Below are 72089 nucleotides of genomic sequence, written 5' to 3' on the forward strand. Positions count from 1 at the left end.
CAAAAATGAACGTAACACAATGTTTTCCACACAACAACAAAAATTTATATACTAATATGACTTTAAAATATGTCGACGCACACGAGGCTTTTGCATTTCCGTTCTTTGTGCATGAATAGCCGTGAAGATCATGAAGCTGTCTCACTACTACTGATCCACTATGAGTTTGTAGTTAGCCAATCAAACCCGAAGTCCGACACGACGTCAACAATTGAAGTTCTTTAAGTATATAATTACAATGTTCTTGCAAGTCACTAATATATTATCGAAAATGTTCTTTCCTCTCAGAACTTCATTTACTGCATAAAAGATATACGATTCAAGAATATTTAATTGTTGGTTGATTTAATACGACCAGTTTTCATTTTTGAAAGAATACATTATTTCGTTATGTGTTATATCGATTATTAACTGATATACTTCTATTCATTTCTATGCAAATTACTTTTGAACACAATAGATACTAAGTTTTCAGTTCATACTTCCAAATAATGAAAATATAAGCAATCAGTATTTTTGTATAATCTAAAATTATACAATACATGTTTCAAAAAAGGAAAAAAACAACTTGTAAAAAAAGGCAAAATGCAAGCTTTAAAACAGCCAAAATATCAAAAAATGGTAAATATGTTAAGAACGTTTATAAATTTTCTATATAACGCTGCTAATTTTCCTAATGTATCCTGAATGGATGTTTTATAATTATGTCTGTATACTTCTTTTACCAAACCAGAGAATTGGATATATGAGGAGCAAACTTCTTCGAATTTTATTGTAGCTCTTCACACCCACAATATAAGTATAGATTTAAGTAATAAGCTTCAAAGAAGGTAGTTCTAATTAGCCCATATATAGACCAAAAATTCTGGCGTTTGAATTTTTTCCATTGGACCACTGTAACTGAATTGGAGGTTCTACCTTGATATCAAGCTGGACTCGCCAAATTTGATTCATATTTCCCGCTAAACAGTAGGACCCCAAAAATTGGGATTAGAACAACTAATTAGCCAATAAATAGCCCATAATTCTGGCGTTTGAACTTTTTCGATCTGACCATTGTAACCATGGGGTTCTAGTTACATATCAAGTTAGACTCGCCCATTTTGAATCGAATTTCCGACTAAACAATAGGAGCCCAAAAATTGGAATTACAGCAGCTAATTATCCCATTAATAGCCCATAAATCAAGCGTTTCAATTTCTTCGATCGGAGCATTGTAACCATATGGGGGGTTCTAGCTTGATATCAAGCTATACTCGCCAATTTTGAATCCGATTTCCTGCTAAAAAGTAGGAGCCCAAAAATTCTGATTAGAGCAACTAATTAGCCCATAAATAGCCCACAATTCTGGCGTTTGAATTTTTTCGATCGGAGCATTGTAACAATATGGGGGGTTCTAGCTTGATATCAAGCTATACGCGCCAATTTTGAATCCGATTTCCCGCTAAAAAGAAGGAGCCCAAAAATTAAGATTAGAGCAACTAATTAGCCCATAATTCTGGTGTTTGAATTTTTTTAATCGGACCATTTTAACCATATGGGGGGTTCTAGCTTAATATCAAGCTAGACTCGCCCATTTTGAATCCGATTTCCCGCTAAACAGTAGGAGCCCAAAAATTGGGATTAGAGCTACTAATTAGCCCGTAAATAGCCCATAATTCCTGCGTTTCAATTTTTTCATTCGGGTCATTTTAACCGTATGGGGGGTTCTAGCTTGGTATCAAGCTAGACTCGCCCATTTTGAATCCGACTTCCCGCTAAACAGTAGGAGCCCAAAAATTGGGATTAGAGCTACTAATTAGCCCATAAAAAGCCCATAATTCTGGCGTTTGAATTTTTTCGATCGGACCATTTTAACCATATGGGGGGTTCTAGCTTGATATCAAGTTCGACTTGCTTACTTTGAATCCGATTTCCCGTTAAACAGTAGGAGCCCAAAAATTGGGATTAGAGCAACTATTTAGCCCATAAATAGCCCATAATTGTGGCGTTTGATTTCTTTTTATCAAATCATTTTAACTGTATCGGGGGTTCTAGCATTGTATCAAGCTAGACTCGCCAATTTTCAATCCGATTTCCCGCTAAACAGCAGGAGCTCAAAAATTGGGATTAGAGCAACTAATTAACCCATAAAAAGCCCATAATTCTGTCGTTTGAATATTTTTGATGGGAACATTCTAACCAAAACCATATTGGGGGTTCTAGCTTGATATCAAGTTAGACTCGCCTATTTTAAATCCGATTTCCCAATAAACAATAAGAGCCCAAAAATTGGGATTGGAGCTAATAAGTAGCTCATAAAAAGCCCATAATTCTGGCGTTTGAATTTTTTCGATCAGACCATTCTAACCATATAGGGGGTTCTAGCTTGATATCAAACTGGACTCGCCTACTTTGAATCCGATTTCCCGCTAAACAGTAGGAGCCTAAGAATTGGGATTAGAGCAACTAATTAGCCCATAAATAGCCCATAATTCTGGCCTTTGATTTTTTTCGATCGGACCATTCTAACCATATGGGGTGTTGTAGTTTAATATCAAGCTTTACTCGCCCACTTTGAATCCGATTTCCCGCTAAACAGTACATGCCCAAAAATTAGGATTAGAGCAACTAATTAGCCCATAAATAGCACATAATTCTGGCGTTTGAATTTTTTCGACCGGACCATTCTAACCATATGGGGGGTTCTAGCTTGATATCAAGCTGGACTCGCCCACTTTGAATCCGATTTACCGCTAAACGGTAGGAGCCTAAAAATTGGGATTAGAGCAACTAATTAGCCCATAAATAGCCCATAATTCTGGCGTTTGAATTTTTTCAATTCGACCATTCTAACCATATGGGGTTCTAGCTTGATATCATGCTGGACTCGCCCACTTTGAATCCGATTTCCCGCTAAACAGTAGGAGCCCAAAAATTGGGATTAGAGCAACTAATTAGCCCATAAATAGCCCATAATTCTGAGATATGTTTCGGTCACTTTGGTGTTGGTGGTTGGTTTAACTTGACATACGTCAAATTTACTACACTATGTACGAGAGGATATTACTATGCACAACACAAAATAAGCTACAACGACCAGGAACGTATTATTACGATGAATACACTGAACAGAACATCTCAGTCAGAAAATTACAAAGGAAAGAGGTTAAATATGGCAGCACGAAATCCGCTATGACAAATTTCTATTGCAATGAAATATAGGACAACGACAACCACATGTTCCGCCATTCATTCTTCCCGCTCAACCACATGAAGAAAAGCGATTTTTTCAGCCTTCATACACCGCTTGCACGAAAGCAAACTCAAGGAAGAAGAATACGAACTATAAAGGAATTAATTATCTCGCTCTGTCTCTCTACAACCTCTCTTTTTGTATTAAACTGCAAACGACAAAGTTATATATATAGATATAGATATATATAGATATATATATATATTGGGTATTGCAAAATAAGTGTTACTACTCTTGGGAGGTGACTAATGCTACTGAGACAAGAGAAAAAGTTTTCTTGAACTTTCGGCTATCGAGCATAGTTTCGGACCTACAAGGTGCCGAAAGCGTGTGAAAATGACTTTCAGACGTCAATAGTTCGAAAACTATCCAACGTAAAGAGGACGGGTAAAAATTCACCGAAGAAGTAATACCTGCTGTATTGAATTTTTCATGTTTCACAATCCTACCATGCACGCGCAAGGGATTCCCCAAAGGAACGTACGGAGTCCCGGATAATCTGTCAAATGAAAATTGGTCTAAATGGATATGAATTGATATGGTTTCTATCAGGTAAGAATAATTCGTTTGTAATAAGTCGATATCTTTAAGAAATATAAAATGGCGAACACCTTCATGCCTGTTGTGTGTGGTTGCATAATCGCCAGGTACGGATGCTGGTCAACAGTGACGTTCTGAGTATTAAGTGTAGTGAATTTGTAATCAAATGCTCTAGAAAGACATCTTGAGTGTCGGTAGAGCACAACAGATGAAGCAGAGTGATTCACATGTGACGAAACACATAACGAAAAATATCCAGAAAAAATGCACTCATACTAAGTTAACGTGAGATTAAAGCGTCGGAAATGTAAGGAATAGCATCAAGAACATGAAAGCCATTGCCAATTCACCAATAATATTCCATCAATCCGAAGCAATATGATCACGGTTGGAGACCAATAAGAATGCAACAACTTAGGCCAAGTTGAAATTGTGCAAGGGTACTCACTAAGAAACTGGGTAAAGTAAATGAAGGTCACTAGTGAGATCGCATGATCAATATTGAAATGTGGCTAATGTATGTGTTGATATCAACATGTAGCTAATGGACAAATGTGAACATGTCCCACTATTGCTGCGACACTGTACTACGTGTGAGAACTATGAAAATAACCTTGTACATTCTGCTATTACATCTGGTGCAATTTTTGGTTGAAGGTATTTAGAACACGATTGTATCAATGTCCCTCTTTGTTTGAGTCATTGTCCCTTAGCCGACACATATGAAAAGAAATTTCTTAATCCATGGTTCAAATTCTGGTAGAGCTTGAAAATAACAAACTTGCATCATGTGCCACGTCTTCTCGGACATATGGAGTACTCGAAATATAGGATAATACCTCCAGAAATTCGTATCTTACACACAGTGCACATGCCAAGACAAAGACGAAAATGAACCAATTTGGAATATGTAACACTACAGCTGGAACACCATACATATGGAAAATAAAACGACATGAGAAATAGGAAGAAATGTCTTAAAGCTCTGATTGCTTACAACCTTGCAGTAGGAGTAACAAAATGAAACACAAATGCATGTCGGGAGGCTGTACAAGAGCGCTTGCAAAACAAAGTGGGTACTCCTCAAAGAAATGAATACAGAGAAAGTGAGGCTTCCTCGAGCCTCAGGGCTAGAGCGCTTGCTCTCGCTCGTGTGATCGCAGTTTTCAATCCTACTGGGAGCCCACGGCCTCAGATTGAAGACCCGAGTATTTATTTTCCTATTTTTCGCACGTAGAACGGTGTCCCAGCAATAGTGGGACATGCTGACATTTGTCCTTTAGCCACATGTCTATATTAACACACACATTGGCCACATTTCAATATCGATCATGCGATCCCACTAGTGACATTCATTTAGTTTACCCAGTTTCTTAGTGAGTACCCTTGCACAATTTCAACTTGGCCTCAGTTGTTGCATCTTTATTGGAATGAAATCATGCACATCATATTGCATGGGTTTGAGGGGATATTATTAGTGAATTGGCAATAGATTTCATGTTCTTGATGCTATTCCTTACATTTCCGACGCTTTGATCTCACGTTAACTTAGTATGAGTGCATTTTTTCTGGACATTTTTCGTTATGTGTTTCGTCACATGTGAATCACTCTGCTTCATCTGTTGTGCTCTACCGACACTCCAGATGTCTTTCTAGAGCATTTGATTACAAATTCACTACACTTAATACTCAGAACGTCACTGTTGACCAGCATCCGTACCTGGCGATTATGCAACCACACACAACGGGCATGAAGGTGTTCGCCATTTTGTATTTCTTAAAGATATCGACTTAATACAAACGAATTATTCTTATCTGGTAGAAACCATATCAGCTTATATCCACTTAAATCAATTTTCATTTGACAGATTATCCGGGACTCCGTACGTTCCTTTGGGGAATCCTTTGCGCGTGCATGGTAGGATTGTGAAACATGCAAAATTCAATACGGCAGGTATTACTTCTTCAGTGAATTTTTTACCCGCCCTCTTTACGTTGGATATTTTCCGAACTATTGGCGTCCGAAAGTCATTTTCCCAAGCTTTCGGCACCTTGTAGATCCGAAACTATGTCCGATAGCCGAAAGTTCAAGAGAACTTTTTTCCTTGTCTCAGTAGCAGGAGTCACCTCCCAATAGTTGTAACACTTTTTTTGCAACATCCAGTATATATCCATATATATCTATATCTATCTATCTATCCATCTATCTATCTATCTATCTATCTATCTATCTATCTATCTATCTATCTATATATATATATATATATATATATATATATATATATATATATATATATATATATATATATATATATATATATTTCTTCTTGCATCAATGGTAACCTACAATTTACAAGTACAAAGAAGGATATCGTTTTTGCTTGCGTTGAAAGAAGAGCAACTCCTGTATGGAACAGCTCACGACAGTTAGTACTGTATGGCTGCTACAGAAACTGAAATATTGAATAGAAAAGGTGATTATATGTAATAAGTTCAAAGGAAGAAGCAGCTACTGTAGTATCCATCAGGAGCTCATGTTAGCGTTGAGACACATAAGAAGTAGAACTCTAGTAAATGAAACACAAAACTAAATTCTAAGATAATGCCGGCTTTTAAACGTTTGCATGATGTTATGGAATAGTGGCGGGTTTGTTGATGCAGCTGAGAAATCCTAAGTAACGAAGTGAAGGATGAAGGACGAAAGTATCTACTTGCGAAATTGTGCAGTTATTTTTTCAGGAATTCCTTGGTCTCTGAGAGAAAACCATGGAAAACCTGAAGAGATCTCATCGCATTTGGGCTGCCATGGGATGGAACACAACGGATGAAAATCTTGTATGGTATTTGTCCGATGTTTTACGCAGTCGTACCAAGCGAATGCCAGGAGGGTACCTTCAAACCATTCCTTGGTAAACAAGTTATTGCTATGTGTCGTTTTGCATAACTAAAATAATTGGCAATAATTATTGCAAATGCAAAGGATGGTACCTCTGGGCATTGAATGGTTTCATAATAATATTGGAGTAGAATTTGTGGGACGGTAAATTTCGGATTTCATAATCACATTTAACATGAACGGATAAGACTTTACCTATGGAATGAAAAGTGATGATTTTTTTTTTCGAAATTTGACAATCGAAACCAATTTCCATTCTGACAATATGTGACGTTGACAATATTCGCAACTAGAAATCAATATACAACAATATCAATTTCAACTTATTTCTACAATTTTGAGGAATATATTGGATGAAACCGTGGTAATAGGATTTAAATACATATTTCAAATTCTTGGAAAAGATTTGTAGAACAATATGTCACAATTAATACATATCGTCTCAATTCTAGGTAATGGTGCATTAAAAATAGCATATATAAAAAATATTAGGTGTACTTGTGTTATGGGATGCTGTTGATATATATTTTAAAATAATCAATTTAATAATGAAACCACTAAGAAATTGACTCTGAGAATCTTTATTTAATTACTGCATGAGACCATTATCTGTTTAAGGACAAAATGCTGAAAGTGAAAATTTGTTTCATTTAGGTTCTTGATCAGTATGTGTCCAACAGGAAAATAAGGAGGATACTGAAGTTATCAAGTTCTTTTTATGTAAGAGAAGCAGCCGAAAACCATCATTATATATTCTTTTACAAACATAAGTGGTTCTCAAGATGCTTTTTTTGGACTTTTTGTGAACATCGTAAAACTACTTTCGGTGTTATATAGATCCGCTTGGTGAATGGTTATGGAAATTTGAAATTCAACTGTTTATATTTCATACTATTGATAAGGAGAGAAATTTAAATACATTAGAAACCATGTCTTTTAAAATGGTTCGAAATGAGTGATAGCCAGTGGCGCACTATGGCGCCACCCCTAGGCACGATTCGGTCAGGCGCTCTTTTGTTTTTCGCGAATATATTAAACGTCTCAACGTAATAGTTTTTTTTTAATTTTCTGTCATTGGCACGCTTTTATTCATAACTTTGTCCAAGAAAAGCATAATGAAATAAATTGTTTTGAATTTTTATTAATAGGTTTTGAAATGAAAAAGATATTTTCCCATTTAGGCAAGAGTGTATATGAATAAATTAATCAATTGACGCAATACGTAAACTAAAACCATTAGTTACCGTTGCTGTTTGCTGTGAGGGAAAGTCGCGGTGTTTGCATAGCAAAGTCGGGCTAGAATTTTCTGCCATCAAAATGTTGAAATATGGCTGATTTCTCTTTCCGAACACGAAATTCGACTTTATGACATCTTCAGTAAAATATGGCCCTTGTACTTAAATAAATGATATAAGATTAGGTTAGTTAAGGTGGTATTACTGATGGACGGTGTATTGTAACAATATGGTAATTGTATTTACGTAAATGCTACAATTGATACAAAACAATACAAAATACTATTGCCGATATCATAAGAATGTTTGATTTCGAATTACTAAAGAGAAACAAGCATTAGCTCAAGGTTTTTGTGCCTTAAAATTCTGGCCTTATTGTACTATTCAAAGGCAATGCTAGGGCCCTACCCCTATAATTAATAAATGTGTTTAGTTTATTTTATTTTTCCTAGACTTCTATGTCCTACTATTTTCCAAAAACATATGTTTCAAAGAAATAAAATCGTAAAATAATCACAAAACATCAAACACAATGCAGTAAAACTGATAAATATTACAACTTTATTGTGCTTTCTGTACACTCACAGCAGACTACAACTACTATAGGTAGTAAATCCATCGGACTGACTACGTCAGAAAATGCGATGTTGCCTTATTCACTTCGTGGCTATAAAGAACGCTATGCCATAGCCTTTTATGTTAAAGGCTGGCACCAGGGGCGCCATAACCGTAAGGGGGCAGCTGACCCCTGAAGTTTTCATAGAGGACAAAATACTGATTTTGCCCCTCCACTCTCAGACTGTAAAAACATCATGCAAGACTGATTATATGAACTATTTTTTATGATAATGTGAAGAAAATTTTCTATTCCAGATTCATCTTTCTTTAAGAAAAAAGAGATCAGAGGCTTTTTCTGTCATGTTAGACAAAGATTTAGGAAAAAAGAATTGAAAAGTCTATGTCCATTGGTGTACACTCTCAAAACACATCAAGTTCTTTATGAATTGTTGTATTTGATTCGTCGAACGAGATTTTAAAGTATAAAAAAGATAATAGTTTAAATACGGAACAGGATATTTAAATATATTTTTTTATAAATTTAAATTATTATTACAAAAAATATCAAGAGTCCAGTAAGTTTTATAGTGAGGAAAAATTTATCCCTTGTGAGCACTAACGAATGACAGTATGAAGGATGTTCTTGCTTGAAGAAAGGATAGGGCGGGACACGTTCACAAACGTCAGCAAGGACCTTTCCGACAGGGATGTATGCAGGGCTGGGTCCTTGGGGTCAGGATTTTCTCCGAAAGCCCGACTTTTCTGTATATTTAGTTAATATAATCTATCCTCGTGTTGAATGTGAATTTACCCTTCTACTTCCACTTCGTATCTAAATCTGAAACTTAAATCCTAGAGACGTTTACATAATATAAATAAAATATGTTTACTAATTGCCTAGGGTAATTAGCAAACAAATATAACTTAATCTTAATACCCAAGGTTCAGGGAATTTTGTATAAATTAGGCTTTTCCAAGTAGACTGTATTTTATTCAGGAATCAAAAAATTCTCTTATCGGGATTAAAGATACTTAATTAAAAGTTTTGAGTTCTCTAATTTGTTCAGTTAAAAAAAATAGGTACACCCCTAGGTATAGAGGTCTCCACCTACTTAAAGCCTTAAATTCTCCTTGCTTCAGTCCGGAAGCTTTCCATACAAGAATAACTAAAATTTCCCTAAAAGAGTTTCTGAACATGCGTCCTTGTAGAAGCCATCATGAACCTCGAAGTTTCTAAAGACAACCCCAACATTCTGAGCACTGTTTGGCCTAAATCCCTAATTCAGGTATCGCACTTTCTCGGACAAACCTTCAGGAAGTTAAACTAACTAATAATCATTAATAAGGGAAAAAGGAAATAGGGAAATTTCCTTCATCTAGAAATAAAGCACCTTCATTCAGGCTCGGTAATAGGAAGCAATCTCAAACCCACAGCCTGTCATCCCCTTACGTGAGGAATCAGCTGTGTAAAATAATCTAACCCAGCTAGTCAAACACAACTAACTGTAAAAAATACTTATTCGGCTCCAGTTTCCATAGCAACGGCCTTCCCTAAAATTCATTCAAAATTCCTGTAACAGCCAGCGCCCAAGGACGTTGCCTACAATAAATCTAATGGTCCCTACAAAATACATTTCTCTCAAAATTCCTATCCAGGTATCGCACCTATAGCCTGAAACCCAAGGACAAACTAACCAGAATTTAAATATTCCGATTCGTATTCCTCCAATACAAGTTTAAAACTTGGTCCTACCCACAGCCATCTCCTCGACTGCACCCCTCTTCTGACTTAAAAAAAAAAGTCGCGAAGAAAAACGAGACCTTTGGAGCACGGAGGCTCCTCCCGAAATTCCGTCTCGACTCTTTGAAAAGAATCCAGAATCTGCCATCCCTCTGTTATTTCCCTTCTTTCTTATATATGATTTTTACAACCTCGCCTCTCCGCAACAACGAGAGAAACTGTCGTTCTGCTTAGCAGTGTTTCAAACTGAACTAGCTAGCTACTACAACAAACTTTAGCCTAACTTGGAAATATTTTCTCTAAATCTGTAAAAGATATTTTCAGATTAGCATATATATATATATATATATATATATATATATATATATACTAGCAGCGTTCACCCCGCTTCGCTGCGGTCACCCCGGAACGCAATAAACTTTGTTACTTAGATAATTTTTACTTTTTCGCTTTCAAGTGATATGATAAAAACCATAGAAGATTGCAGTAAATCTTAACATTATATCGCCTGTCATTTATGTTAACCCGCCCCGCTTCGCTGCGGTCATCCCGGTGCTGGCATATTGTAAAAGTGTCTGTAAAAATAAGCAAATCAATTAAAAAATTTTAAACAGAAGATTCAAGCTATTTTCCGCTGTATATCGCCTGTCATTTATGTTAACCCGCCGAGTGACACGGTCATGCGGGTTGCATATAAATACGTTTATTTTTACCTATGATGAACTAACAAAGGATTTGTGGACATCTGAATGGTCAATTATCTCAAGACACTGGTAATTAAAAATTAAAGTGATATGATAAAAACCATCTAGGGTCCAAATCCTAATAACCCCCCAAAAATGAAAGAAATTGGTTCAGCCGTATTAGCGTGATGAGCGGACAAAGGATTTTGTACGTTCTCTTTTATATATATAAATATATATATATATATATATATATATATATATATATATATATATATATATATATATATATATACATTCAACAATACATAAAATGAACAACAGGAAATATTGCCAACCTACTCAGTTCGTGCCTTGAAATGGGGATGCAATAGTTGAACTGAGCAGATCACCTTCCACTCACCATCTAGAATGAGTGGGTACGTTGCTGTATTTTATGCGAGAGGTTATTGCGTTAAACATTACGGGGATTAAAGGAAATGACAACTCATAAATTCAATTGATAATTAACAGTTATATTTCTAATTAGACTGTGTTGCTTGTGTAAATGTCGTGGATAAAATCAGATATCTAGAAACTTTGCCAGAAGAGCAACACATACCAAGCATTGAGCATTTGAACACTGAATTCGAAGTCACACATACCTTGATTGATGTCTTCGGTCGATGATCGCTGATGGTGCTCTCCTGGGTTGAATATTAGGTGTCGATATCGCCAAGTTGATATCGTAGATGACAGATGTCTCTCGGGTTAAAACCTGGTCCACATTGGAGACGGCTTCTCAATCCAATGTTCTTGTATAACTAACGTTGGATGTTAGTTAGTTGAAAATCATCGCATTGGGACTCCAGTCTCAACGTTGTAATTAAATTAGTACTTTCAATTCACCTTCAGAAACTTTACAGTATTCAACTTCTACGTCTAACTACTCGGTACTACTCGATGAACAGGCTCTGTACTTCTCTCTGAATAGGCTCCGTACTTCCCCTCTGAATAGGCTCCGTTCTTCTCCATCTAGAGACCTCCTGTCCTCTGGTTTTGTTTGAGAATTCACTCCAGGAATTCGGTGGCGTCGTCTGACGTCAGGCACGTGTGTCCTCCTTTCTTTGGAAAAACAAGTTTCTTCCTCATTTCGAGAACAAAAACTGCAACACTTGGAATGCTCTAATCTCATGATTCTAGACAATTTCTACATATCCGTGAATGTGTCTCGTGTTCACAAACATTGTACAAATGCAACTCATGATTTTACAAATTGTTATTGCCGACGCATTTTATAAATTTATTTCCTGCATTCGCAGACTACAAATTATGTGATATTGTTTGTTTTTATTCGCTGACGGCAAAATAGTATAATTTCATAAAACTTACATTGACATAAATCATATCTGTTATTTTCCTTCACCAAACAACAATTTTAATATCTTACATAAATCCAATATTCTCAAAATAAATTAAAATTAATCATTAAATTATAAACTTTGTTAACTCAAAATACTGGCTCTGCCACAATATATACAGCAGAGCGTAGATTATCCGAAGGAATTGGGGGACATGGGTGTTCGGAAAACTGGTTTGTTCGGATAATCGAACTGTACATGTTTATTTGCCAAAAAAGAAGTACTGTACAGTAAATTTATTCATAGAAACAGGCATCTCTTTAAGTATTACAAAGTAACGTACAAAGGCAACTTTAGTAGGAATATATAGTATGTGGTACAGTTTATTAAACAAAAATATGTACATATTACATACGCATTTTGCATGAACAATACAAACAATACACAAAATTAACGTTTAAAAAAATCCTTTAAGCGAGCGAGTACACAGTTCGGTTAAGAGGTCGTTCGATTGACCGACGTTCGGATAATCGACGCTCTACTGTATATCTATATAAAAGATTAATAAGTATATACCATGTTCTTTCATGTTTTTACCAGCGCTGGCACTTACTACTAATTATATATGTATTAATACAACCAAAGAAAAAATATGAATATTAAAATACTTTAAATATATGTAGATATAGACAAACTAGCAATGAGCCTGAAGGTGCTCATTGCAAATGTTGACCCTTGAAAACACTTGAACCCCTTCTGAAATAAATTCCTGCGTACGTACCTAACTTCCGAAGAGAATTTACAGCGAATAAGCTTGTTTTCGTGAAAGGGGGCTGCGGGGTTTCGCGTTTTGCAAGTTTCGTTCTTCTGTGAAAACATTTACTGTTAACATCATAATATTGGTAATGATATTTCCTGAATAACTACTAAACATTTTTATATTAAAATTGCAAGCATAGGGTGAACTTAGACATATAATATATGACTTTTGGACAAAAAATGTAAAATAAAAATACAGCACTGGATGTAATTATTTTCACAAAAATGAGTAACCTATATTCATTCTCAGGAAAGTAGCAACAGTCTATTGTAGCGGTTTCGGAAAGGACTGTATGTAAGCAGTAATTGTTATCTCTATGAACTAATTATGTAGCCTACGAGTAGTATGTAAAAATATCAGAATCAATATTTTTCATTATCATTGGGTAACGCTATTGGAATAATTGCAACAATCACAGAAATCGAGAATACTACTTTTTCTTAAGTAAAGCTCTGTAATATTATTGAACAAAAAGAAACAAATGGTAGGAATCAGAAAAATTGTCATTGCATAAATATATACAGTACAGATGTTTTTAAAAGAATATTTTAAAATTTAGAAATTATATAGTATACTTGTTTGTAGTTGCGTTAGTGCACCAACCGCGTTGGTGTAATACTGTTTGTTTTGGTGTTTCTCTTCTATGAATTTTGTTTTTCCCATGTTTGTGTGCTTTTTTATACAAATACGGTATAATGTCTTTAGGCACAGAATGTCCTATATCTATCAATTTATTTTCTTCGTATTACCCAAGATACACTAAATCAACAACATATTCTCTTTTCAGCATATGCAACAGCTCTTCTAAATTATAAAACGGGGTAGAAACATTTCCTTTATGTTTAATTCTTAGATTAAAAATCAAAATATAGGTATTTTTCTAAATGATTTTCTGTTTGCTGTGAACCCAATAATTGTGATTATAGAATATTGCAAACATTATTTTTATTAGTTTATCAGCCCCATAAAGTCGATAACGAACAATCATGGCGCAGTGATAGCGTAAACCGAGGCTGGCTATTGTGACTGAGGTTATTTCACAGTTTCCATCAGGTAAATGCTGGGATGGTACGTTCTTTAGGGGCTGTGACTTCCTCTTCTAATTACTTCTTCCTTCCTCTCTTTCTTCCACGGGTTGTGTGCTCGCCGAGGGACGTCATCCTTTAGTCACGTGATGGGCTTATATAGCCAAATTTGCTGAAGGGCCCATAGAAATTAAAATTCTATTCCATACACAAAGTCGGTGGTCTAATAACTAGTTGGCGAACCTTAGCACAATTTTTCAGAGCACAATTATGATTCACCTAGTTGAAATTTTGGTTCACGTGATATTTGTGTTTGGGTTCTTTTATCGTTGCTTTACCAGCATAATAAAAAGAAAATGAACACTGATCAAATTCTCGAAAGGAGCTCTCAGCTTACGCATTAACGATCGCCTAAACCCCCTAACTACCCAAATCACATAACGTTCACTTAGGCATTGCTGCAAATCAGTGACAATGAAATAAAAGAGTTAACTTCGCGTTACTAAATCGTTTCCTGTTTATGTAGGAATACATGGAAATGCATATGCTAGACCTGTGTTCCTTACTTTATGTCTGACCGAGAAGAACCCTTTTTGACACATTATCAACAAAGAAAGTGTAGAAAATACTAATTTCCCTGGTTGTTTATGAAAAACTTCACTAACAACCATTGCCAACATTGATACAGGACGTTCACAACAAAAGTCTCTCAGAATTCTCTGCAATGTACCTCACTTGAAGTACAGGATTCCACAAGCACCTAGAAGCAGCAAATTGAGGAAAGCGTCTGGCAAATTGCGACAAATTTCCCCAACACTCCCTTACAGGACTTACCTAAAGAACTGGATGAAAGATCTTGTGTAACCGATCACGGGAAAAGATTTGAAATTCCTGTTTTAGAAAGTAAAACTCAGCCGACTAAGGATTTCAATTTTTCATAAACTTCACACAGATCTTATCGCGCGGAATGGTTTCATATATTCCCTGGTTACATTATAATACAGCCAGAGATTATGTTTTGTGTTTTGATTGTATAAGGCATATCATTTGACAGGTAAAATGCTGATTCAAGGAGCTGAATTGCCTTTTCTCGCCATAGGGTTCAAGAATAGAAAAAAGGCCACAGACAAATCAAATTCATAGCAAATTCGAAAAGCACATCCGAATATCTGAATATTTATATTATTTGAATATTTTCTGTCATGTACAGAAAATATTTTCTAATTATTTTGTCATTTAATATTACAAGTCGACACCACAGGGGACACTGTAGAGTATAAGAGGAGAAAAAATAAATTATCTTGGACACACCACATTCAATACGTAATTATGCCAATATTTGATGAGACATGATATGGAGGAACAATAACAATCGGAACAAATCACATGCATTTTGTGACAAATATTTATAATGGAACTCCTAAAAAATACATTAGAATAATTTCTTACAAAAGTATTAAAATATACGAAACTTACAAACACGTGTATATAATGAGTTTTGCTTCTAAAGAATCATTATAAAACGTGATCATATCACCATGAAAACATTTTATTGCACGATGACTCTTAACAAAAGGACAATGTGGACCACTGAGATGTTCACAAGTGGGGTTTTGATTGTCCTGTTCGTTGTATGTTTTAAAATAGGTATTGTAGTTCGTAAAATAAATGACAGAGCACAAGTAAGACTCCGGGTGTCAACATGTGATTTGTCCATGTCATACTTGTGGTGGTTTCATGGCACAGTGAGAAGTTAAAGGATGTCTGAAGTACTACTATATATGAAAACGTTTTATAATGAATCATTTTAGAGAGAAATGTTTATAAAGCTGCAGTAGGCAAGGACGCCATCACTTGTACCACTACATTGTAGACTTCTACCTTATATTTATATAATTTTATCACGACGTTATTCCTCTTCGTCATCCCAACCCGAAGAAGCTTTGCTGACAACCTCACACAAACACACACTGGACAGGAAGATGTGAAAGGAGATTACCTTCGCTGTCGCCAGTAACAGCAAGTGAAGGCCATGGCGAAAAGGATACAAGCTAAGGGTGTTACATGCTTGTGAACCTATACATTTTTATCATAATGAACGTAAAACGTATGCAGCACCACAATGCTGTTGAGTGGTCTGACATCTTACACGGAATACAGTAACATCTTTCGGCTCACTTCAGTAAGCAAGATTCGCAATAAACATGCTGGGAAAGCTCGGCTAGTGATACTAACTGGTGGAGGAAAGAAACATAAATCTGAAAACGATTTAGAGAATGTATGATCTCTGCCACATACTTGATTCCTCTAGAGAGAGAAAGAAAAGGAAAATCAAGTGGCCCGCCTATAAGGTACACGATGGCAAGAGTTAAAAAGGACTGTGCCGAGGATACACCTGGAGTAGGTACGACTACAATTTCAGTGATTTTTAGCTTGGCAAACAGAGGGCAAGAGGGAGTCAAAACCAGTGTAGGGCGACAAAGGACACATATATACGTACAATCGTAAAAAAATGTGTATCAAATGTCATCCATAAGTACAATACTGCAAAAGTGAAATACTGCCAAATTAAAAATGTCACTACGATCTGTGTGGGTATCTATCAGAGAATAACTATACTTTTGAACACGACTGTACATATAAATGAACATGCACAAAAATGGAAATGCTTAATTCATAAATATCCATTGTTTATGTCATTACCCATTATTATTGAAAATGACTAGGATATTTACATCAGTATCTATTGGATCAAGAAAATGTCACAAATCATCCAATTTTTCAAAATACTTCCATATTAGCACGAGGTACGTTAAATCCACGTCTTGATATCCACTTTTTACCATATATATAGGAGTTGGAAAAAAATTTTGAACGTTTGCAAAAGTGTGAAAATTTTACCACCATACCTGGTATGGTGTGGGGCTTCCTTTTGTGTCCAAAAACGCTTGGATACGACGTGGAATGGACGCATACAGCTCTTGAATCGTGGTGTGTGGAATTTTGTACCAATGTTCCTCCAAAACATGCTCCAGTTCCGTAAGGGATGCTGGTGAAGGGTAATGAGACCAAACACGCCTTTCTAACTTAGAACATAATGGCGCAATGATGTTCAGATCTGGCGGTTGTGGGACCCAGGGGACCCAAGATGAAGCTCTCGTTGAAGAAGTACGGAACCATCCTTTGCGTCATCGGCCTGTCTTGAGAGACAAAGCTGTTGAACTAGGATGTTCACACGAGACAGTAAGGCAACGGCTTACTGCGGATGGACTCCATCACGCACGACCAGCTATGAGAACTGTTTCAAAAGATTGCTAGAAGGAAAGGCGTTTAGAATGGGCTAAGAAGAAAATGAGTCTTCCACAAGCCTATTGGGATCTCGTCATCTGGTTTGATGAGAAGGTGTTCCTCTCTGATCAGCAAGGGAGAATGATATTATACAGGCTACGCGGGACACGGTATCTTCCACAACATGTCATTCGCACCGAACATTCAGGATAAATTTCAGCTCATTTTTGGGGCTATATGACAGCTGAAGGTCCGGGCGAGATCGTTCCTGTTACTGGACGAATGACTAGTGCGACTTATATCCAAGTACTGGAGAATACATTGCTTCCGTCTCTACACCAAAAGTTTCCAGAACAAGAGTAATTCATGTTTTCGCAAAACGACAGTGGTGTTCATACCTCGAGGCAAACTCAAGCATGATTGGAAGATCATTCAGAGCTAATATGTATAGAATGGACGTGGAATGGACGCATACAGCTCGCCAGACCGTAAACCCATAGAACATCTTTGGGCGTTAATGGTTCAAGAATGGGAAGAACGTCGACAAGACAGTGACAAAGAAATTCTTGATGTACATGTAAAAGAACTCTGGTACCATTTCTAACATCATCCAACTATATGCTCGAATCTTGTAGCTAGTATACCTAATCGTTTGGGTGACGTTATAGAAGCAGAAGGTGACTACACAAAATACTAGAATTCTTTCATTTCCAAATATTTGCCTTTTATTGATATTTTCTTCTTTTGTTCAATGGTAAAGAACTTACACATTTCATTTTTGTTCTCAATTAACCTAAAAATATTTGAAGCTGGATTAAATGTCTTATGTTTTCTTTATCAAATTCAACTTTGATTTTTTTCATCCCAAAAAGAGACTTTTGGAGCTAAAGTTAAATATTTTATTTCGTTTTTATAAACATCTGTTTTACTTTTATTTTTTCCTAATTAATGCCCAAAAGATATTTGGGGCTAGAATTATGTATTTTTTCTTCTTTACAAAATAACGTTTTATCAGCACTACTGGTGCTGTCTGCAAAAGAAGCGAGGGGATTTATTTTCAACTTTTACATTTACATTATCTTTCTCTTCATAAATTTCAGTCCCTACCAACAATACTAGTTCTTAGACTTTCAAAAAAAAAAGTGTTGCTTCATAAAATCAGTTTTAACAAAAGCACATAAATTATCCTAAAATGTAATCTTGAAGTTCGCTTAATTTCCTCCAACTCTCATGGGTAACAGTATAAGCAATAGGCCTAACTACACCCTCAAAGAAAGCATACCTACTATAATATTTCATGAAAATTGGGAACTTTGGAGAAAAAAATATTGTTAAAAGTTTCACGAAATGAAATTAATTCACCTTTTCTCCTCCAACTTCAACTCTAAACAATAGCTTTAAGTCTATAATTTCAAACAAAACATATTGTTTCACAAAACTCTAATTTGCACGAAATGTTTCTCGTTACATGACAAGAGGGACAAAATTTACTCCCTTATGATTGGCCAATTATAATTCCAAACAGCGGAGATAATTGGGAACGTATAAAATAATATTTGGCATTTTGTAAAGGAACATGGTTGGGAGGCGGCGACTGGTCATTCTTGACTGATTTTACCTCTAAAAATGAGGCTTCTTAAGAGACTAGAAATTACATTCGCATCATATTCTTTAAAAATGAAATACCTTTTACATATTAAAGTTATATTGGATCTTTTTAAAACGGCAGGGTAAAGTAATTCAACCTCTAATACTTGCCAGCCTTCTTGTCTAATTCAACTTTAGTTTCCCCCACATTATCATTGCACCAAGTCTATCATCATAATTCACTTCCCTTAATCATCATCTCCCTTAGTCTACAGAGTATAATCGTTGGACGTAAAACTGAAAGAGTCAATTTCATTTTTGTTTTGATCCCAATTGACTTCGTTTAATAGGGATGATCGAGAAGCCTCAAAGAAAATATACGCCATATTGAATCGAAACTGACTAAATATGGTGAAAGTTATTTCTAAAATATTTTGTTATAACATTTAAATAACGAAGTTTCGAAGTTCAGAGGAACTTGGTCCCTTTTACGCGCTTATCCATTGCCAATTTCACCCGCAACCAATTCGAATGATGCGGATGGCCTAAAGTAAAAATAGGCTATGTTTGGTCTAATCAAATTATCTTCACGTGTTTTTTTCCTAAACCACAAAATTTTTTTGTATGTATATGTGGAAAGCGTGAGTGTTTTAGCTGTCACCCCTTATTCTTGATAGAGTTAAACTCAAAACAATAGGATTATTAGTTAAAACCATAAGCCAATTTTCATTAAAATGAAACTAAAACAATAGAAGGTAGTTGTGGAGCAGGCAAACGGCCGCACATACTCATAAATGTCAGTTGATTCGAATTGTAGCGCTAGTTTCAAGTTTAACTAATGGTGTTGTGCATTGTAGAAGTAAGCGAAGTTTTTCATCACTTAATCTTGTCTTTATCAATTTCACTATGTTTCAATAAATTGGGATTTGTTTAAAGATGTCTTCGCCGAACAGTTTTCAAATCAGGAAGATATAACTAACTTTCTCGTTATCGACTGATTTCAGCCCCAAGCTGTAGAATTGTGGGAAAGGCTTATAGAACATATACTTCATATTGTATTAGCATCTAATCACTTTTAAGAATCTTGAGCCGGCTCGGTAGGTTGAGGTGCGGACTCGGCTCACTTCTCGGTTCGGCTCGGTGGTGATTGAGCCGTGAGTGAAGCCTGTCAAGCCGTTGACAACACTACAGTCTAACACCTCAGGCTGCTCAGCTACACCCACCGGCTTCTATTGGGAAACAGCGGCCTCTACCTTTGTAAAAGTTTGTAGTAATATTCATAATCTTCACCCTCGCAATCACATATGGAGTCGCGGTGATTAAATTATACATAACATGTATTTTATTTACTAAAATATATACGATAGAGCCAAAACATCATTGTTTTTGTAAATGTTTATTATTTTCGTGAAGCAAATAGTAATTATTTTACTCGGGTTTAGAACTATCGCTTACTACACTTTTGATTGACAACTAATAATTTATGTTTATTATTTTTGTCCATTTTCTACAAATTACTTGCAGAGACCATTCGCAGTAAATATTTTACTTAGGTAATGTTTCATTAAAGCTTAGTCATATGTTAATTACCATCAATTATTTTTAAGATTCCCCTTCCGTTTAGGATAATGTTTAAAATGAAGTTTCCTCTTTTTATAAAATTCTTTATAATAAAATACTTTATTTAAAGGACGCAATTCTGCATTGTTTTGAAATATTCAAATAAACTAGAATAAAGACGATAATACCAAACAACATTATTAGAACAAACCAGTGCTGTTTAAGAAATTGACAGAATCAATCTTTTCAAAAAAAAAAAAAAAAAAAAAAAAACAGCGTAGGGAATTCCAACTGATGATCGTGAATTGAAACAAAATAGTCGAGGAGCGTGCGCTAACCGTCCACTCTAGGAAGGTATACTAAGATTCATTCTCTTAGTAAACACATTCTAGAAAATCACTGCCTCAAACTGCCTGATCGCTTCTCATATTTTAAAGCTTATTTCCTTTTATTTGTTTGTTTGCGTGTAAAATGTATATCTATTATTATTAGAGATGTGCAATATGTATAGTAACTAACATTATGAAAGCTTTACGTTGTATTTCTAATAAAGCATAAAATCCCGTCTCTCTCTGTACATTCCGCCACGCGTTTGCCACGCTTACGAAAATGGAACTTGGAATTTGGGGATGAATTTCGGAGATTTCTTTTATTAATTATATCTTCTTTATTTCAAGTGTGGATAACTTAACGAAATGCGCAATATTTACAATTTGTTATCTGTTCCGGTTACTATTTTGTAACCTATTTCTGCACCTAGTTAATAACGTTATTAGTCAGTGTAACTTTTAAAATGGTACGCTCTGAATTACGTTAAACTGAGTAACGTTACTCAATGGAACATTGGGGCCGCGGTGGCTCAGTGGTAGAGCGTTCACCTCTGGTGCTTGGGGTCCCGGGTTCGATCCCAGCCCCCGCCAAGTGAACTTTGTGGTGGACAAACACCGTGTGCGTGGGTTTTCTCGGGGTTCTCCCACTTTCTTCATTCCACCATTTCATTCATTACTCATCATCACCGTCTCCTTTAGCCTAACCGGCATAACCGTGGGACGTAAAACTTAAAGATTTCATTTCATTTTTGTCAATGGAACATTCTGCATTTTGGTACTGTAGTTACAGTCGCCAAGGGATTAGCGTTACTCGAAATACCCTATGTCGTATCTGCTTGAGATTGTTAAGATAAAACTGGTTCGACTGAATACCAGTTCTCTCTCGAACCCAAAAGTGTTTTGTTCCTTGATTTTAGCGATATGAAACGTATTGAAATTCTGCAAAACATTTTTGTGTAAGTAGACATATTCTTGTTATGATGAGTACCATTTCTATGTTTCTCTTTTCTTTATTGGTTACCTTTTGTACCTGTATTTCATCTTCTTCAATTCTGAGGGTCTTGGAGTTACACTTGAGTAACGTTTAAACATCCTTGGCGACAGGGAGTCTAAGGTTGGCTTTAAAAGAATCTCCATTATACTAGTAAATAAATTCCACGTTTTTCAGTCTGTTTTCTTTTTCCTCATACTTAAGATTCAGTAAACACCTTAGGCCCCCAGGCACATGTCCTTTGAGAATAGCTCTGTATTTAAAAAGAGGAAAAAGAGAAATGATCAAAGAGTGAAGTTTTTAATACAAGCTTATTGATAAGATTTTTACTTCTTGTGATGGCACTGCCGATAGTGAGTTGATTTGGAGTTTAACGCCCTTTTAGGCAGCGAGGCTTTATGAGACGGGACCTACTGATTAACATGGAATCGAAACCACATGTGCTCACGCCGGGAATCGAACCCGGGTCTTCCAGGCCAAAGGGGCGTACGCTATGCGCTTAGGTATGAAGGAGCTCACTGTCAGTAGTCACCATATATGTTTATTTTACAACAGTCTTGCACTCACCAATGTGGTTGGTGCTCGAGCTCACTTCCCAATAAGGATCGAACCCGGAGCTACATACACCAAAGTTACACATACACTGGCCCCCAGGGAAGCATTAAGGACATTTCCTTTGCTTGGAAGCAATTTAGTTTATAAATTAAATACATATCAGGCATCAGTGGCGTAGCGAGAGACTCATCAAGGGGGACCAACACACAAGATTTGGAAGAAAGGATCTTCTGAGGGGGTGCACCAATAACTACCAGTACATTTGAATTGAATTGGAATTTTTTAAATGCCTTTAGGCACCTGTAGCGTGAATGAGGAAATGCCCTGGAAATCGTAAGTATGTGTTCTAGGTGAATCCTTTTGTTGAACTTTTAGAAAATTGAATTAAACTATCGATTTTGCAAAACTTCCCTTTAATTTAAGCCCAAATCGAAACATGACAGAAGAAAATTTCGGAAAGTGTTGCTATTTTCACTCCTAGCTTCTCACTTTAGGTACCGTAGTGTATATTTTTCAAGGAATGGGGTGCACGTGCACCTTTGCATCCCAATAAATCCGGCCATATATATATATATATATATATATATATATATATATATATATATATATATATATGTGTGTGTGTGTGTGTGTGTGTGTGTGTATGGGTTGAAAAAGCCGGAGTGCCAGGTCACCATAGGAACTAGAAATATGAATCTGGTGCAGAGTTGTTTTGTTTAGAACAAAATGTTTAAAACAAGTAATTAAAACTTGTTTTAAACAATTGGTTTTGTTTAAATCAAATTTTATATACGTTTTAAACATTTTGTTTTAAACACGCATTTTTAAGACTTGTTTTAAACAAATTTCTATTTTATCTTATTTTTGTAAAAAAAAAAAAAAAAAAAAATCTGCCAGAGAAAGAAAATTGTCAAAAAGTGCTACCCATTCAGAAGACTATTTTCTTCTCATATGAATGTTTTGAATTCTCGTGGCAATGTGGTAATCTACAGTTTATTTTGTCTCATTTTCTCCCTTTGATTTTTAACGTTCATTGTATTGTTTAAATGCTTATAAGTTAACTTGCGAGAAAGTGTCATAGTCGAATGTTGTACTACTTGTAGAACTGATATAAAAAAGTAAATAAAAGAATTATCATGGAAACAAATTTTTATGTTGTATTCAGAAAACAAACATATGGTTCTTGCGGTCCTGAAATTAATATATCGCAGGCATTCGTTGATATAGTAGCCTACATGTTGGTTCTCACCAGGTACATTCGCGAAGTGTCCCCTCGATATTCGTGTAAAATTGATTTAAATACAAAGTTCTCTGCTGTCTAATGTGTATTGTACTAAATTTAGCTGCCCATGCCGGTAATTGGCATATTTATGGGCCTTCATATATCCGGAATTCTATCATACACTACCATAACGCTCGGGCACAAAATTTCTTTTATTTTGTTTACATGTTACTCACTGGACATGAATATGGGCATATGCAAAACAAATTGGATCAAGTACTGCTTCTGACACATATTACCCACCCCGGCCGCCATCTTAGATCCGCCATATTAGATTTTACTTTCGGTTTTTCGAATGGAAATAGGTGCAAGTGTTACATCGGACATTTACATTTACATTCACTGGTGTAATGTATTTTGCCGTAGCTTGTACCATTTGGAAAGTATTACATGTTCATTCCCTTCAGGCACTTTGCGAATAGACATTGCAGATTAATATCAGTTTATGTTTTTTGATGTTGACAAGTCAAAACAATTTCTAACTGGAAAATTCCTTACAACATAGGTGTCATAATCTTATTACATTTCCATGAGTGATTGTTATTACTTCCATGTTATACTATAATAAGGAAGTATTACATTACTGTCAAAATGCTTAATGTAGATCCAGATACGGCCAGATTTGGGTGAAGACCTAGCATTTCCGTATTGACATCTGTGTGTCTGCATGTATATAAGTTCAGAGAATATTTCATCAACGATAACACATAAAAGATTGCATATACACACGGGGTCCTACACAACTTTCTATTTGGTTCAATATGAAGTGCTTGACATTTAATGGTATATGCAAGCTACGATAAAACTCAGTATACCAATGAAATTCCGAGAAAAGTTTACATTAATTTGATGTATCATTTGCACCTATTGCCATTTGAAAATCCGAAAGTTAAATCTAAGATGGCGCCCAAGGTGGGTAACATATGTCAGAGAAGGAGTACTTGATTCAATTTGTTCTGCATATGCCCATATTCATGTCCAATGAAATCTAAAGAAACTAAAACCAACCTTATGTCCGAGTGTTATAGTAGTGTATGATTGAATTCCGGATATATGGAGACCCATAAATATGGAAATTACCGGTATGGGCCGCTTAAATTAGTACAATACGCATTGGGCCACGGAGAACTTTGCATTTGAATCAATGTTACACGAATCCCGAGGGGACACTTCGCGAATGTACCTTGTCAGTGTCCGTACAACTTGGAATCGGTTAACATTGGTTTTGCGGGAAGAAAAAACATCATTTGGAACAACTTTCCAGTTTCGATCATCTGTATTTACTCCTTATTTATTCGGTGTAAAGGCCTCAAACTTATTTTGTTTGACCTTGCTTATCGAAAGGTTTTTAAAACTGCCTTACTGCTCCCAAAGTCTAAAATTCAGGGTGAGGTGGGGGCGGATGCCCTCCTAACCCATTGACGCCCCTATCTAGCGGCTGTCATATGAAACTATCCCAAGACCTTTAACGTGGTTTTAGTTATAGCGAAAATATTATGTTTGCGAATAATATTTTCTCTTGACTGCGAAAATATTATGTTTGGAAATAAAATTTCTATTGCTGAGCAAACCTGAACCTTATTGAAAATGGACTTGGATCCATAGTGCTCTGAACGCCTCAAATATTACTTTTCTTCAATGAATTATTGACTTAAAAAAACAACCAATTACATAGGCTTGCAGAAAATATTCTAAAGTTAACACAACATGAAGTGTGCTTCAAACTATCATTACTTTTCGAAAATTTATTATTTTAAGATAATTTTATTGGCATGAGTGTTCTGAAATAGTAATAAAATTTTTGCAACTAAAAATCACAACCGCCTGCATGAAACACGATCTTAGCCCCTAAGAGCATAATTAGGAAATTTTCAGAAGCAGTAACTCCGAAATGACTTGTTTTAAGGCTAAAGTTACCGCACAAGCGTATTTCTGGTAAAGTTCTAGCCTTAAAACACGTAACATGACTCCATTTGTATTTGAAATTTTGAATTCCAATCAAAGATGGCAGCCATGATGCTTGATAGCACTATCTGATGTGTCACACCACTTCACTGGCGGATTAAACCAAACGTCTTGGGGAGGGGGCTCTTTGTTGTGGAGTGAAATATGTTCCCATAAATTACCCCCCCCCCAAAAATAAAGAAAGGTAAAGCGGATTCAGGAAAAGAGGGTAAAAGATATAATTGCTACAGAATTTTCACCACAATGCCCCCTCCCCCAAAGCGATATTCTGTCTACAGGCCTGGTCGTGGCTATGCTTTACTAAATATTTTACTAGAAAAATATCAGGTTAAACATTTCTTAGAACGCTCATAATTTTTTTGTATTTTAGTAAAATGAATTAGACAAAAGGACAAAAGAACTTACAAGTTACAACGCAAAACGTGCTTTTTGGTGAATACTACCCAAGTTGTGTCTGTCGATATAATATTGTCGCGATCTACGACAATGTTCCTGTGACATTCAAAAGTGCTAGTCCTTCTACTTTCTCCATTCCATCATTTCATTCATTGCTCATCAGCACAGTCTTCTTTAGCCTAGCCCGCATAACCATGGAACGTAAAACTCAAAAATTTCATTTTCATTTTTTCCATTCAGCCGCTTTTCGCCAAAACGAGATCGCAACCACGTTTTCAGTCGGTGCAATGTGGATTAAGATCGTTCTGCACTAGCCGTATCGTATGCACAGCAGTTTTCGAATAGTCACGCGAAGATCTTCGTCACTGGTGGCCAAGGCTTCCAACGCAGTCCGTGATAGAGTTTCACCTTCCTCTTTAATTCTCTTCCATTTAGAAGTACAGATTGCAAGTTCAGAACTAAGGAGAGAAAACAGCATTTTTTCTTCAGTTCCGATAGTTTTGTAAAGTCCGATAGTTTTAGAACGCAGTGGTGTTGCTCAGAGTTTTGTCAGTTGCACGTGTTGGCAATATAATGTTGAGTCCGTATACGTTTAAAACTTCCGGCACAAGACGCATTCTGAGGTCTTTTACGACCGACTCTATCAACGGAATGTAGACAGTTCTTCAGTAGTAAGATGTCGTGTCATCTGCCCTGAAGTGAGTACGATGTGTTTGTCTTTGGGTGAGATGAGGAGTTCGAATCTGCACGTCGACACTGGCAGCCATTCTGGATATTGCTTCAAAAATTGCCTTGAATTCTTCTTTGCTGTTTGAACGCTTATTGTTTAATGCTGCGATAGTGTCCTGAATGACATCTGACGCTGCGTTCATGCCTAAATCTGTCTTCTGTAAAGTCGATGAAGGAGAGAGTTATCGCGAGAACATCCTGAAGACAAGTAATAGTTACGATAAACTCGCTGTCGTGCATGGCAGAAGAAAGTGCCCGTGCTTTGGCTGTATCTAACTTGGATCACTTGGAACACACTGTAGAACCTCACTAATTTTCTTGAAATTTCAAGTGAAATTGTAAAACCATGTAGTTCCGTTCAACCCATCTCATTTCACAAAATATCTCCAATTGGCCACCAAGCTTAAGCTTAAGGACAGAATTACGTTTTGACGATGCGGTGGAAAACACAATGATCTCTTTCATTGTTTCCAGACATTTCCTCACGCACTATACTGACGATGACCTGAAGATGGACAAGTTGAGGCTGTGATTGCAATATGAACAGTACAGCGCGTTTGAAGCCTCCTTCTGGATCTCCTACACTGCCCCGCGAATTTGAGAGGTCATGACGGCGCAACCATCTGTACCAATACCAACGCAGTTTTTCGGGTCAAGTGAGAAGTCTCGTAGCAAAGATAGAGCATTTTTTTTCAATTTTCCCTCCAGTGAGTGAGAGTTCGGGCGGTTCTGTGTCTTCAGATTCCGAGCTCGAACCAATGTCCTCACTTTTCAGCTCTGCTGATCGAGGATCAATGAAACTGAAGCAGCCTTATCTTATTTCACCCATGTGTTCGTACCTTAGAATCAAAGACAGTTGAGATGCGAAACGTCCGTAGTTTCATCAAACACAATAGAATAAAACTTACCCTCCTGCACTCGATTGACAATATTATAGACGTGATTTCTCATCCACAACAAACAATGAGGGCATTTTGTGTGGTTTTATTGGCAAAAAGTGCCCTTTTCGATGCTTTCTTCCAGTGATTCTTTAAGATATCGTTACCACAAGTCATTCTAAATTTGCCCAATTCTCGAAAATTACCCTCTTTGAACTTAGTTTCTACACCGTCACCATCTGAGGCCCAATTATCCGCACAAGCATCTTCCCTGTGGCCTTGAAAAGCAATGCCTTGCCTTCCAAGGAATATCACATTCTACAACATTAATTTCAGTTTGTCGCGATTTAGGATTGCTTGTCTTCTTGACGAGTTGATTTGATTCTCGACTGATTTCACTGGTTCCCAGTAGTTTTTCAGAAACGTTTTTCCGACCTCAACAGCGTTAATGTACTATTATGCCTTGTTGTGAGTTTCTAAAATACCGTAGAAAGTAGCGAATTTCTTCAAAGGTTTAGTCAAAAGAGTTTGGAGATGCATGTTTATTCGATAGCCCCCAACCAAACCCGTTGCAAAAAATGAGCAATATTTACAAAAAAAAAGCAAGAAAGAAAGAAAGAAAAAAGAAAAAAGAAAGAAAGAAAAATACCCCTCTCATGGGAAAGAACTAGCCATGGATAGTTTTCCTGATGTTATGGCCTCAAGTAAAATCGTCCTTCTTCCTGAAATTTATCTGATATTATGACTCGAGTTATCGTTATCGTAAACGCGGCATGCTGGACAGACACAATTTTTAAATAGAATTTAAAGAATTAACCCTCTTTTGAAATAACGCAAGAATGATCCCAAACTTTCGTTCGTGTGGCGGTAAGCTACAAGCAACAGTGTGTGTAATTTTAACAATTTGGAGGGCTCTTGGGGGGCAATCGCCCCCCTCGCCCCCCCTTTAATCCGCCCATGCACCACTTAAAAGTTTCATCATTCTCCCTCAACCGTTCTCAACGCACAAAGGTGGTGAGGACTTTTGTTTCACCATGCATATTGATAGATTGTGTGAAATCTTCACAGTAGGTAGATTTTAAAATTTACCTAAAAAGCTAATTACAACCAAGAAAGTACTTATGAGAATCACTGGCAAGAGGGTGTAATAAAAAGGGGTTGAAATATGAAATAAGTTAAGAATTACTAATCTATACTGAAATATTCTGTACCCAGCACGGTGTTATTAATCAGGATAAAATAAATGAAAAAGTCGGTTGCAAGTAGAGAGCAAAAAGTCCTAAGAAATAAGTTATTACATGATTTTGAAACATGTTAAAAATCGTGTTTTAAACTGTTCAAAATGTTTAAAACGTTTTTTTTCGTCTGTGTTTTAAAACATATTTAAAACATTTTGAACATATTTTTTTATGTTTTAAACACGTTTTGTTCTTTTTAAAAAATAATAAAACTATTTTTCCAACCCTTATCTGGTGCCTAACTAATATAAAATAAAACCATGTACCAAATTGGTCGCCAGGTTGGAATTTTCGATCGCCAGGTCGCCAATGGTGGCTGAATATTTCAGTTTGGCGATAGACATTTGCATAAATTATATCATGCAGAAAAAAAAATGATCTTGTTGGTGGATTCAGACTTAAGGTTTCGTGGCGTGCTTGTAATCAATATATATAGCAAATCAATATATAGAAGTCATTACATATGCCGGTATGAAAAGGTAAGAAATATGGCGTTTGGTGCGAATAACTGACAATGTACAGGGCCAAATGAACACATTCTCACACGCAAGATTATACTTCAGCCCCTTCCTCTTCCGTCAATCAAAATATATTCGTAGTTCTTGTGTTCTTGTAAAGGCGAACATGTTCTTTGCCCTGTCGCTTTGTAAAGTATAGCGATCTTTATTCTTTGGACAACGGGCTATTGAGCACCATATTTCGATGATATTCAGCCAGTAGTTACGGAGAAATAAAATAGAACATACAAGGCAAGCCCAGCCGAGCCTATCGCCGGCTGAGCTCGGCCACCACACGTAGTGATCTTTATTCCTTAGATGATTGGGTATTTGCGCATCAAGTTTGATTTAAATTTAGCTGATAGTTACTGAGGAATAAAGTACTACATATACACATACATAATTGCAGTATATCTGGAGTAAAAGTACAACATCCGGGTCGGCTTACGCCGGGAATTAAAAAGAAAAGTCCTAACATCAGGATCACAAATAGAACATACTATATGTAAGCGGGATCCACTTTCAACATCGCAACACTAATGGTGGGGAGGCTTGAGCCGGGTGATCCTCCCTGGCTACGCCACTATCAGACATAACCTACAGGTTAAGAAGATGTCTTCCCATCATCAGAGGCTTCAGAATCTTCATAAGATAACATGTAAAATTTAATTCATAAATATCTCAGAAAATACTGCATTTAGGAACTTGTAATTTTGTTGGCAAAGAGTAATACAATTCAGATGACTGTCACAATTTTACGGGCGGCGGTAATTTCGTCACCGGAAAGTTCGTCACCGGAAAGTTCGTCACGGTAATTTCGTCACCGGTAATTTCGTCACCAAAATATTGCCATATAGGTAATTTCGTCACCGAAACTTTTGTCACGATAATACAAGTAAAAAGAATGAACTCGAAAAAGTTTTTGAAGTTGTTTTCTTTAATCTCCAACTGAAGCAAAACTATGCAGCATAATCAAAATAGATTATTATTATTAAATAAAGAGTTACATATTTTAGATATCGTATCTGAGACAAGAGATAAAAGTTTCCAGTAATTCTATCACAGAAATATTATCATATAGGAAATTTTGTAACGGTTATTTTTTCACCTTTCTTGAACTAAATAGAGGCAAACAAATGATCAAAACAGTTTATGTTATCTTAATCAAACTTGGAAAACAATTCAGTTCGTGTTGAACTCTACAAAATTGAAGTTTCGGGTACTCGACGCAGGAGCAAGCACCAGTAGAAGAAAATAATGCCAGCTTCAGCAAATGTTGAAAGCACAGGCAACATGGGAACTAATGGGTTTATATATCACTATTTACAAATATTAAGTTTCACCAATATCAAAATTTTAGAACAGAAAATAGCAATCAAATATAGAAAGATATGTCAATCCGTTCATTTTCCCGCAAACTGGACGAAAATTTGCATCGTACTTGTACCATTCTCTGAGACCAAACTCTTGGACCTTCCTCCACGTGAACTATCATGTGAAACGAGTGATCGTTTTTAGGAGCTATTGAAAGAAGAATACTATATTTCAACTCAGAGTAAACATTGGCAAATTGTTATTGCATATACGTGGAGAAAACAAATTTATTTAAAGGAAGAAAAACGTAAGAATATGTCTGGAAGTTTCCTTTAAATACCTTATGGAGCTATTAAGAAGTGAAACATGGATGGTGGACTGAAACTTTCCAATGGCTCCAAAAAAAGCCCTATATGTTACGGTATTTGAGCAGTACGGTACGCCCTAATGCAGAGTTAGACACAAAATTCATATGAAGAACTGTTTCGTGCGGTGATATATCAATGTAGTGAATTTAGTGAATATGCGGACCCTGTAACTGTGGTTATGGATTTCGAGATAGCGGAAATGCAGGCTGTAAAAGCAACTTTTGAAAACAACTCGTTTCCACCATCCATGTTTCATTTCTCAATAGTTGAAATATTTCACTCAGAGTTGAAATATAATATTCTTCTTTCAATAGTTCCTTGAGTAAACATTGGCAAATTGTTATTGGATATATATGTAAAGAAAACACATTTATATAAAGGAAGAAAAACGTATATATTTCTGGATGTTTCGTGAGGTGGTACATCAGTGAAGTGAATTTAGTGAATATCCGGACCCTGTAACTGTGATTATTGGATTTCGAGATAGCGGAAATGCAGGCTGTAAAAGCAACTTTTGGAAATTCAACTCGTGTACACCGTTGCTTTTTTTTACCTGACTCAGTCAACATGAAGGAAGGTCGGAAAGCTTGGGTTCACAGAACGGTAGAAGAGCAATGAAAATTTTCGTCTATTTTGCGAGAAAATGAACTGATTGGCATTTCTTCCCATAGCACATGTGCATCGATTAATACAAGAGTCTTTGGAGGAAGAGCGGGAACTTCTGGACTGTTCTTATAGTACTTACGTGTCCGGCACATATCGCCGTGTTAAAGCTCGATCTGGAAATATTCGTTTACACAATGTGCCCCTCTATATCCTCCAGACACCTGGAATGTTCACTAAGCCACCCTGAACAACAATCCTAGGACAAATAATATTTGTGAATCGTGGAACCAGAAGTTTCATCAACTGGTAGGAATATCCCACCCAACTATTTGGAGGTTTATTCGTGGAATTCAACAAGATGAAGCAACGGTTTCAACTATGCTTCATCAAGATGCTGTGGGCCAACCACCAAAAAAAAGTTTCAGACTGCAGAAACGGCTCCAGTCTTTGTGTTTAGCGTACAATGCTGGAACTAAAAGTTTGACAGATTTTTTGCTTGGTGTTTCATTTAATGTGATGCAAAGTAGAAAATGAACGTGTAAAACGCTTATGGTATTATAACGACTTACATTTTCTTTACTATTTTCTGTTTGGAAATTTTGATATTGGCAAAACATAAAATGTGTAAATAGTAATATACAAACTCATTAGGGGCCATTTTGCCTGTGCTTTTAACATTTACTGAAGCTGGCATTATGATCTTCTACTGGTGTTTGTTCTTGCGTCGAGTATCCGAAACTTCGATTTTGCAGAGTACAATACCAACTGAATTGCTTTCCAAGTTTGATTAAGATCAGGTAAGCTTTTTGGTCACTTAGTTTGTCTCTACTTAGTTTAAGAATTATGAAAAGAACCGTGACAAACTTTCCATGCTAATTAATATTTCTGTGATAGAATTATTGAAAATTTTCTCCCTTATCTCAGACATAATATTTAAAATAATATATAACAATTGTAACTATTTATTTAATAATCTATGCAATTTCAAAAACTTTTTCGAGTTTATTCATTGTGTCATGTTCTATAAGACACTGGGCATTTTCGATTACAAAATTACCGGTGGCGAAATTACTACGTCAAAATTTTCGGTGACGAAATTACCTACATGCTAATATTTTGGTGACGAAATTACCGGTGACGAAATTACCGTGACGAAAATTCCGGTGGCGAAATTTCCGGTGACGAAATTACCTAAGTTCCAATTTTACACCTAATTACTTGGATTAATTGTAATGCATTCTTCCGTATTGAGTTACTGCAAGTAAAGAGTCAAAATACCACTTGCAAACCTCATGAATTACTATGGATGACATTCTTTGAAGAACAAATGTTGAGGAGGGATGTATTATGACAATTTGAAAAGTGAAACCCGTGTCTACCCCTCCAGTTTCATAATCATTTATGCCTTGTGCAGTCTCCCTTCCCACTCCCACCCCCCACTTCCTATTGATTTCCCACAACTTTACGACGCAGCTATCTGAATGTGCTTCTTCGGTGTAACTTGGTATGATTCACGTGTCAGCAAAGTACTTCGTAGGACAAAGATGATGATCTTTGAAACCTCAGTATGAAATGTCTTTCCAATTGCTTTTCTACATCTTTTGTTCAGTGTTGCCAGATCAATCAGTTGGAAAAGCAGGAGATTCGAAGATAAAAAAACAAGAGAAAGCAGTAGACACATACCGGGGTGGCAGCTGAATGTAAATCCGGGGGGAGGCAATAAAATTTGCCATTAGTAAGGGGGCAGTAGTCAAAACAAGCAGTCCAGAATTCATTTCCGATGAACTACGTTGAGCAAATAAAAGGGAAAGTCACGATTTATATTAATATTATTTGATACACACGTATGTGAAGTAGAGCTCCTCCGTGGCTAAGCGGTTAGCGTACGCGCCTTTGGCGTGGGAGACCCGGGTTCGATTCCCGGCGGGAGCTCATGTGGTTCGGATTCCACGTTAATCAGTAGGTCCACGTCTCATATAGCCTCGCTGCTGAACGGGACGTTAAACTCAACATCAACTCAACTCAACGTATGTGAAGTAAAACGTAGTGAAAGAGCAAAGCGGAGTGGGAAAATGTCTTTTCGTGCATGTAGCGATAACGTAGCTATATGGTACAGTCACACGTGATCGTGGCGTAAGACGATTTCTTGCTGACGATCGTAGAGAAATGATCTAAGCCACTCTTCCTACCCAAGTCCCAATCTAAATAGCACTTACTTGTAAATCTTACAGAAAGTCAGAATATAGACGAATCTTATAGAAGATGACGTACAGTTGTATTCTTTGCACTCATATTATATATAGTAAAGCTCTGTAGCTATACACTCTACAGAGCTTTGTGTATTATAACAGAGAAATTTCATCTTTTTATGTGAGGAAACACTGAAAATTCAATAATAATAATAATAATAATAATAATAATAATAATAATAATAATAATAATAATAATAACATATTTCTTTAACTTCTCGAAGTAAGGAAAAAGCAGGAGATAGTTCACTTTTCATTTCCTTTCGCAGTAGATCAGTAGAACGTAGAAAAAGCAGGAGATCTCCTGCAAAAGCAGTAGATCTGGCAACAATGCTTTTGTTGCTTGAAACGGATGGATTCTCCTTCGAAGCAGTAGCTTTAATCTCTTCCACTCACAAATGTACAACCAAAAAAGTCTAAATGTTTCTTATATATTTCCTATTTCTTTTGTTTTCTGGAAGGATAGATTTCTTTTCATTTTATAATATTTATCACAAAAGCACACATAGTACGATGTTTCTGTGGTTGGAACGGATTAATCGTGTGCAGCGATTGCAAAAATCAAGTTTTCGTTGTAAGTTTTTTTTTTTTTTTTTTGAATAACTTGAGTTTGGTTTGTCAAAACTCCATTATATATTTACCATATTCGCGTGTGTCCGTGTGACAGAAAGTAAATAAATAAATAAATAAATAAAGTATTTCATGGATCATCACCAAATTTGGTAAAAAATACAAAGAATCAAGAATTAGGAAGTGAGTTTGTTATTAAAATAGTCTTCTCAAACCGAAAGTGGTTTAAATAAACCATTTCCGGTTTGATCATGGATCATCATAGATCGAAAAACGTAACACGTATTAAGATCCGGATATCTGTTTCGTAAGAACATATTTAATCTATATTATTAACTCTCTACTAAAACCGGAAGTGGTTCATTCAACTATAATTTCTCGTTTCAATAAATATTGGTCTACATAGAGCAAGAGCGGTAAAAGATAGATGAAAGCAGTTTTCTCCAATCGAATAGCTCTCAAGTGTCTCAAAAGTGCAGTGGCGTAGTCAGGGGGGCTCACCCGGCTCAAGCTCTTCCCTTTAGCGTTATAATGTTGAAAGTGGATTCTCCTTACATGAAGTATGTTCCATTTGTAATGTTAGAAATTTTCTTCTTAGTTTCCTTAGTAAGCATAAGGGAACTTATAGTTTTACTCCACATGTAATTAAGTATGTGTGTGTGTCTAGTACTTTATTCCTCTGTAACTACCAGCTAAATTTAAACCAAATTAGATGTAGAAGTACCCAATCATCTAAGGAATAAAGATCACTACATGCGATGGCCGAGCTTGGTCGGCGACAGGTATGGCTTGGCTTCCCTTGTATGTTCTAATTTATTTCTCCGTAACTACTGGCCAAATATCATCGAAATTTGGTGCGCAGATAGCCCATTGTCCAAAGAATAAACATCTCTATACTTGGTGGCCGACTCGGCAAAGGACAGGCTTGGTTCGGCTCTGTTTGTATGTGGTAGTTTATTTCTCGGTAACTATTTGTCAGATTTGAATCAAATTTGGTTTCCAAGTATCGCTTAAGGAATAAAGATCATTATATATTATGTCTGGGCTCGGTCGCCGACAGTCTAGGCTCGACTTGCCTTGTACGTTGTATCTTCTTTTTCAGTAACTACTGGCCGAAATATTTTAAACAGGGACGCAAGTGGAATGCAGGACAAAAATGTCCTTCTCTCCTCTTGCCTTATGTTTTCTTACTTACTTGACAAAAGTTATATTATTTTGCTTGGTGAATTCTTTCCTTCAATCTTCAGAAAATCATGCTTTTGCAAAGATCTGCTTTCTTTCAAAGCCCCAAACAGAAACATGATGGCAAAAAGTGTCGGAATTTGTTGCTATTTTCACTGCTCGCTTCTCATTTTAGATAGTGTATATTTACAACGAATGGGGAAGTGCACCTTTGCAGCCCCTAAATCCGGCCCTGTATATATATATATATATATATATATATATATATATATATATATATATACATAGATAGGTAGATAGATATAGATAGATGGATAGATAGATACAGTGGCGGTTCCAGGATATGAACAAGGGAGGGGCTAAACCATAGCTTGCAGCTTTATCCAGTGTAAAGCAGAATTGAAGCCCATTTTAACCAGTGTATACCTGATAGTCAAGGGGGTACTATGGCCTCTATAGCCTTCCCTCGGATCCGCGCCTATATACAAGGGCGCCGATTTCTCTGTAAAATGGGGGGAGGCCTTATTTAGATGGAGAAGGCATATATGAGAATGTTAAAACAAATTGCATTCAAATTATTCCAAATATTATATCTTCTTAAATACAATAAGTGGGCCCACATGTGCTTTGGGGGGGCCCGGGTCACCTTAGTCCCCCAGGATCGGCGCTCATGCCTGTATATATATATATATATATATATATATATATATATATATATATGAAATGCTTGTGTGTGAGCGCTCCGTTGATGAGTTTCTCGCTACGCAACTGCAAGAATACCTTTCATTTCCTCTATTGATCTTCAATTGAAACCAGAAGTCGTAGGAATGAACCACTTCCGGTTTCAATAGTCATATCCATAGAATAGAAATTGTAACAGTAAGAAGATGTTTTCTGCATTCTATTCAGCGTTCTAAAAATAGCTGCCATCTTCTGTCTAGGCCTCTATTCAAACCGGAAGTGGTCGAAAGTCAGAAACTTCCTGTTTTAACGTTGAGAGTTATAGAATAAATCTATAATAGATAACAAGAAGCTGTTTTCTGCAATCAGTTAAGCGTCCCAAAAATATACATTTCGTCTGTATTCTAATCTCTCTACTAAAATCGGAAGTGGTAGAAATCTATTACCTTTTGGGGTTTCAATATTATTTGTGAAAATATTGCACTACTGAAACCTACTTTGTTTCATGAACTTTTTTTTTTTTTTTTTTTACTTTGTTGAGTAGCCCTAACCTGTATTTTCTTTTAAAAAATGAAATAAGTCAAACTCGAGGTCATACGTAAACTAGTTTTACAAATGATTTACCAGTAGAGCACAGCTTGTTTACCACTCTGCCCATTCAGTACTGTCTAAGCTTGACTAAGTCAAACGGAGTAGCACGTCTGAACAAAGGATTATGAACTAGGGAAACTAATATATAACAGTGCCGTATACTGGTTTGATGGCTTGGGCTACCACTAAACTTTATAACACCTATACATTATTATTATTATTATTATTATTATTATTATTATTATTATTATTATTATTATTATTATTATTATTATTATTATTATTATTATTAATCAATTTGTAATAATAATAATAATAATAATAGTAGCTCTTCTTTGGAGTAATGAACAGTTGCTAGTTGGGAGTAGTTCCTATTTAGTAACGCCTATGCTCTTCCTGCTGGTCTAAAAACCTAGAGCCCGCTCCTTTGATGAAATGATCCCGGGACGATTTTTGGTGGAAGAGGTTGAAGGCATTACGATGGTTTAGATCCTACCTTAGACTGTTGGTCTGCATCTCCTGTAGCCCCGGTGCTACACCGGAAGGATGTCAGTGAAGCTCTGGGAACACTGCTTTCGAACAAACAAGCAAATAATAATAATAATAATAATAATAATAATAATAATAATAATAATAATAATAATAATAAAGAAGAAGAAGAAAAAGAAATGAAATGAAATCTTTCAGTTTTACCTCCCACGGTTATACTGTCTAGGCTAAAGGAGACGATGATCATGGTGAGAAATGAATGAAATGGTGGAATGAAGAAAGCGGGAGGAAACGGGAGAACCCCGAGAAAACCCACGTACACGGTGTTTGTCCACCACAAAGCTCACTTGGTGTGAGCAGAAATCGAACCAGGGACCCCGTTCGCACCAGAACTGAACGCTCTGCAACTAAACCACCGCGGCATCTTATAAGAGAAAGAGTACAGATGAAGTGTAAAATCAAATTTTTGTGCTACATCAATCATTTCCATGTTGAACAAATATAGTTTTATTGAGAAAGTGTACAAATATATATAGAGTTAGGATGTTTTGAGGGGGCTTCAGACCCGTTGGACCCCGTTGGTGTGTCACTGTGGGCGAGTTATAAAGAACGCTGAAATAGGCGATTAGCAACAAAGGAGCCCAGTCTACAAGAGTTATCTAAAGTTTGACAAGAATTATCTTTTGCCATGGCCATACTTATGGATGGCAGGAGGGGCAATTCCTCCTTCCATTTAAGCCTTCCGCTAATCAAGAAGGTACCACTTTAAGATAAAACTTTCGTAATCCATATGATACAATACTAACATGACTGTATAAATGTTGCATGGAATAGGTTCACCACATCCCATAAACATAGGCACATAAATCCTGCTGAAATGTGATCTGAGCCCATTTCAGTAAAATTATTAGAGTCCCCAGTAATAATACATCTATCTTAATGCTTTAAGTTGAGTTAAATATTATCCTCTCGATTTAACTCCTAAAGAATGGAATGGCACCATGATGCCATTTCCAAAAGAACTGAAAATAATTTAATGCTGCTGATGCCCCATCATCATCTCAAAAAAAAAAAAAAAAAAAAAAAAAAAAAAAACCTAAGATGAAGTATAAAATAAATTCAAGTCCCGCCCTACTTCCGCTAAACACCAACTGGTGATTCTAGAAGTAGTACAGATCTTTATTGAGATTTTAAATTTTGGGAACCCACATATTAGTGCTTGCCCTTACAGGAAAGCTTTCAAGTTACGGCACTGTCATCTTCATAGCTATATACTGTTGATAGCCATACACGTAGCACTTATATACAGCCTGCGGGAAAAAAATACACGAGTATGGAATGTACTTCATTATGTCAAAGGAGAAACTTTCTAATAAACACGAGTGGCAAAACATCTTTTTTCTAAATAAAGATGTTACCTATACTGAGACGGACAATACTGTCTAGAGACACGACTGAGACTCAATGTGTCGAGACGAGACAGAGATAGATTTATAATTCGATACGAGACCAAGACCCAACTCAGTCTGTGTTTCGTTTCGAATCGAATATTGAACCAAGTGTCCCAAATCTTTCTTACCACAGATTTGACTTGGTCACTAGTCCAGGCCAGGAATACTATCGCAAGGAGTAAATGTTCTGCAAAAATCGATGGGTTTAGCAACCTTAGAAAATAATATAAATAGTATTTCGTTTTTCTAAAAACAATGGACATAAAGTAAAATCTCGGAGATACGCTAGTATAATAATATAGCTACAAATCGTCTCCTTTTCTATTAAGATTCTACTATACTGTAAATAGAGTAACACAGCAATTTTACTTTTTATATTTTTACTACATTTGGTGTAAAATACATAAAACTAAAACCTACATAATATAAAACTGTAACATGATTTTCCAGGGGAAATTCTGAATTTCTGGAGTATTTTTCACCAGGCTAACCTCTGGATTCATTCCTTTTCAGGTGTTGTACGCAGTTATAAGTTAATAGTACATATTGATATGACATATTCGACAATCTCTGCTAAATAATTCGAAGAGGATTTTTGCCATTTTAATTTTCTTGCTGACTTAAAAGAAAACTATTATTTTATTGTTAGGTATTATGTATGCACGTAATTTTAAGTGAACTAGACATATCTTGCCATTTTCGGAGTCAGCTGTAAAATGTTTAGAGATGTGTTGTTCCTTCCGTAGGTTTCCGCAGAAAAGTAAAAAAGCGCTCATATTTTATCGTTAGTATGTACATATATACAAGTGCAAGATAATTGGACGTGTTCTAGCGTTTCTCTTACTGGCACTAAAATATTTCCGAAGGGGTGAAAATATTTTCCTTTAACGGGCTTTTCATGTAAAAGATAAAGTTCATAATATATTATTTTACTATTGCAATGTATGTATGAACGGAGCTACAACTGAATTAGTCATATTCTTGTACTGCTTTCAGATTTAGCTGCAAAATATTTCGAGAGGGACCATTAACTCTTTGTACTAGTTTTCACAGAACAGGAAAATAAACATTATCCCTTATTTATTGTTGCTGTGTTTGCACTAAGTTTCAAGTAAATTCGATATGGTTTTCTATATTATTTATTATTTAAAAGATAAGTTCACTACCTACTTTAAATCGAAGTAGTGGAAATAAATTTAAAGCCTCAAAAAGTGTATTCCATGAAAATCTAATATTTTTACGAAAGATATCTTGGACATATTTCTTGATATAAAGAAAGGGGACACGGAGTGATTCATCGCTCATTTATGACCGATTTTAATTACAAGAACAGGAGATTACGGAAAAAGTCAAATAAAATATATATAATACTACATCAAACCGAATGAGATTTATATAAGTTATTGTGAAACTATAAATAATCGGGGAGAGGGTAAAACCACTAAGCTATTTTTTTGCTGACTTCGGCTCCATGTAGAGTGAATGATTAGGAAGCCTTAAGGAAAATATACGGCATATTACACTAAAATCGAACAGTTGTAGCCGGGGAAGGCGACTAAACGCCTTACCCCACTTCCAAAAACTATCTATGGCATTCCTCACTTCCTAAAAAATTACAATGGGCAAAGATAGACTCGGGGGATTGCATGACGTCATGCAATCCCCCTTCCTTTTCAGATTCACTACATATACACTGAGAAAAATTCGTTCTCCGGACAGCGGTATATTGTATAAATATACGGAATCCACTTGCTTACTACAGAAATCAGTAGGGAACAAACGTTATCAGTATGCCGCATAGGCCCTGTCCTTAAATGTTACATCATGCCGTTGCACAATGTCGGATATCTAACAGTCTTCCTTATAATATACATATATGTATGTTATATACTTCCATTTGCATGTGAGATCCTGAGAGCCTATATTGTTTCATACGGAAAGTACGTACAGATGGAACTGGAATACTTATGCAGAAAGTATTATAAAACATGCGTTTTCAGTTATATGTTTGCTGTACGTTAAGTCCAAAAACTACAGGATTTACAAATGCAACATACAATTTTATGTATCACTCATTTTTTTCACGGTATAGTTGTAACGGAAATTATCGAGAAAAATATTTTTTAAATCGAGGGGAATGAGGGTTGAATTCACCGCGCATTCTTGAGTGATTTTAATTCCAAGCACTGGGGATTATGGAAAGAGTGAAAAAAACATTATATTGTATCAAAACGGAATGAATTATAGAAAATTTACCATTGAACTCTAAAAGAAATACACGGGGGCTAGGAGAGTAAACCCACTAATATATTTCTTATTGGTTTTAACTCACAGCAGAGGAAATAAAAATCGGGAAGCCTCAAATAAAAGTAGGCCAAATTACCCCAAAATGGAATACTTTCTAACGAAAATTATCGTTGACCATACATATATTTAAAAAAATATATGTGGAAAGGTGAACTTAAACTTTTATTCTTGGCAGATTTTAACCTAAAATTGAGGGATATACACGATGTCATAAAGAAAATATAGTATAGCCCTACACCAACTTTTGTCATAAAAATATTTTACATAGTTTAAATTGAAATATTGTTTTCCATGTACATGTGTAAACTTGCAACACGGGATTGATTTTACTCCCCCTTCCCCCCGCAGTATACTTTATGAATTTTAACCCTAAACAATAGCATTATTGCTACAAGTGAAAGGAAGACACATAGCACGTAACCAGACTCTGCTAGTAGTCTTAACTTAGGAAGTTTTCCCATTGTCTCAAAATGCTGGGTAACACTTTAGCTCCTACTGACAATTGAAACCAGGAGCTACGTGGGGTTTACTGAATTCAGATTCCCCGCCCTCACTAAACTTCGTAGGCCGACGAATGTTTGTGAACTTTCTTAACACAAGTATATTTGTTTCATATCGAAATGAATGATATGGCCTAAAACTTTATTTTATATCTCTAGCAATATCATTTTTTCTGAGACATAGGAGGCCCTAATTAACAATTACTTAGGCTTTTCAGATGTTGAATAAAACAGGTTAAATACTACAATATACATATAAGACCCCCCCCAAAATCTTTGGATCCCTAAGAAAAATGGACGCGTGCCTGGTGTGCTCTAAACATTCATTTATTTATGTAACAATATTTCAAATACAGCCTCAAAGGACAATTTACAACAGAATATTTTAACATCAATAGTGGAAAAAAGAAAAAAGAAAATCAGGCAGGATTTATGCTTAAAGATAACATCCCGACATTCACCTTGTGGAACCGCGAAAAAATTGGTGTAACTAGTCAGGATAACAAGCCACAAGCTTTGCACCCAGGATCTCCCTTTTGCGAAGGAAGAAGGCTAAACACTAGTCTACGCTCGTTAGAAATAATAATAATAATAATAATAATAATAATAATAATAATAATAATAATAATAATAATAATAATAATAATAATATATCTTTACTCAATGTAGTGAATTAATTGGGGATCTGCCTGGATTAAGATTCAGCAAACTCCGCTGAAATACCCCGTGGCCATGCATCACCCAATTTTCTAGCTATTTTGTGGGCTGTATAGAACTGTAAAGTTTTGTTTTAGTAATAATAATAATAATATGATTTTCACAGGCTTGCGCCTCCATTCATGGAACAGGTCTCACATAAAATAATCCTACTCTTGTTGTGTACAGCGAAGAGCGCTATGAAAACAAAGCAAGATGAAGAATGAAAGACATTGTCTATTTTTCCGTCCCCTTTGCTACTTTTGGCTCACTCTATGCTTCCTCCTGACCCTGCTATCCTTCCACCTGCCTTTCTCCTCGTATGTGACTGACTTTCTGCTATGATATTCACAGAAATCGATCAAGTTATTTTTTCTCCCTACTGCTTTAGATTTGCAATAACAACATATGAAAGTGAAATTTCTATCTGCTTCACCACCTGAAGAACGAAGTACAATGTGACCCTCTGAAGAACAATACAATTGATACCATGCCCGAGGAACTCTCCTAAGATCTGATAAGATCTGTAACTGATGAACACAATACCTTTACCAAACCTATCTGATCAACTGTGTTACTCATGTGGCAAATAGTATTTGTAACGAAATAACTTCTGTTCCGCACATTTTCGTTCCATTAGATACCCGCAGAGGAAAGAATCTCATTGTGGTGGTACAAATGCTGGATTTTCTGCCCACAAGAGTGATAAAGCAGATTTGTTCCTTCAATTAGTTACGGTACAAAAACGTTACATGCTTGAATATCGTTACTGCCTCATAACGAAAATGTGTGTTATGTCTTGTACCCACCGAAATTAAATAACCAATAATTTTGTTACAGAGAGCTATTTTCGTTACGTTACAGTTACATTAAGTAACCCACCCCTGTTTATTTCTTATTTTCTTACAGATTTTTTTAAATATGTTGGTTTACTTTTTCCTCATATTTGTAAGAAGACATTGGACATTTCTATGATAAGGAAGAGAGTTATTTCTATTTATGTAATTTTGAAAGATATGCGACAAATATCATCGACAGAAGTGTAGTTTCTTCTTTTATTTATACTCCATTGTTAGACACAGACAAAACAACTTTAGTCAATTTTACTATTTCTTTGAACATATCACGTAATGACCCATACATTTGGTTCGGTCCTACTTGTTAGCCCTGAACTTTATGAGTCTCGATTTTTTTTCCTTTTCTACTTGTGCTGAAGAAATAAAAATGGTTCTGCGTGCGCAGGGATCCATCCGTGGAGTACAAGACCTTCAGACCACCTTGCTATCGAATACTCTACCATTTAGACAGCCCCTACATTGTTTTCGTACTGGCGGCGCTCCTAATTGTGTACAAACGAAAATTTTGACTGCGCATTTCTGTACAAACGACGCACAAACGTTTGCAACAATTTGTGATCGAATTGGACATGGTCAGGGGCCACCACTTATACAGCCCCCCACTTTGTTTTCGTTCTGGCGGCGTCCCTAATTATGTAGAAAGAAAAATTTTGCTTGCACATTTCTGTGCAATCGACGTACAAACGGTTGCGACAATTTGTGATTGAATTGGAAATGGTGGGGAGATACCACTTGGACAGACCACACTTTGTTTTCTTTCTGGCGCGCCCCTAATTGTGTACAAATGAAAATTTGGCCTGCATATTTCTGTACAAACGATGTACAAACGATTGCGACGATTTGTGGTTGAATTTGACATGGTGGGGGAACTACCATTTGGACAGCCCCCCACTTTGTTTTCGTTCTGGCGGCGCCCCTAATTGTGTACAAACGAAAATTTCTCCTGCACATTTATGTATAAACGATTGAGACAATTTCCGATTGAGACTTGAAAGGTGGGGGGCTGTCTAAATGGACGTGAAAAGGAGTACTGCAAAAATACATGTAATTCATATTGAGCACGATAGGAGGAAATGTTCATTTCAGATTTTCCAAGGCGGGGGAATTGAATAAACGATGGCTGAACATAGTACTGTGAAAATTCTAGTAACTCAGATTGTGTACGATCGGGAAATGCCATAGAGGGAATTTCGAAGCTCTAGGCCCAAGGGCCACCTCTATAATCATCACTGACTGCCATTTCAATAATGTCTTTTATGGTCTTGTGTCCGTGTTCCCATCCTTTCCCTCCCCCTCCAACTGGATATTTGATACTTGTTCTACTCCAAATTTTTGTGCTAGTTTTCTGCCGAAACCTTGAGTTTTGTACTCTCATCGATTTCGAGTTAGTTCCCACACAGCATATCACAGCCAGTGGACGTACATATTAAATCCAGAACGTCTAGTTTTAGTACATTGACTTATGCGTAACATTCATTGGTTGTCCATATTACGTTCGGCAATGGATATCCACATTCTGAACTTGAGTGGACGGTCCATTGAAAGTCCATATTACGTTCAGAAGTGAATATCCATTTTCTGGAGGGGGGCGCGGTGGCTCAGTGGTAGAGCGTTCACCTCTGCTGCTTGGGGTCCCGGGTTCGATCCCAGCCCCCGCCAAGTGAACTTTGTGGTGGACAAACACCGTGGGTTTTCTCGGGGTTCTCCCGTTTCCTCCCACTTTCTTCATTCCACCATTTCACTCATCTCTCATTATCACCGTCTCCTTTAGCCTAACCGACATAACCGTGGGACGTACAACTCAAAGATTTCATTTCATTTTTTTTCCATTTTCTGGACTTCAGTGGATGGTCCATTTGATGTCAACATTTAATCCACGAATGAAACGTCCACGGAAATGCATTATCTAGATAAAAAAAGGGACGTACGGAAAACAACATTCAATTGTTAGTGACGGCACATGCGCGGATACTTGCACAGTGCACTCTCAGCCAGTTTAATTTGAGTGGTTGATTAGAAGCTTGTGGAATCTGTTTCAGTAAGAAATATAACACTTTTAGTTTACGAAGAGTTTTCTATGTTGGAGTGAAGAATAATAGTGAAGAAGAAAGAGAGAATAGGAACTGCGAAATCGGTAAGATATGATGAGTTATTTGTTTATATAGATTTATTCCGGTGCACAATTTATTATACAACTGAAAGTTTCTGTGTATGTGGACAAAAGTAAGTCATTATTAATTATAAATAAATTCTTAATTAAGAAGGAACAATTCATGACGTGGATAACTTCACTATTACGTCGACTGTTAATCACTACATGCCATTTCAAATCTTATATTCGGGTGTATTATAATAGGCTGGGGTAACGTAGATGGGCACATGGGAATTGTTGGTTATATATATATATATATATATATATATATATATATATATATATATATATCAGTGAATTTGGATGGTGAAGGGTGTAATAACGCCCTCATATAAGATACTAGTGAGGTTCGTTCCTTTTGTACCAAAGCTCGGGACTCAATTCGGCGTTACTCGAAAAGACGGTTCTACCAAATTTTGACAGATTTCTTACATTCCCAGGTTAGATTAGAGTTTTGTATATAGAATTGTTTGAGAAAATAATTCCCTTCCCTTAACATTTTTCGATCTTACAATGGAATGAGAAAACCTGTTTCTTAGATTGAACGACTTTTGGGAGTTAAACTTGAAATTTGAGATTCATTGTATAGTGCTTGAACAGAATAAAGTATGAAAAGGAAATACATTTTGTGGCCCAAGGCTGCAAGAAAAAACTAAATTTTCAGAAACTTGAAACTGCCGCTAATAATACATTTTCTAATTTGTATTGATTAATTGATTTTCAGTTTAACGTCCGTTTCAGCAGCAAGGCTATATGAGACGTGGACCTACTGATTAACGCGTAATCCAAGCCACGTGGGCTCCCGCCGAGAATCGAACCCGGGTCTCCCACGCCAAAGGTGCGTATGCTACCCGGTTAGCCACGGAGGAGCTCATTTTTATAATTTGTAGTTCAATTTGTAATTTGTAATTGTAACTTTGTACACCTTTGAGTCCCGTTTGTATAATTTAAAGCCAAAAGGTCCCAAGTTGAATCCGTCATATAAGTTTTACTCTTTAAAGTTAAGCATAAAGAACCTTACTTAACAGCAACCTCATAATCTGATATTAATTTTGATCGTTGTGATGTTGATTATACCTAGAATTAATTTTCCCATTTTCTTAATTTCAGAAAAAAAAATGAAGCGCACCAAGAAAGAATCTCATGATATGTCAGTGAATGGTCCTGTATCTATTTACTCCTACTTCTAGAAGGTTAAAATTCACTTGTTGTTAAATAGTATTTGCTTTAGTAACAATATTATGCGTTTATAATACCTTTTATAATTAAGAAAAAAACAGGTATATCAAACTTTTAATATCATTGATATGCGAAAAAATCGTATTAAATCTTATTCAATATATTAAAAAGACAAATATTGTGGAGCAGTATATGTAATTAGAGGTAATCCAATAAAGTATATTGTTATGTTATTCGTTTCTTTCTATGTTACGCCTTTCTTATTCTTTAATGTATATAAGTTCGATAATTTGTTACGTTCTCGGCCATTAATGGACGGCATGTTTTGATTGAAGTTAATGTTTCTCCTTGAGTATGATAATATGCAAAAAAAAGTTTTGGGATATTGTTAAAAAGTTTTGGTCATCATTTGTTTCAATATGAGAAGTGAAGCGTAGCTGTCTTGTCTGTTGTCAATACTAAGTAAAAGAGGGAACTGATATTTCCAAATGAATTTGAAACTTTGGAGTGAATCGAGGGAGGTTTCGGTTTGTGATATCTTTCTACGCATCTACAAAGAGTGGAAGAGGATGCAGGTTTGAAGCTTTTTTAATCAACAAATTGTATTAACTGAAGCGTATGGGCAGAATACTTTACTTTGTTAATTATATTTTAAGTTCTCACTTTCGGGAGATAAGGATGCATTATTGTAAGGAAAGATTAATTCATGTAAAATTGGAACTAGATTTGCTATTGATACCGAATCTTCAAATAGTTTGACCTTTCAGTAGATAAAATCGAAAACCAATTATTTTCGTGGAACACAGAACAAGAATTTTGACTGGAAATTTACGAAATATTAAACGTATTTAAAACATTTCTCTTTTTTTTTTTTTTTTTTTTTTGTTTGCTCATAAAACTTTATAGTATAAATGTTGACGTGTGTATTTGTTGACTGATAGTAAAAACTGATGAAAGATGGCTTATTTAGATGTCACTTTGATATGGTAAAATTTAACCTATGTTAAAAATACATTGATTCTAGATAGTATGGCTTCTGTAGCGGGCTTTAAGTGGTATAATTCTTCTGTGGCAGTCCTCTAGAATATTCAGTGAAAGGCCATAATTCGTCCGTGTAGGAACCAAAAATAGTCACAATTTGTACGTTCATGTTCCAATCATATCCACATATGGACATCCCCTACATCAGTTTGAAATTCATAATAGGTCCATTTTAGCTCCGAATGGACGTCCAGTGGATGCATGGCAACTGTCCCAAAGTAACAGTCTTGAGTATATCCAGTGGACGTCGTATAGACCAAAAGTCCACGTCCTCTGAACGTCCATTGGGCGTCTGTACGTCCATAATTAGTTCGTTTTGGTACCAGAAATGGACATAATATGTACGCTCTGGACGTCAAGTAGATGCACGGCAACTGCTGGAACGTGTACATCCACTAGACGTTGTATGGACCAAAACCACACGTCTACTGGACATCCCGTAAATCCTTGTCCGAACGTTAAATGAATGTACATTGGACGTCGGTGTGCTGTGTGGGTTAATTATTTAAGTTTAGGATTCCCTTTCTGCATCGAGGTTATATGAGACGTAGACTCAAAGATTATGATGAAATTCAAACACAGTAATCGTCCAAATTTTGTAAGCTCTATAGTAATCAACGTTAAAATCGGAAATGACCCATTTCTACCACTTCCAGTTGGCGAATCAACTCCATTAAGGAACTCCCTCGAGAGGAATCACTGTACTTATTTATTGCAAAAAGAAGAATTAGAAAAATACGCATTCGTCCAAAGTTATCGTGTGAAGTAACGGCCGCTCGTATGTACGTACTAATATCGATAAGTTCCACTACGCGATCCCAATTAATACTTCAGATACCCCACCACACACACACACTAGCATATGAAGGGTAAGGGGAAAAACAAGGAATGTCACAAAACTGTATTTTCGAGATAACGGCGTTTTAATATTGAAAACCGCGTACAAAGAATAGGATTATGAAATCTTTTGCCACTTTTTACATGAACATTTCTACATCTACGCATGCATGGCATAGATAGTCAAATAGTGCCAAGAGTCACCAACAGATAGGACAAAGGACCTGAAAAAGCACATACATGGACATTCCTTGTTTTTTCCCCGTACCCTTCATATGTACACACGAAAGTGTACATGGTAGTATCCACACGCTTACGCCCGAAACTAGAAACACACACACAGACAAAGAGAGAGAGAGAGAAAATTTTGTTGTACCTTTATACTGAATGCACTATTACTCACAAAATCAGTTACGAAAGAAAAAGGAAAAAAAATGTAAATGAAACTTTCAAAGATTGGTACCACTGCTGCGTGTAAAACATGAAATTGTTCCATAATGATTGATTCGTAATATGATGTATATGGGTTTCTTAATGGTAGTATAACAAAATGCCTTCAAATTGACCACAAAATAAAAAGTGAAATTTATTTCTCAAATTTGGAAAATGGAAATCGGTGGGCATTATGGGAACAGTCTACAATAACAATATATGCAAATAAACATTAATATACTTCACGTTTTCCAGTGGGTGCAAGAAAGCTTCGAATAGTGTTTGGTTTCATAATCATTAGCGGATATATATATATATATATATATATATATATATATATATATATATATATGTGTGTGTGTGTGTGTGTGTGTGTGTGTATGGGTATTAATACGATGATTCCGTCCCATCTAAGCAGGATTAAAGTAGTCACTATTATTCCCCTCAGATTGGGCAGAAGTGTCATCATTGTAGTTAATAAATATATAGCAGTTCACTAATGGTTAAAATTGGTGTCTTTGTTTATGGGCATCCGGTATTAGTACTCTGTATCGGTTGAATCTCAGCTTTAAGATTAGGCCCGGTGAGTTATTTTTTTTTCTAATGGTAAAGATATATTGAACGGATAGGTTAAGTCCTGTTTCTTTTAGCGGGACATATAACAGATGAGGCAGAAATAAATTATTATAAGAACCAAGGAAAGGAGAATGGTCGGTCTTAGAATTTGTAAATGCGATATAAGACTCTTTCGAAAAATTACTCAATGTAGCGTGTCCTTTGCAACCAGTTCTTGATGGTGAAATCAGTAAAACCGTGGGCCCTTGTTCACGGGGTCCTCAGATTGATTCCTCTTGAAGACATACTTTTTAATTTTATTTACAACAATATAAGTTTCTTTTAAAGTATCCAGGCATCCGAGAAAAGGAAAATGTGTAGAAACACAACATTTCACTTCTGTATTCACATTATCGCGAAGAAATATGATCATTTCTTGCAGTTCAAACAGTAGGCAATAGGTGAGCGAATAAAGTTTTTCGGTTTTTTTGAAAAACAATGACCAGTGGATTATCGTCGGCAGAGTTCTACACTGTAGACCTTAAAGTCGCAAGTTTTTTTAGGAAACCTGTGTCTATTTATTATTATTATTATTATTATTATTATTATTATTATTATTATTACTAGAATCGCAAAAGAAGGAAAGAAAAAGACACATATTCGAAGCTATTGACAGGAACAGAAGAGATATACTTTATGTTAGATTCTTTTTAGGTTTACACATGTACGTAACAATACTATTACATTTATTGATTGATAGATAGAATTATCATTTTATGAGAACAAGAAATGGAGTATAAATATTTGTTAGCTGGTAGCAGTAATGAATTTTGTTTCGCCAATGTTCTAGATAGGTTGAGTTGATTTTGAGTTTATTGTCCCTTGAAAAAAATGACACCTTGAAAAAATTTCTTCCTGCGAGTAGAGTTATATGTTCTATCACTATTTGTAATTTGTATTCTTCGTTTAATGCTTTATCAATGTTGCATGTAGCGTTAAAGCTAATAATAACTTGTTGGCGATACCACGTGTAAAATTTGAAGACGGAATTAGTTGTGGAAATTCGAACACAGATAGAGGTAACGAAGCCAGAGTGATGTGTGTATGTCTCTTGAACAAAGAAATCAGTTCCTCTGCTCTGGCCATCCTCAGTCGTAGAGTATTCGATAGCAAGGTGGACTGAAGATCTTGTACTAAATGGATGGATTCCCGCTCACGCAGAATCATTTTTGTTTCTTCAGCACAAGTAGAAAAGGCTAAAAATTCGACACTCATAAAGTTTAGAGCTAACAAGTAGGACCGAACCAAATAAATGAGTCATTACGTGATTTGTTTAAAAACGAAGTTGAGTTGATTTTCAGTTTAACGTCCCGTTCAGCAGCGAGGCTGTATGAGACGTGGACCTACTAATTAACGTGGAATCCGAACCACATGAGCTTTCGCCGGGAGTCGAGCCCGGGTCTCCCACGCCAGCAACAAAATGGAGGAAAGTTATTTTTCTGTGTTTAGGAATGGAGTAAATAAAAGAAGAAACTACACTTCTGTCCAGAATTTCTGCGCATTTCTTTCAAAATTATGTAAATAGAAATAACTCTCTTTCTTATGATAGAAAATGTTAAATGTCTTCTTACAAATATGCAGAAAAAGTAAATCACAAATATCATCATGAATGTTTGCACAACGACGACAGTCAGGCGTTAATACAAAATTCAGTTCTTACTGTAATGTATGTATATATATTTAGAGAGTTTGACTCAGAAAGAAGCGTACAGTGCAACATTGACTCTTGGAGGTTTTTCAAACGAATTTACTATACGTATAAATTACCATCTCAACAATTTACTGTGAGGGCTAAGACACTGGAACCATTCCAGGGAGGGAAAGGGGTTATAAGTAAAAAAAATAATAGAATACGAAAAATATTGGTGTCAAATTCATAGTTTTCTGGTTCAAAGAGATGAATAGTGGCTACCAGATGGCGCTCCTCACTTGTTTGTAGCCTTGCATAAATGGGAAATTGTTTTAAAAGTATATTTACATTCAAGTATGATTGTTAAATAAAAAACTTGTCCTTCAACATTATGTTTTATAACTGTTTTCTACTGTATTTCTTATTTATAATCACATATTTTCTAGTTGCCCCATTTGGAAAAAAATACTTAAACGTAGGTATTTGGGAGAAATGGGTTCCGTACCTTCAGGATACGCCTCTGCAACTACCCACACTTTAAACAAAAGCTTTCCACTAACGTTTCATGTAGAAAGTGTTCTACTGTATGTTTTAAGACAAATAACTGTAATAGAAATAATTGAATATCACACAACAGTAAGGCATATAATATACTAATTTTTAGGATATGCAGAGTTAATTATAAAAGCTTTGCTAAAAAAATACCTACACAGACCGTATATCAATGAGCTGTAAACTTCAAAGTAAAAATAAAAGACTATAAGATTCCGTCTACAAAGCAATTGCTATTTAAATAATGGACATACACAATTTCGAGAATCATAACAAGCCGAGAAATATTTACGATACATTTCGTCTCGCACCCCCACTACAAGAGTGTTACATCTCCGAAAATAGCGATTTTGAGATAAATCTATAATCTAGTAAAGAAAAGTGTGCTCTTTCACTTGTAAAAAAATTATAATGATATCTCGTCTGGTTTCCGCTTGGGAGCGTTAATAACGGTCAACGGTTTCGGGTAAATGACAGCCTACGAGTGTCCACTAGTGTTGCATCATCTATACGTCAGTAGTGAGCGAGCTTCCGAAGGGTGAACATCGCTGAGGACAGTTACATCTCAGTTGCAACTGTATTCGGCTGAAGGTAAGTTACTTTTTGAATTCTCTCAACAGATGACCGTTACATATGCAGATGCAACTGTATTTGTCTTTTATCGTTAAATGTTCAATTGATTGCATTTTGTAGAACAACGTTATTTATATAGATACACCCATATTCGACTTCTTGGAAACAGTATTTATTTCCCATCTCACTCTTCTTGTTGTAATCTAACATTGTGTAACATTCATCTTTTACCTAAATGGGAGGTAAATGTATTAATGTAATAATGTACCTACTTTACAGTTACATTATTTAGCATTATAACAGGACGAAATATTATTACATCTTCAATAATGTCACTTTAAATTGATCGTAATACTATTTTCGATTTTCCAAGGTATGCTGTTTCCGACAACACATTTTTCGAAAATATCCCTTCTAAAAATCAATTAAATATCAGAATAGGATAGGAGTATCTAAACTTTGCCGAGGCTTACGAAGAATTATTTCTTTTTTTTTCAGGAATAGCATTGTTGTCTCTTTTCATCTGCATTTTCTAACTTACAGAAGTGGGATTGTTCCTGGTTTTGGGTTACTGTCTGTTGTTTATTCCTCCAACCGCAAATGTTGTAGGGAAATTTAACCATAGATATTATGAATAATTAAATCCTCGTATTTCCTTTTATAAAGCATTGCGCATGTTGAAGCCGATAGAAACAGCCGTAATTGCTGTGGCAGATTGTATGAAGAACTAAAGCAGATAATGACGTTACGAGTGACATTACGCTGACATCTAGTTCATGCCTGGACGTCTGGCAATTCCAGCTTCAAAAGCACGCCTCCATAAGTGCTCTATTATGTTTTCTCTGTGAATTTAAGTGTTATTTCATTTTCGTAGAATCCGAATAACTTTTGTCTCCACCGACCATAATGGTATTAAAATGCCAAACATATGTATTTTTTTAGATCCATTATTATAGTTTTGTTTTTAATAAATACTACCTTGATTATTAAAACGCAAAATTAAATTTCAATTTGAGACAAAATAATCTCAGTTCCCGTGTGGAGCGTTCATTTCATTTTCAACTTTCTCTATTCATTTCCAGGAGCTTCAGGTTCATTTTGTATGCTACATGACATTGGTAATTTAATGTAAAATAATACTAATCAATATTAGAATTTTATAATGTTAATTGTTATAATGTTAGAATTTTATTAATTTTTTATATCTTTTCAGAAAATGGAGCGCGGACGACCTATAGTGGATATGGTTTATGATGGGCTATCCAGTGCACACAAGAATAAAAGTGATTCTGGTAATGATTGTAAAGAAAAACTAGAGCAGACTGAAAGAACTGAAACTACTGGTTTAAGATTTGAAGAAGGAGAGTGTTGGAAACCGATGCCTTTTGAACATGACTCTTTTTTCCAATCGGTTAGTTATCGGACTATTAGAAATTTGCGAAACAAGTTTTTCCCTAAGTTTGACAGTTCCGTACAACTTCCAGGAACACATTCTATCGAAAAAACGTCTCATCTAGACCAACAAAAGTGTCGTGATTATATTTTGGATAGTGATGATCCAGATAAGAATCCAGACGTGCTTTCAGAAGATCTTAGTAGTTCATCTTCTGAAGATTATGAGAACTATAGAAAGCAGTCACCTTCAAGAAAACGGCGGTCGCAAGAAATTAAAAACACTTCTGCCTTACTATCTCCCATAGATCATGCGTTGACGGAGTCAAAGAGCAACGATGACTCTGGTTCATCCAATACCACGAAACGAGGAAGAAAACGAAAGGCAGATCCATCATTATGCAAAGAAAATGTTGTAAAACAACTTAGAAATGCTCGTCAAAAATATGTATCAAGGACTACACATAAGGAAGTCGCAGCCAGATCATTGAGAGAAATTTGTCAGAATTGTAAGTTTGCTTGTTCAACCAAAATTGATGAAGATTATCGGAGAAAGATATTCTCAGATTTTTGGGAAATTGGAGACATTAACCCTCAAAGAGAATTTATTGCAAGATGTACCACACAAGTAAACAGAGGAAGAAGAACTACAACAACTAAAAGAGGTTTAAATGTGGCGTAATATTTCTTCAAAGGGGAAGAGAAAATACGTGTATGCAAACATTTCTTTATGTCCACGTTAGATATAAATCACAGAGTTGTTAGCACGGTAATGAAGAAGAAATCAGAAGATGGTGTTATTCAGCAATATTTAAGAGGGAAGCATGATCGCCATCGGAAAATACCCGACGAAATAAAAGATGATATACGGAAACACATTAACTCAATCCCTAGAATTGAGTCACTACTTGAGATCAAAAAGTAATAGAGAGTATATCGATGGAGAAAAAACGATTGTAGGTATTTACCGTGATTATGTCGAAATGTGTAAGAAAGAAGGAAAACAGCACGGGACGCGATCACTGAAAAAATTTTAAATTTCGAATTTAACCTAGGCTTTTTTGTCCCCAAAAAAGACTTGTGCGAGTTGTGTGTAGAATATTCCAATGCCAAATCTGCTAATTGTGTTGACGCAGAAGTTACATTAAAATATGACATTCATCTAAAAGAGAAAGATCTCTGTAGAGCAGAGAAAGCAGCCGATAAGAGAGTGGAATCAGGTGGAGTCATCGTCTGTTGCTATGATTTGCGCGCAGCTCTGCCAACACCTTGTGGTGACGTATCACTCTTTTATTATAAGTCAAAACTATCGACATACAACTTCACCATTTATGATGTCAAGAGTAAGGAAACTGTTTGTAATGTGTGGCACGAGAGAGAAGGAAAAAGGGGATCTATTGAGATTTCAACTTGTCTATACAAGTACATGGCAAATATTTCTGAAAAGTCTCCAAATAAGGTAGACTTTATATAGACAATTGTGGAGGACAACAGAAAAATAAGTACTTATTTGTGATGTACATATATGCTGTTTACAAACTGGACAATGTAAATAGCATCACACATAAATATCTTGTTAAAGGTCACACGCAAAACGAGGGTGATGCTGTCCACTCTGAGATAGAAAAAGAAATTAAAAGATCATGTAAGGGTGGTCAATTTATGTTCCTTCCCAGTATTACCAGATAATAAGGAACGCCAAAAAGATAAGCCATATTTCAATGTTGTTGAGTACGCTCATGAAGATTTTGTGAATTTCAAGGATCTAGCTGATAAAGTAGGCAATAATTACAACGTGAATAGTAAATTTGAATGCTTCAGTTTCAATGACATCAGAGTTTTCAAAGTTGAGAAGGATAACCCATTGAAGTTTTACTACAAAGCATCTTATCTTGCATTTGATTTCGAAGAAGTGTTTGTTGACCAATCTAAACGTACGACTCATGAAGCAAGAACCACCCGAAAGCATACTGTTTCTGCGACCCCAGCTTCCCATTCTGGGATTGAGAGATTCAACGTATGGGGAATAAAACCAGCATACAAAACACCTCCGGGCATTCCTGCACGAAAGAAGGAAGATCTTATGTCTCTGGTGAACTGCTCCGCCATACCACAAGCTTATAAGGGTTTTTATGCATCTTTGAACATCACAAAATAAACTAAATTCTTAAAAATTGGAATTTGTAAATTTTATAATAGTCTGTTTCAAACTATTGTACTCTTTAATGTTGTGATTATGTTCCATTAAGGTTACACCTCAGTGATAACGAATTGTGTATTCTTTTATTAAACTGTATTACACTCAAGAATTATTTTTAAAATCTGTTTAAAATTATCGCACACTGTAATGTTGTAGTTATATTTTATTAAGTTTACAGGTTCAGTGATTCCGAATTGAGTTTTTATCAAACTGCATAACACTGAAGAATTATTTTTAAGGAAAAAATCCTCATTATTCTACTATTGTAAATAAATAGAAGTTGCATAGATTTGTTAATAAAAAGAATGTGTGATTCATGTTAGGTTTTCACTTCAACAAGAATTTTTTGAAAATATTTTTGAAGATACTTATAGCAAAAGTTATACTCTATTTTTTGTTTTTTTGTTTTTTTTTTTGTAATTCACCTACTCTATTTGTTAATATCTTACTTGCATATCACCACCTTACACACCAATCATACATTTGACGTTTAGAGAGAGAGAATTGGAGCAGATGAGGATAAAAGAGCCATAAAAATGTGAAAATGTCATGAAAATTTCATTATATTTTGTATGTTATATGTGCAATTATATGAAAAGTCCTATTCGAATAGTGTTACATCTAACATTATTACATTTTTTAAGTAATCAAGTTGTTACACTGAGGTATTTTCTGTTAGCGCATGATCTTTGATGTTTAGGAAGTCCCCTTGCAGCTATACAATCACCGGCTACTTGTACTTGTAGCCAGCAGAAAGCGCTTAAGCTTCTTGAAATTTCAAACGCCGTTTTCTAAAAACATTGAATTCCGAGATGTAACACTCTTCTAGTGGGGGTGCGGTCTCGTCTCGATTCTCATCTCTAAAGTGAATATGATAATTTGAGTTACCCTTATCACGTTTCGAATGTAAAATGTAAATTCTCATGTTATTTTGTTTGTTTTAGAAACAAGGTGAGTAATTTCTCTTCTCGTGGGCAACATTAAACAAAACAGAAATATTGCCAAATGTCACGTTTCTGCTTGTAATGGTATGACCGGAGCGATAATTAGCTCCTAGCTTTTAATCTTCTACGAGATAATAATAAGTATTATTTTTACTATTATTATCGGTGAAGATTTGATAGTTCAAGAATTGAAACATCCGAGTATTCAAATATCTGAATATAATAAAACGTGTGTTGTCGTCGATCAATCGCCATCATAAATCCTAAAGTAAACAAAGTTCCCGACGCGGATTCGAACCACGAACCTCTAGATTACTGATCCATGGCCTTGACCACTCAACCACGATCACTACGCTGTAAACGATCCGCCTTTAGTCTTGTTACCTTAGGTTTCATTGCCTCTGCTTGCAAAGGTGTATGTTATATTTCTTCGTTTCAGAGCGTCTTTCGTATTTCTTTTATGATGATATAAGTAAATATTCTCCGGCAAAGTTTATATTAATAATTTGAGTTGTTCTTAAACCTTTGGTTCACAAGTTTGTTTCTTCTCTACACGAAACTACAGATATGACAAATTTAATCCTCATGCTTTGCACTTGCTTTCAAAGCTGTCACCGTAAACTGGTAAAGCAATTTTTCCGTCACGATTAAAGAATTTTGTAACAAAACACAAGAAATGAGTTAAATGAGGGATGGAAGGGTTGATATCAAAGTTGAGTACTGTAAGCTAATGAAAAACATGTATAAAATCTTGTATTTGAAAATAATGTCAGCTACTTTTAATTTAATAACTGATATTAGATTTTTTTCAAACATGAAGATCTGGGATGCACAAACTCAGTGTAGCTAAAAGAAAAACGCAACAATAATGGACGAGATTCGAAGGTATGACAACCAGCAGAAAACCCGTTCACTTACGACACATCTATCAAGTCAACACGTTTTATAAGTTATAAATTTGTATCCAAATGATACCATTATACGTTTGCGCTATCAATGTTTTGCTCTTTTTCTCTTCATAAACGTAACATGTATACGACGATTCGTTTCGTTTTCCATTAGAGCTTTGAAAGCGATGACTTGTGTTTGAGTATAGGATCTTACTTTAAAAAAGGCAATACATTGACATTGAAAAAGTAGTTAACGAATTCCTCTCCGAAAAAGATCACATGTACAATTATTTTTCAAATGGTAATTTATAATTATACTTACGTTGGTTGAGATTTCTCCGTTGTTATGGGGGCGAGACTCTGAAACCACCCCTACCAAGAGGTGAAGATGACATGTAAAAGACGTCAAATACGAACGATATTAATATATTAATGTCGAATTCATGTGCAAAGATGAATAGTGACACTGTGGATAATGCGTAAGTCCAAATTAAGCCTTGGTTGGCATGGAGTTGACAATGGGAGAGTGACAGGCAAAACGAATCGAAAATATCCTATATTTGTGTCGAATGGATAGTTTTCGTGATCTCTGACATAAAAGGTGATATTTCAGATGTGGATATGTCCAAGGTTGACCCTATTGGCATGAGGTCATATGGGAACCAGTAAAGACATCAGAACAGTTTCTTTTTAGTACGTTTCAATACACTGTGGGTGAAAAGTGATAATGCACAAATATTGATATCACACTCGGAAAAATCGGAGATATAACTTCTGGGGAAACATTACTAACTGCTCACTCTCTAAAATTTTCACTGTTTTGAAGGGGCGTAGACAAGGCTTTTTGAGGGCATGTTTTACTAAAATAGCCTATATATCATCATCTCAAAAATTAGATATAATTTACAGAAAAGAAGTTATTTCGTGTGGCAGGATCTCTGGATTGCCAAGGCCTGCAATCTGTGTGTGTCCCTGCTGCTCTGAATTGTCATTAACTCCTCTTCAAATGTAAGACGTAAAATGTAAATAAGAAACGTATAGCATAGAATACAATATATATAGAAAATATGTTATTACAAATAAGAAATACAGTAGAAAATAATTATAAAACATAATGTTGAAGGACAAGCTTTTTATTTAACAATCATACTTGAATGTAAAATATACTTTTAAAACAATTTTCCATTATGCAAGAATACAAACAATTGATGAGTGCCATCTGGTAGCCCTATTCATCTATTCGAAGCAGGAAACTATGAATTTGACACCAATATTTTTGTATTCTATTACTTTTTTTATTTATAACACCTTTCCCTCCCTGGAATGATTTTAGTGCCTTAGCCCTCACAGTAGATTGTTGAGACGGTAGTTTATACGTATAGTAAATTCGTTTGAAATTCCTCCAAAAGTCAATGTTGCATTGTATGTTTCTTTCTGAGGCAAACTTTCTTATATATATATATATATATATATATATATATATATATATATATATATATATATATATATATATATATATATATATACATTGCAGTAAAAACTGAATTGTGTATCAACGTCTGACTGTCGTTGTTGTGCGAACATTCATGAGTTGCATTAAGGTTGTAAGATTTAATATCAAGTTTGAAACATCTGAAGTTAAAGAAACGAGTGTAATAACAAATATCATATTTGAAAATAATTTCGAATTAAACTAGCTGTGACTACATTACTTCAAAATTGAACTTGTGGAATGCGCAATGTGAGCGTAGTTCAAATAAAATAATCAATGAGAATAGTCTTGATTTGAAGCTCGGACCATACACGTAGGAGAACTTACATTAACCATTCACCTAACAGACAATGACGCACAGGGTTTGACACTACTTTATCAGATGGTTCTACCAAATGTAACCTAATTAACACAATCGTAACAAATGTTACTGCCCTAAAAAGTGTTCTGAACAAGGAGAAGTTCATTATGCACATAGTAACTAAGTTAGAAGAGGTTTATATCCTATCAGAACGGCACATCCACCAAGTCAACTTTTGGAATATCCCATTAAGTTAGCCTTCAACGTAGCTAAAGGAAACGTGTGTGCATGAGTACAGAGTTCTCCGTAGCAGTATGGATAAAGTCTTGGTTTGATAACTACAAGATTCGCGTTCGAAACCCGTCTCGAAAGCTGCGGATTTTTCAGATTCTTAATTCCTCAGTTCTCAAGATCTTCTCTCCATTCGTAATCATCTGATGCTCTCAAAAGGGTTCTCCACCTTAATTTGACAACTGCCTTATCTGATCCTGACAGTTCGATACCTTCTCTTCTTCTGTTTCACAAAATCACAATTTTCGCCATAATACGAATGCTGTCGGATCATTTTTCCCCAGTTCTAAATCTGTGTATATAAATAATTCCTCTCTGTTTCCATATTTAATTTCTCTCTCTCTACCTCTCTGTCTCTCTCAATGTCGCCCAGGAACTCATATGGCTTGAGATCAAACCTTCGACTCTTGAAACTAAATGTAAGGTCTCTACCAATGTGCTATCCTAACTCTATAGGTTTGTTGCTAAATGCAGAGCCATTTTAGATTTTGTTCGGGGGGAGAAATCTTCGGCGACGATTTTTTTCACTTTTTTATTAGTGTATTACATAATATGTCTTTATCGATTTGCTCAAACAATATGTCTTTATGAAGCTCAAGGGAGGATAAAGTACACACTTCTGTCTTGCCGAAATGACGCTCTTGGAACATTAGCTTGCAATTACTGGAAGAAATGAAATGTATCATTGAATAACATTCATTTCTGTAAGCAGGTGTTTTAAAGGTCTGTGCGTGCATTACAGATTTTAGGAAGCACAAAACCTACTGCCGATATTGGCAATTTCCATAGATTTCTTATGGAGCATCTTATAGCTTGCAGTCTTTAAAGAATGGACAGAATGTAACTAAAGGTATTAATGAAGTTATGGGAAGATTCTATGACTTTTTTGAATATGCTCTCAAAAGATATTTCAGAACAAACGAATGAAAAAGACTGTTTTAGAGCTATAACGTGGTAAAGTTGATCCCTTTTTTCGTCTGAATGGAAAGAGTGTACTACGCCACACACACACTGCTTTAGACAAAGATAGGTGGAGGAGGGGAGGAGTTGAAGTTGGATCGTACTAGAAGCAACTAATCGATTAAGACATATATTCCTCGATGCATAAGAAAACGGAACAAGTGTTTGTTATTAATTTGGACTTAGAATTTTTGTGACAATTTCTATGCCGCGAACTGTACAAGGTTTTTAGCCCATGCAATCGTCGTTGCCATAGAATTAAAAAGATACAAGGAAGAAATCAAGCCGAATACTGAAGATATGTAAAACAATATAAATATATAATAGAAAAAGAAACAGAAGACCTATTGAAGGAGGTGATGTAGATCTCAAACATGGTGGTGGAATTCCGAAATTCGGAAATTTCAAGAATATTTAAAGGATTATAAAATTACAGTGTATAGGGGATTTTCAGGAAGTGATGTTATGTTTGAAGCACCACCAAGTGATAATGACAGAACTCCTTTAAACTTACTCTTCATAGATAACCATTACAACGTCATTGAAATATTGACAGCATGTTTTATGTAGTTATTATTGCGAAAATTGTCATAAGAAATATGAAAACAAGCATGCACATTTGAAACATTTACAACTGTATGTTATCGTTGTCATCAAAAACCACCATGTGATTTTAGAGAAGCCCATATTACATGCAATGATTGTAATCGAGAATTTTATGGCCAGTCATGTTATGATTATCACAAGTCAGCTCCGTATCAAAATGGAAAGCCTTTATGTTCCATTGTGAAATGTTGTGCCCAGTGTTTTAAAATATATGTGGTGAAAGAAAAAGGATCTCACGTATGTGGAGAAACGTATTGCAATATTTGCCATACTAGAGTACCACCTAATCATGAATGTTACATGAAAGTGTATGAAAGAAGAAAATCCGAAAAAGCCAACGAAAAATTATCATAGAGAAGAAAGCAATGGTTGTATTTTATGATCTTGAATGTACACAAGATATGAAAATAGATGAGGACGCAAACATATATGAGCATATACCTAATTTCTTGGTTAGTCAGCATGCATGTTACCGTTGTTATGAAGACAACAACATAAAAATGATTGCATCGTTTGTGGAAAACGCGAAAATCTATTTGATGGAGAAAATGTAATAGAAGACTTTCTAAAACATTTACAAAAACGACGTCCAAATATTAAATCAGTAACATGTATTCCACACAATTCTAAGGGCTATGATGCACATTTCATCATTAAGACCACGGTTGAGAAGATGAATTGGAGTCCAGATGTGATCATGAATGGGGCGAAAATTCTCTCTCTTAAAGTAGGGAACGCAATCTTCATTGAATCACTAAGCTTTCTTCCTATGCCCTTAAGTAAATTAAGTGATGCGTTTTGTCTTCAATCTTACAAAGGATATTTCCCACACTTTTTCAATCGACTGAAAACCAAACATATGGACGGACACTTCCCGACATTAGGTATTATGGAGCAGATACAACGAAAGTAAACGAAAGACGCAAGTTTCTGCAATGGTATACTGAACATCAAAACGACACTTTTAAAATCAAAGATCTCATCAAGTGTTGTGTACAGGATGTTGAAATTTTACGCCAAGCATGTATTTCCTTTATGAATACATTTGCATCTGAAACAAATGTAAATTCCTTAATTGAATGCATTACAATCGCCAGAGTATGGAACTTGGTGTATCGAAGAAATTTCTTAAAGGAAAACACGGTTGGTATCATACCAAAGAACGGCTATCGATGGAGAGATGTACAATCAATTAAAGCATTACAATGGATATCTTGGGAAGGAAGAAACAAAAAACATCTAAATTACCAATGCTGCACGTAGTAAGGAAAAACAAATTGCATCAATGAAAGCAGATGGTGAATAGACAGATCCCGATACAGGAAGAATACACTATGGTAGCATGAAAGCTGTTGGTCCCACGGCTGTATTTTTTGCTACCCTAACGACAGAGATAAACCCATATATAACAATGCTAGATACCATGGAATTTCGATATGAAACAAAACAGAACATGATTCAAAAATTAAAAGATTTTGGCTGTGAAGTGCACGAAATATGGGGCTGTGAATTTAAAAAACAATTGGTAGGAAATGAAGAGATGAAGAAATATGTTAGTAATCTACCATATACAAAGAAAACACCGTTGAATCCTCGTGACACTTTTTATGGAGGGTGTGAATGCCATACGTTTGTATCATAAAGTAGAAGTCTGAATCATAAACATTTTCATACAAGGATTATTTTCATGTTATTTCCCTATATCCTTATATCTCTAAGACTAAGAAATTTCCAATTCGTCATCCCACTATTTATCTGCCTGGAGATTCAATATTCTCAGCACTGATGAAGTAGAAGGATTAGTTAAGCTAAGTATTTTTCCTCCGAAAACTGTCTTTCATGTTGTTTTACCTTACAAATTGAATGATAGATTGATGTTTCCACTTTGTCGTACATGTGATGAATGAAACATGATACAGCGATGAAGACCGAGTTCTACATGGTACATGGTAAGCAGATAAAGTAAAAAAAGCAATAGAAAAAGAATACAAAGTAATTGATATTTACGAAATTTGGGCATATGATGTTGTTGACTATGAAGAAAAAAGAAAAAGTGGCGGCTTATTTGCAGAGTACATAAACACCTTCCTGAAAGCAAAAACGGAAGCTAGTGGATGGCCATCATGATGTGAAACAGAAGAATTGAAGAAGTACATTCAGCAATTTTATGAAAAGGAAGGAATACGTCTAGATGGAAACAAATTAAATATAATGCAGCACTTAGGAGTTTAGCTAAATTAAAGCTAAATTCATTTTGGGGAAAATTTGGTCAACGTGAGAACATGGGGCATGTTAGCAACATCTCATGATATAGACGTACATCAAATATTTCCAGTAAATGATATGATATTGGCAATACACAGATGAAGTTCCTGTTTCACTACCAACAGTAAACGTCGTCAGAGTCGCGTACACAACAGCACATTAGAATAGTACAAGAATTTAGATCAACTAGAAATCAAATTCAAAGTATGAAATCATCAATATGTAGAAATTATTCATACCTATTCCTTTGCTTTAAAGCTAAAGGAAAGTACTTAAATGAATTTCATTATACCTTCTCATCAACTCCAGAGAAAAACGACCACCGACTGCTGTATTTAGTACTACAGATAATCATTTCTTCTGTATACATATTCTCAAATCTTCATTACTATTATTATTATTATGTATGTTATTTTCTCTTCTTTTTCGTTCGTTTGGGATACTTTATATTATAGATAAAATAAACCTTAAATTCTTTGTATTACTGCAGGTAGTCATTTCTCCTTCTTTACTAGTATCATAACGTGTGTTGTATACATATTATCATTTGTTGTTTTATTTGTTAATGATTATAGATAAAATAAATTTTAAGTTACGTTTTCCAATTTTTTCATTTGAGAGAGTAAAAGATCGTGAACGGTTGTATGGGCAGCATCATTGTACAGTATGATTTCCATCTACGTCCCATCATCATCACCACCACAAGCAGCATCGTCATATATGTCATCTGTGGAGTCATCAGCAAGTAGCTAAAAAAGTCTTCAAGAACTATTTGTATTGTGTAAAAGAGTGATTTTTTTAAAAAAATGATTTGGACAGTGAATATGAAGAAGAGGAAAGAACTGATGAAATCCATTTATATAAAAAAGATGCACTACACTTACCTTCGTTTTTTGTGTAAATAGTATCATGATCAATAAATACCTTGTATTATTCTTTTTTCTTTGAAAACAAAAGTTTTATTTCTTATTTTCTTCCGTTTGCTAATAAATAAATGTTTTATGGTCAATTATGTAATTAAATAAGTATATCATAAAACATATTTTTAAACTTATTGAATTAAAGAATTTCATACTGTTTAAAAAATAACCTAGCACTAATGTTTTTAATTCAACGATGTAATCATATAACTAGATAATAATAATAATAATAATAATAATAATAATAACAACAATAATGAATTCAAATACTTAATCAGTTATTCTTTTGTAAATTAAAACAAGTATGTGAATACAATATTATTATTATTATAGTGATTGATGGGACTTTGTTTATTAACATTTAATATTAATTATTTTAAGGTTTCTTTTTTCAAAATAAACAAAGCCATTCATGTTTAAGACAGAGTTGTATAATAATAATAATTTCCAATACTAGCTTTTATTTAGCAATCACCTCAAGTATTTGAATTCATTATTATTATTATTATTATTATTATACGTAACACTTATAGTATACAGGGAAAATAGGTTAGGATTTTCTTATCATAAAAAATTAGTACACTAATAAAAAATCCTATCATATTCAAGTGTATGAAACGAGCATAAAATAAATAAAACTTTTCACTTTCACTATATTTTTTATTTTTGAACTTATAACTACACTGTACATTATACATCAATTTTCTTCTCTATGAACATTCATCCACTTCATTGATAACCTCCGAAGTTTGAGTATCGGTTTCCCCACACGATGGTTGTGTCTGTACACTATCAAATAAATCAGTCATAATTGAATCTATGAGTTTTTGTTTGCAAAATACTTTCATTTCCAATTATAATCTTTCACCGTTAACGGTCACATTACTGTTCTTATTAAGAGATACACTTGGAAAACTGATGTTCATACCGTTAATAAAACTTTGTTCATCAACACATGTATGGATTCTGGCAAGTCCTCTGCATGTAAGGCCCTGCGATTGTACATGATTGCGAATAGTATCAGTACACCAGTCAAAATATTCACGTAGCACAACACTGCAACTTTACTGTTTTTCACAGCATGTTCAATACACGGCAATGTTTCCAAGAAATAAAGCCAATCACTTGAAGTTAAGTAGACAGTTTTTCGAGAAGCACAAAGTGTTCCTTTCTTCTCTAATATCACTAATTTTTCACCCATTAGTCTTCGTACCACTAGCTCGTTTTTTCGGCCAAGAGATTTTATAAATGTAATTTCTACTTGAGAATGTAAATAGTCCGAAACAAACGGGGTCCAATGTATCAGTTTTTCCCACTCTAACAAATTTAAATCCACTCCAAACACAAGTCCTTTACCAACACGAATCAATGGTTCAAATATATAGCTATCCAATCCAATACAAATTAATTTGTTTTTCATTGAATTAGGTCCATATTCCACATTTAACAAGTAGTCTTTCTTGGTATCCATAGTTGATGCACAAGCACTCAAACACATGTTACTCCAGTAGATGGTCAACACAGAATAACGACATTATGCTTACATAAACTGAGCATGCATGAAGAGGAGGGGCGAAGAAGGAAATTCATGTTTCATCTTGTTTCTACATGCCACCATACACTTACGATGAATATAACAACACAGTAAATTCAAGATCGTGCATGTTACGTCCAGATACATACATTTTCATTCCTTTGTATGTTAAACATACATTTCCACTTTTTAAATACGTTAATAATGCACCATTATCTGCTTCCAATTTTTCAGTACAGCGTCCTGGTAAAATCACTTTTTCTCCTCCTTCAATTGTTACGCATGCCTTCCTACCCCATATCGTTGTAATTATCTCACAGTCTACAATACGAAATGGTACGCCAATCTCCAAATCTCACATTTTTGTAAAGGGTACCATTGTTGACATATTAAGCTTATTTAATAAATTCATTGACGATGCCATCTTTAATTTGACGTTTCTTCCTTTGCAACAGCTGCTAACGGAATGATATAAACAAACACATACGTTCCACTTATGCTCTTTGCAGAAGGGGTGGAGTTTGGGGATTCAAATAACTAGCCAATACATGGCAAGAACACGAAAAAGGCATGTTTCATCTTGTTTCTACATCTGATAGGCGTCCAAGAGCATGACCGTATAGCAACGTACTAGTTTACACCGGTTTAAGCCCCGTGGAAACGTTCCGACGGCCAAAATTTTCCCACGGGGATGAACCCACTCTATTCTACCATAACCGGCGTAATTTTCAGCGGATTGAGACCAAACTTGGTACAAACATTAACTGTTGAAATAACTTGAATGAGTTTGTTAGTCAGAATAATCATATGAAAATATTCAAATTGGCACAAAATATTCAATATTTTTGTTTCGGGAATTATACTCTTGTATTGAAATGTTGGACCCGATTAATCACCTAGAGAAGGTGCACGCCTTTTTGCTACGGTCAGGCGTTTGTTTTTCAGGTGGATATTTTGCTATCGGAACAAGACAATTGTTGGTGATGATATGATTACAAATTTAAAGTGAAGTAAGTTGCGAAACGTGTTATTTGAAAGAATAATATAATAAATCTGCTTTACCCTAACACAGAGAATTCTAAGTCATGTGTTTCAAGTTCTGTAGTGTGAATGGCGAGGAGTGTTATTGATTTTCCTTTTGAGTAAGATATTGGATTACAAATATAACTTATATCGAGAGAAAACGAGGTGATAGTGGGATGGGACCAACGTTGGACACCGTGGACCAATAAGGCGAATCAAAAAAAAAATGAGGAGGCGCCAGCCACCTTATTTATTTCTGCATGATAATATAAAATTATATTGTGCGAAATATACGGACGAGTTAGATAGTAATATTTTATATTATTGTTGTTATTATCTGCAGCGTGGTTTCATTACGTGTGCATGTTTGACATGGAACCAAATATATGATTCATCATTCGTAGAAAGAAAAAGAATAGACAGTTTTTTAACTGTGAAGGACGGCGAAAAATACAAAAAACTGACTACCTGTAGCGAAAAGAAACAATACTTTCCTTCAAATGGATGAAAAATCAATTCAAAATAGATTTCAATTCGACCGTCGCGAAAAGCTTGTGCTTTGTCCACTCACCCACTGTGCCGTTAGGGATTGCAATCACTGCGTTAACAGCTATCACTTCCGTGGCTTGTATACTATAATCAAGTGTTCCTTCTTTACTGGAAATCAACAATGTTCTTACATGTAGTAGTTAAACCTACATGCTGTGTAATACATGAGGTTTTTAATTCAACATGCTCTCCATATAATGTCATGCTGGAAATAAGAAACAGAACAATGCTTGGACAAAAAAAACTATTGGCATCAGAAGAAATATTTATCTATGAAGCATGCGCAGTAACATAATTCAGAATAGTTACAGTAAATGCAGTAAACGAAGAAATGGGTATAGAAAGCAAATATGTCGCGTCAACGAGATCCACCAGAGTTAACAAAGGCGGAAGCAGATGAATAGTATTACTACTTTGGTTAAAATGATAATTCGTTCTGTATCCTGTAGTAGATCGCATCACAACTTTACGGGAGAGCAGAGAAAGACTTCCAAACCGTATCATATAGAAAGCTTTACTAAACCGATCACATAGACACAAATGGATGTAACTGTGAGTACTACATCTTGGATTTACCGAAAGCCATGTAGACATTCAGTGGTTTGCAGGGTTGTATACTCATTAAAACACAAGACACAATACCATTCTTCATACCTCAGCTTCCACTCGCTAGATACATGCAATTTCTGATTAGATAATGAAGCTGCAGTTGGATTTTTTTTACAAGACGTATTGCAGAATACAAAAAGCTTTGCATTACTTGTTTGTAAACAGCTATTAGTTTAGTATTCTGAAAGGTTGTGTGTAAACTAACGATGGCCATTTCCGCAATTTTCACTTTCCGGGCGCCCGAAAGTAAAATCAGACAAATTTCGGAATTAAAAAAATCCAATTTTGAAAAAGTTCCAGAAATCTTCAAAAAATCAGGAATTTAGAAATGTCTGATTTCGTAAACATTCCGGAGTTCGGAAAAATCCGTATTTATTCCGAATTCCAAGAGTTTTCTGAATTCTGGAATTTTTCTAACTTCCGGTTTTTTTCCGACTTCTGATTTTTTCCTAATTCTGGAATTTTACCGGATTTTATAATTTTCCGAAATCCGGAAAGTAGAATAACCGCTTCCGGAAAATGAATTTCTCTCGTTTAATATGTATCGTGGCGGAAATAAATCTTTGACCACGTAATGGCGACTGCATTGAAACAAATGAAAGTACGAGAATTAAATTTGTCATATGTGTAGTTTCGTGTGGAGAAGAAACAAACTTGTGAACCAAAGGTTTAAGGATAATTCAAGATATTAATATAAACTTTGACGAAGATTATACATTTATATCATCATAAAAGAAATACGAAAAACGCTTTGAATCAAAGAAATATAACATACAAGTTTGCAAGCGGAGGCAAAGAAACCTAACGCAACCAGACTAAAGACAAATCGTTTACCGCGTGGTGATCAGTTGAGCACTGATATTTCAATAGTTGAACTATCAAATCTTCAGGAATAATAATAGTAATAATAATAAACTAATAATAATAATTATTATCTCGTAGATGATTAAAAGCTAGGAGCTAATTATCTCTCCGGTCATATCATTACAAGAAGAAACGTGACATTTGGAAAGAATATTTTGGTTTATTTTAATGTAACCCACGAGAAGAGGATTTTCTCATCTCGTTTCTAAAACAAACAAAATAGCACGAGAATTAACATTTTACATTCGATTCGTGACAAGGCTAACTCAGATTATCGTCTTGCTTTGAAGATGAGAATCGAGACGATACGGAAAGTAACGAAAACATTTCTCGTCTTGTCTCGATTCTAGAAATAGTATATGTCCATTCTTTAAGTAACAACTGCTCTGTAGACTGAATCTCATAAGCTATTTGTTACTTTGTATTTGAGATTTCATTAAATTATTGTCTTCATAGGTATTTTTGTAGCTAGGCTTATATAATTATCTTTGCTTATCCTGAAAATTAGTTTATTTAATGCATTACTGTTGCGTGCTATTGTTATTTTTATTAGTTATTTTGCTCAAAACATACAGTACCTAGGTAGAATACTTACTACATGAAACTTTATTCGAACTCTTTCGTTTAAAATTAGGTTAGTTGCAGAGGTGTGTCTTGAAGGTACGGAACCCTTTCCCCGAAATCTCTATCTTTATATAAATTTTCCAAATTTTAGGGCAAATTTAAAACTAATACCATTACTTTTATTATTATTATTATTATTATTATTATTATTATTATTATTATTATTATTATTATTATTATTATTATTATTATTATTATTATTACTGCAGTGTTGTGAATTGAATAGTTCACCCTGTTCCACAAAGCTCTTGTCTAGCAGGTATTGTGGTGGCCAAACACCGTATGTGTTTAGGTTTTCCCCTGGTTCCGTATCCTCCCACTTTTTTATTTCAAAATTTCTTTCATTGTCATCATCGACGTCTTCTGTAGGTTACCCGGCATAAAAATTACTTAAAAACAAATTTTCTTAGGATTCCTATGAATTCAGTGGCACTACTTTCTACATGCAATTTGCCGGGAAACATTTCATTTAACATTTAGCTAATTGTAGGGACGTATGCAGAGGGTATATTCTGATTATCCTGACAAGTCTTTCTAATTTCGACAATTTTGTAACTTTTGTCTAACGCTGGGGCGATTTGATAGATTATAATACAATCTATCCTCATACGGAGTTTATCTTCTATATTATTATTATTATTATTATTATTATTATTATTATTATTATTATTATTATTATTATTATTATATTTTTATTACCGAATATTTGAGACCTCAATCTTACGTTCTATTAAAATGCAAATACGGATACTAAAGCTAAGAAAAATGAAATGGAATTTTTTGGACCTCTATCAGTATCAATTGCATTATAAGATACTTTGGAAGGAAAAGGAGTGGGAAAAGATCTCAGCTTCTGGACAATACGACAATCGAAACTTCGGATGCCTTAACAGAAACTAAGTAGAATTTGTCTTCATCACGATATATACCAACGAACTTTCTTTGGGTAAAAGACTTGGATTATGTATGCGTTATATTGATATTTTAAGAAAATATGCATATAAATATAAAAAGGAATTATTATTATTTACAAATTTTGGTTGAACAGATATATGGAACGTGTTGGAAATTGCAAACGAAATTATTGTTATTATTTCTAGTAAGAGAGGAAGAACTTAGCAGGCCCGTATCCATGGGGGTCTCGGGAGGCCAGGCCACCCTAAATTTTTGCGGGCCCCCCTTAAATTTTCACGGTAGGCTTGCAAATGAACTATAATATAGTGATGAACTATAATATTTTTTTGGATCGGGCCCCCCTAACTTCAGCCGCCCCCACCCCCTACATTTTTGAGCTGGCTACCGGCCTGGAACTTAGAATCGATTCCACAATGAAACATTAAAGTTTCAGACACATTTATAACTCACGCTTTATATATTCATGAATTGTTTGCTAAACAAGCTAAGTTTCACTGAATACGAATCGAGATTGTAGACTGTGATGTCATATTTTCAGTATTTCCCCTGCGAAGGAAAGCGTTTCAAGTCTAACTTGTAAGAACGAGAGAAATTGACTATTTTTATGTTAATATACGTCAGAAATATCAACGTCATAAATGATATTTTTTTCTTAATTTCGTCCTACGGAATCGACCCACTGACCCCTAAGTTAAGTAATGAATGCTCAAGCCACTATTCTAAGACTGCTGTGTTAATTAAGAGTCAAGAAACACTCGTCTAGGTAGGAAATTGCACACATTCAGGATTCCAATATTTTATTAACGATGAAACACTGATTTCGGTCATGATAAAATACTATATTCCAGAAAATTCAAATTTAAATAAAAGAGACTTACAAGCACGCACAAACATTAAGGAGAAATTGGTCTTAAGAGTAATTCGAATCCTTAACCTCTAGCCTCAGACCACTCTTATTTCTGATTCGCGGAAAATATCACCGTAACTTATCTATATTGTATTCGGTTATTCTCGTTTTACAGTTATTACCAGTAACCTTGAACGACAATGACACGAACACAGACATTAAATATTTTAAAGGCTCTCCCACCGGGAATCAAAACTAAGACCCCACCTACTAAACTATCTAATGGGTGCGGTACCTCGTTCGTTCGTAAGGCAAGTAAGTTTCAGACTGACAATATGGTGCTCGTGGGTCCAATCATAATATGAGAGCATATCTTAAATTGGTTGATGGAATGTATAGGAATTTCACCGTGCAGGAAATATTCATCACACCCATTGAACATTAAAGAAATATGCATTTTAGGATTGTGTAGGCATGACTTTCTTTACGCTGATAAGAATGGCCACTCCACGATTTATCTGATTCGAAATAGGGCCTGTTAAAATTTGTTTCTCTCACGATTTTTGAAAGCAGTAGCTCTAGAACTATGCAATTTGTCCCACAGGTCCACAGGAACCTTTTTA

Source organism: Thermobia domestica, chromosome 7 (genome assembly GCF_964235325.1).
Source record: "Thermobia domestica chromosome 7, izTheDome1.hap1.1, whole genome shotgun sequence".
NCBI lineage: Eukaryota > Metazoa > Arthropoda > Insecta > Zygentoma > Lepismatidae > Thermobia > Thermobia domestica.